Below are 53,853 nucleotides of genomic sequence, written 5' to 3'. Positions count from 1 at the left end.
CGATGGGTTACCAAAAAATATCCATTTATTAAATGGGTATTATTGGGTAACCCATTTATACCCATATACAAAAATTTAAGATACAATAAATGGGTATTATTGGGTAACCCATTTATACCCATATACAAAAATTTAAGATACACATACTCATCTATTCATGGGCGGGTATGGATAAATTTAGTTAAGTGGGTTGATTTGCCACCTCTAGTTGGAAGGTACAAAAATAAAGCATAAAACATTCATGCAAAGAAGCATGTTACTAAGCCAACAAGTAACTGAATAACTAATTAAACAGAAGAGCAATGCAGACAAGAGTTCACCAAGCAATAGGAAAAGGTGGAGCTGCAGACCTTGTATTCTCTGTTTTACAGAATTCACCAAGAAGGAAGCTATGAGAACAAACAAAATGAATAAAAGCTTTTGAGATTTAATCTGCTTTGTCAAATGTGCCTTCATGTTTACTGATGTCAAACATTTCATCTAAAAAAGTAGTCAATGGTAAGTAAACCACTCCATTGATTCGTGGTCCAATCTATTGGTGAATGTATATTGACAGTACAAAGAACAATTGATCAAGTGGCTAAAATTTATACAAACGACAGCCTAACTCTTAGCAAATAATAAGCATCCAATCATAGCGAGTCATTGAAGGAAGTAAAGCAATGGCCTATGACTTGCAAATATTGTTTGAATTTTACCATTGCACAATCTAACGGTTACAAAAGGAAAGCAATTAACTGCTACAAATCCAATAGCCAAAAGTTAAGCAAGATATCAAAAATAGTTTAAAAAAGTGCTTTGTGATTAAATACGACTTAACTAAAAATGATAATTCTTAGACTGGCTGTTTCATTTTAATTATGCAAAATTGTTGTAAAACTAATAAACTACTATAATATGAATAGAGATATTTGAGAAAGAAGTAGAGAAAAGGGAGAAAGATATCCTTATATTTCAACAAGATACAAAAGTCCCACAAAGGGTCTCAATGTACCTCTATATATAGGCACTACAAGATTAAAGGTACATAAATTCTATTAAACATCCACTACTACAATAATATGAAGAAACCTATGAAACGGTTTCTCCACTACATGAATAGATTTATGGATTGTAACTTCTATACATAATGTAGCCATAAAATCATGAATTAATCCCCTTGGGAATACAAAGGGACATCCACATTTTTTGTTATTTCATAACACTCCCCCTTGGATGTCCATTATACAAAGAATATGCCTCGTTAAAACCTTACTAGGGAAAAACTCAGTGGGGACCAAAAACCCTAGTGAAGGAAAAAGAGTACACTATTCTTGTGTAATAATTTCTCCCCCTGATGCAAACGTCATTTGAGATCTTTTAATCGTCGCATTCCAATACTCTTCACCAATTTCTCAAATGTCGTAGTTGGTAATGCCTTGGTAAATAAATCGGCCAGATTATTATCTGATCGGATTTGTTGCACATCAATTTCACCATTCTTTTGCAAATCATGAGTAAAAAAGAATTTTGGTGAAATGTGTTTCGTCCTATCTCCTTTAATATATCCTCCTTTCAATTGAGCTATACAAGCTGCATTATCTTCATATAATATAGTTGGAGGATTTTTTTTTCCAGAGGATAACCCACAATTCTTTCGGATATAGTGGGTCATTGATCTTAACCAAACACATTCTCGACTGGCTTTATGAATTGCTATTATTTCAGCATGATTCGATGAAGTGGCGGCTAGTGATTGCTTTGTAGATCGCCAAGAAATGACTGTGCCTCCATATGTAAATAAATAACCAGTCTGAGATCTTGCTTTATGTGGGTCGGATAAATACCCAGCATCAGCATAACCAACCAATTCAGGTTTGGATTTATTTGAATAAAATAAACCAAGATTTATTGTTCCTTGGAGATAGCGAAAAATATGTTTAATACCATTCCAATGTCGTCTTGTGGGCGAGGAACTAAATCTTGCTAATAAATTTACTGCAAATGATATATCAGGTCTTGTACAATTAGCAAGATACATTAGTACACCAATTGCACTGAGATATGGTACTTCAGGACCAAATATCTCTTCATTTTTCTCTCGTGGTCTAAAAGGATCCTTATTAGGATCTAATGATCTGACAACCATTGGGGTACTCAATGTATGTGCTTTGTCCATATAAAATCGTTTTAATACCTTCCGGGTATAAGTAGTTTGGTGGACAAAAATTCCACCTTTCAAATGCTCAATTTGTAAACCAAGGCAAAATTTTGTCTTTCCAAAATCTTTGATCTCAAATTCTTTCTTCAAATATTCAATACTATTTTGAATCTCTTCAAGAGTTCCAATTAAATTTAGATCATCAACATATACCGCAATTATCACAAAATTTGATCCATTTTTCTTGATAAAAACACATGGACATATTGGATCATTGGTATAATCTTCTTTAGTCAGACATTCATTGAGGCGATTATACCACATACGTCCAGATTGTTTGAGCCCATACAGAGACCTTTGTAATTTACTAGAATAAATATTTTTAGAATTTGATTTGCATGCTTCAAGCATGTTGAATCTTTCGGGGATTCTCATATAAATATTATTTTCAAGATTCCCATATAAATATGCAGTAACGACGTCCATTAGACGCATATCTAATTTTTCATTTATTGCAAAACTCACAAGATATCTAAGGTGAATACGTTTCATCATAATCAAATCCAGGCCTTTGTGAAAATCCTTGGGCTACAAGTCTAGTTTTATACCTCACAATTTCATTTTTCTCATTTCTTTTTCTCACAAATACCCATTTATATCCTACTGGCTTTACACCTTCAGGTGTTTGGACTACAGGTCCAAAAATTTTTCTTTTAGCCAGTAAGTCCAATTCAGATTGGATCGCATCTTTCCATTTTGGCCAATCATTTCTACGTCGACATTCATCAACCGATCTAGGTTCATGATTCTCGTCTTCTGCCATAATATCAAGTGCTACGTTATATGCAAAAATATTATCAATAATTATTTCTTTTCGGTTCCAACTTTTTCTTGAAGTGAAATTTTTTTTTGAATTTTCTATAATTTCATTCTCTTTAAGAATTGGCTCTTTAGGAGCGACCTCTTCAGGAGGTTGAATTTTGTCACTAATTGTTGATTCATCTACTCCTCTTTTCTTTCGATGATTTTTATCTTTAGAACCAAGAGGTCTCCCACGCTTCAAGCGTGCTTTAGACTCATTAGCACTTGTAATTTGTCCTTCAGGGACATCAATTTTAATCGGAGTATTTTCAGCAGGAATATGTGATTTAGTAACTCTTCTGGAGTCGTTAAATGCATCCGGTAATTGATTTGCAATTCTTTGCAAATATATAATCCTTTGAATTTCTAGTTCACATTCTTTAGTACGAGAATCAAGGAAATTCAACGATTTTTTCCAAATAATTTCTTTTTTAGGTTGATTTTTATCTCCCCCTAATGTCGGAAAATATGATTCATCAAAATGGCAATCTGCAAATCTCGCAGTAAATAAATCACCTGTTAATGGTTCCATATACTTTATGATTGAAGATGATTTATATCCGACATATATCCCCAATCTTCTTTGGGGGCCCAATTTACTACGTTGGGGCGGTGCAATTGGGACATATACTGCACAATCAAATATTCGTAAATGAGAAATATTGGGCTCATAACCAAAAGTTAATTGTAGGGGAGAATAAGTATGATAACTTGTCGGCCTAATTCTCACAAGTGTTGCTGCATGTAAAATAGCATGTCCCCAAGCAGATGAAGGAAGTTTAGACCGCATCAACAATGGTCTAGCAATTAATTGTAGCCGTTTAATAAGTGATTCGACTAGACCATTTTATGTGTGAACATAAACTACAGGATGTTCAACAGTTATTCCAATGGACATACAATAATCGTCAAAAGCATGTGACGAATATACACCAGCATTATCTAGACGAATTTTCTTTATTGAATAATCTGGAAATTATGCTCGCAATTTAATTATTTGAGCAAGCAATCTCGCAAATGCCAAGTTGCGAGTAGATAATAAACATACATGTGACCATCTAGTTGATGCATCAATTAGCACCATAAAATATTGAAATGGTCCACATGGTGGATCTACAGGCCCACATATATCACCATGAATTCGTTCTAGAAATGCAGGGGATTCAGTCCCAATTTTAACTTGTGATGGTCTAATAATTAATTTCCCTTAAGAACAAGCAACACAAGAGAATTCATTGGCTTTTAATACTTTTTGATTTTTCAATGAGTGACCATGTGAATTCTCAATTATTCGTCTCATCATTATAGATCCGGAATGTCCGAAACGATCATGCCAAATCATAAAATCATTAGGAAGAGTAGACTTCTGGTCTACTAGGTGATGAATTTCAATTGTACTAATTTGTGCATAATATAACCCAGAAGAAAAAGAAGGTAATTTTTCTATTTCGCATTTTTTTCCATAAATGATACTTGTGATTAATAAAAATTCACCATTTGTCTCAGTCATTGTCTCGATATGATATCCATTTTCGCGGATATCTTTAAAACTCAACAAGTTTCTTCGAGACTTGGAAGAGAATAGTGCATTATTTACAATAATTTTAGTCCCTTCAGGGAGAAATATAGTGGCTCTTCCGGAGCCTTCAATCAATTTTGCACTACCACTAATGGTATTAACATTTGTCTCTCCCATTTTCAAACAAGAAAAATATTTTTTATTTTTCAATATGGTGTGCGTAGTAGCACTATCAATGAAACAAATATCATCATCACCATTATTTAATCTCAAATATTTGATATCAATTTCTTCTTCAGGAAGAAAATTTCAAACAAAAATAAATATTAATAAAGATGCGAAAATAAATATTCAATGGAAAGGAAATTACATGAAAGATATAAAGCAGCATAAAAATATCTAAATAATCATGGGATATTTGTTGACATTTTCAGGATGCTCAAAAAAATCAGCAACATCGAGGTGTGTCATGTCAGCATCATTACCATCATCATAGTCATTCTTTTGATCAATGAAATTTGTCTCAACACCTTTGTCTTTCTTTTTCAATGATGCTTAATAGAGGTCAACAAGATGCTCAGCCGTACGACAGGTACGGGACCAATGATCTTCCATACCACACCGGTAGCATTTTTCTTCATAAACTTTCTTTTCTTCATTTTTCTGATCGTAGTTATTTTCCCTCTTTTGGAAAACATTTTGTTGTTTGCCACGGTTAAAATTTTCACGAGGCACAAATTTATTACGATCACGTCCACGGCCACGACCACGTCCGCGACCTCCTCCACGGCCACCTCTACGGCCACGTCCACGACCTCGACCAGAATTTTGAAATTGGATCGCATTCGCTTCAGGGAATGGACTTGCACCAGTTGGTCGGGACTCATGATTTTTCAGCAACAATTCATTGTTTTGTCCAGCCAAGAGAAGACATGCAATAAGTTCAGAATATTTTTTAAATCCCTTCTCTCGATATTGCTGCTGCAGGAGCATGTTAGAGACATGAAAAGTAGAAAATGTTTTCTCTAACATATCTTCATCAGTGACTTTTTCGCCACATAATGATAATTGAGAAGTGATTCTGAACATGACTGAATTATATTCGTTGACAGATTTAAAATCTTGCAGCCGTAAGTGAAGCCAATCATATCGGGCTTTTGGAAGAACGACCAACTTCAGGTGGTCGAATCTTTCTTTCAAATCTCGCCAAAGGACAAGAGGATCTTTAACAGTAAGATACTCTGATTTTAATCCTTCATCTAAATGATGACGAAAAAAAATCATAGGTTTGGCACGGTCTTGGTTTGAGGATTCATTTTTTTCCACAATAGTATTACCAAGACCCATTGCCTCAAGATGGATTTCAACATCCAATACCCATGATAAATAATTTTTTCCAGAAATATCAAGAGGTACAAACTCTTGTTTTGTAAGATTAGCCATAAGAAATTGAAATAAGTTTTTGAGTTAGAAATTTACCTTAGAATTTTCTTGAGCAGAATTTCGATAAAATCTAGTGCTTCACCTTTGTTCAATGTAGAGCCTCCGTTTTCATCTTTTGCTCAAAAGTAGAGCTTTCATGCTGATAACGTGTTGTAAAACTAATAAACTACTATAATATGAATAGAGATATTTGAGAAAGAAGTAGAGAAAAGGGAGAAAGATATCCTTATATTTCAACAAGATACAAAAGTCTCACAAAGGGTCTCAATGTACCTCTATATATAGGCACTACAAGATTAAAAGTACATGAATTCTATTAAACATCCACTACTACAATAATATGAAGAAACCTATGAAACGGTTTCTCCACTACATGAATAGATTTATGGATTGTAACTTCTATACATAATGTAGCCATAAAATCATGAATTAATCCCCTTGGGAATACAAAGGGACATCCACATTTTTTGTTATTTCATAACAAAAATAGATTATATACATCTTTCCTAGCACAACGCTTGTAGTCTTATTGCAAAAAGTATCGTTTTTTCATATTCCATTTTAAATATTTATTAGAGATATGATTTATACATCTTAATATTTTATAAGTTTTAACATATCTTTTCCAATAAATATTAGACAAATAAAAACCTAAAAAATTACTTTCTAAACAAATAAATCTCATAACTAGCATATTTATTTTTATTTTTGTGCCATCAGTTAAATCATCTCTTACCCAATCTTTCTGTATTATGGAAAATTTATCAATTTTTGGTATCTCTTCTTGTCACTTAATCTCAAAGAATAAGGAGAGTGTTTATAAAATTAAATAAAATTACAAATTGAAGCAGGCGATGCACTTATAAATGCTTTGTACATAATTAACCTAGCATTTAAACCCCTTCTCATCATGTTTCTACTCTCATTAGGAAAAAAAATATCAATTTTATTTTTTTATGTTCCATTAAAGTATAAATAGGTGATTATCTATATGACTATATCTTATGGAAGTTTGATAAGATTATTGCTTTTCAAACTCATTTTAGGAATATATTTTGACGGCTGGTTTTGATTATCGAGCAAGTTTTGATTGGTCATTGAGCAACTTATGACTTGTTCCACAATTTGCTCAATGACCTTGCAGTTTGAAGATATCATTGAGCTAAAACTGGGAACATGTTTTGCTTATAAAAAATGGAGGCTCCAATATGAATAGAAGAGTCGAGAAAAACATCAATTGTAACTAATAATAGTAGTGATTAGCGAATAAACGAACAAACAGAAGTGAATAGTTTCGCAAGAAGTGGGCAATGCAACTTTATCATTTTACATCCTCCTTGCGTTTCTTTACAATAGATACAAATTATTTGCTATTTCACTCCAATGTCATGCAATTTTTAGAGCATGCTTTTGGTACTAAAATTTCGAACTGCCAATTCACTTAATATTATATATTTTGCTTTTGGTTGATCCCTACTAAATCAGGTAAAAAATGAGCTCCAATGGCAAAGCACACTGGTACAGTAAGGCATGCTTATAATATTTTACCTTGACTAGTATGGAACAAATCAAAAGCAAAGATTAAATTCGCAAAACGCGTGAAAGATTCAAAATTTCCAGCGGCTAAAACATTAAATCCTACATGAAGGAAGAGCACCTCGTGCTCTTGTTCTTCCTGGTTTTGCAACTAAAACATTGAGGAACAAAGAAGCAGTGCTTTACGTACTGGATTGATGCAACAAGTTTGTCAAGTACTTCAACCATCTGAAAGCCAAATTCAGGACTTATATATTCCAAGCAAATCAAGTACACTCCAAATTCTTCCCCAGAAAAATTAAACGCCAGAAGAGTTCCAAGTTCAGAAGCCATATCCTACTGCAGTTGGAGTATATACATAAAGCTGAACCAGTAAAGTTTCACCTAGGACCAGAATGCTGTATGCCATGGCGCTTGGAAAAAGCTGAACTCAGTAAAGTTTCACCTAGGACCAGAATGCTGTATGCTATGGCGCTTGAAAAATTCTCTGAAACCATAGGTGCTGACATCATAGTTGAACTGGGAATGCAAACAAAGACTTGATCAAACAACAATTCGTCACGAGAGAACGAGAGATAGAGAGAGAGATTTATACTAACTACTATCAAACTTAAGATAAGGCTAACTTAAGGTAGAAAACAGGGATTTACAGTTTAACACGTATTCAGGTTGAAAGAAAGTGATGAGTTCCACATTCAAGATACAAAAGGCTAAGGATGATAAAAATACATAAAAAGATTCAGAAGGTGAAAAATCCAATCTGTTACAAACAGCAATCAAGATTGAGTTTCAGATGGTAAAACATACTGGAAAGAAATTGAATTCTATAGAATGAGGATTATAACATAGACATTTGGCTAATGTCATATACGGTATCACTGTAAACAAATGTTTACATGGGCAAGGCTTTGGTCTTCACCACATATCCAATAGCATTTAACATGTGATTATGTGTTAAGCTCTTGACAATGATCTCTTTTACACTGATGACGTCTATAAGGTTGATCAACAGACATAACCAGCTCTATCATAACCTGAAGACTATGATATTCCATATAAAACTAGTACTCATTATACTTCAGTTGTATTTGTTATGAAAATTTTCCAACTCAACAGAATAAGAAAATTCAACTTACTTGGCTCATGAATGAAAGTACAATTTAAGCAGTTAAAAAATCTGTTTAAATACTAATAAGAATGCATCAGGTCCTTCACTTCCAACAGACTTAAAAAGCCATCAAGATGTCCCATTTTAGTTATGACAATGCGATGCTTTAGACAAGTATCTTAGTATGTTCTCTTTTCATGGGAAACAATGAAGCCCAGGAAGTATAGTTCATTGGGCATGAGCTGCATGCTACAGCGTAAACACACAACATCACCTCAAGTTCTCCATCCAGATTCCAGAGCATATCTATTTGTGTTCTTCTTGCCTAAATCCCTTCACAACAGACGTCAGAAACATAACACCTCCAAAATGTTGTTGCTAACAACTAGGCCAACTTAGGGACTTGTAATCATTGAGTATCAACTAAAGGTTAATTATAGTGGAAGATTTTGACAGCATCATGAGAAGGCATATATGCTGCAGCTCCCAGTTGATCCAATTTCAGATGCCACAATAAAAGGTAAAGATGTTTGTCACTGCTTCACTCTTCATCAATTTTCAATCTGGTGAAAAAGATCTAATTGATGGGCAAAGCCCATATAAAACTAGCATATGTAGCTTCAGAGGCATTAAGTTTGTCCTTCTCACTACATTCTACAGAGAAAAACAACAAAACACTATCAAGTGATACGCAAACCCCAATTTTTTTTACGAAGAATCCTCTTACATAATGAAATATGATTGTGAAATAGACCCAAAAACATCACATTTTGTGAATTGACCACTGCTGACTACGTTGATTTTCAATTTTGTTCATCTTTGACAAGATAATTTCAGTAATTCTACAGTAGCAAGCATCAGTAGGAGAAGGAGAAGAATCAAAGAATGGCGAATTTCCAAACTCACTAGCTTGTATACGGACCAGCTATGCTCTTGGAGATTCTTACTTTTCCACAAGGCTCGGAAAACTTTGCTTAATACTGTGTATTTTCATGTAATAACCAAACAGCAAGTAAAATTTGCGTCAATTAACTGATGACACATCACTAGTTTGGAAAAAAAGCTCTCTAGCAGCTCTTGAACACCAATACTTTTACAGCTCTTGCTTACGTAAATGTTTTTAAGACTATTTAACCATTACTACCATAAAAAAAAAATAAAAGAAAGTTACTGGCACAGCCCTGATACTTACACAAAACATGCCTATGGTCTTCAAATATGCTTAAAGAGTAACAAACTATCAGAACTTACGTACTTGAATTCTCAAAAGGCTACCTCACATATGTGACAACTTAGATACATATAGCTTTGTTGAGAAAAATTGTTTACCAAGAAGAAACTACATTCACTAGCATGTCAATGGGGAGGGTTTTGTGCCGACCCAATCCAGTTCCATCATAGTTTCATAACTCTTAGTTCAAATTCTCAAACACAGACCTTACCAAGAACCAGACCTTGTAAGAGAATTATGGGTTGCGAAGGATCTGGTTTTGTACAATATAGACCCAGACCCAGAGCCTACCTACGCCCTTATATGTTCATGTAAACTTGTGCAGGCTTGTAGGTGCCCACACATATAATAAGCAACATATGTTACATGATGCGTATACATGAGACAAGTTGCTAGAATCACTCATTAAGAGATTTTCTAGGTTTTCTGTTTTCTTAGGTAAGCTTTGAAACTCACTAGTAAAAGAACAGAACTGTAATTATTTAGTTATTCGCAACTACCATAAAGGAAAATCTTCTGTACCACGTATAAGAACTTGGTTTAGATCAGGACATACTGAGCACAGAATAGTGTTCATCACAAAGTTGGTCATCCAGTGAGACAGACATAAGACATCCAAACTACAGAATTTAAAGTGCACAAGAAAATTATGGTCGACTTGTAAAATAGTGAACCACTTTGAGCCAGTATGATAACAAGCAACAGTTCAGATCCGGGGTGACACTCTAATGCAATTTAAGCTATCATCAAGTAAAGCTTCTTTCTAGAAGCCACTATATGAAAAAATAAAAAGAAGAAAAGACATTGAGATCTTAGAGAAAGGATAAGAGAACATAGCACGAAAGACTGCCGCAAGTCCATAAAGACTCAAAACTTACAGGTAAAACTTGCACAGAGTATTTTGTAATATTTGGATCAGCAACCCTTCCATGATTAATTGCCTGGTTCAAAAGACAAAGATAGAGCTTAATGAGGCACGTAATTGTCAGCTGCACATAGCCCAAATCTTAGATTAATTGACTTGGACTTACAAAATAGGAATAAGCATCCTACCCTGCTCGGGTCCACAATACTACCAAAAGTTCTTACTCAAAACAAATGGGAAAAAGAAAGCATCATGAAACTACCTTCTCTTGAAGAAAGAAAGAATCTGACTACTTAAATCCACAAGTAAGAAAGAGATAAGGAGAGGAAAACGCCTCAAATACCAAATAGCTGGCATATCCTCGATAAAACACCCAAAATGAAATTATTCCACATATAATAAACAAGATTTAAGGTTTTTACAATTCCAGAGAAGATCAGGAAAGTTGACCCCATATTGATCACACACTTGACTCCATTTTCTGAAATTTTTGCTGGTAGGTGGATATATGAGGACAGGAGACCAAATATTTATGCTATCCTCTATTCCTTGATAACAAATAAATAATTTCAAGGGAAAAAAAAAAGAAATGATTTTTAGATTAACATTCATAGGTATGTTTTCAGTATTGAAAAAGTTCAAAAAATTTCAAGGTGGCAATGGAACAGATACTCTTGATTTTTGTAATAGACCAAGTACTCCCATTAGTATCAACAGATAATCTTATTTTTTTGTAAAAGTTCTCATTAATATCAGAGTCCATGTTTGATTAACATCAAACTCTTTGTTGCCATGAATGCATATATAGGAAGCAAAACTGGGTTTCCCAATACAGCTGAATTTTCTACTGGAATGATTAACTACTTAAGCAAAATAATGGCTCTGTATGGATTCCTAGTTTTTGGAAGAGGGTAGGGGAAGGAGGACAGAGGGGGAAAGAGGAGGACAGAGGGTGGAGGGAGGAAGTGGCGGTCCTTTGCGGTGTTGGTGAGGGGTGGGGGTGGCGGTGGCGGTGGCGGTGGAGGGAGCCGGCAGAGAGGAGTGAAGGGCGGCCGGGAGGCTGAGGTAGGGAGGAAGAAGATGTTTTGAAATTATAAAAACATCCCCAAAAAATTTTAACTTCTTAAAACACCCTATCATATAATTGTACAGTAAAGTTTTTGAGATACAATGCTATGGCATGGCTCCTAAAAAAAATCATCTAATCCATACGGACCCAATAATTTCAAGAGGTAAACAATGATCAGATTTGTCATTACCATTTTTAGGTATGTTTATGGTAATTCAAAAAAAAATTAAATCAAACAGATAATACTGATTTTTGTAAGATTTCAAAAATTCCCTTTAACGTCAACTAGATAATCTAGCTTTTTGTAAGAATACAAGTATTCATCATCACATGTTTGACTCAACATCAAATTATTTGTCATTGTGAAGGTATTGACACAAAAAAACAAACTGGGTTTCCAAATATAGCTAAAGTTTCATTGGAACCCTAAAATCATATGCATAGGGACACTCAAAACAGACAGCTTTGTTGAAGTTTCTTCTTTGCATTAAAAAATCCAGGCAATCAGGTACAAAGATATTTATATACTCACTTCTACTCAAACAATGAGGTTGCATACCACAGCTTATTATAACTTTGCTACAGTCAAAGTGTCGGCAACTCGAACTAAGTATAGACTAAAACCTTAAAATTTTATCAATCTTATCATGATAACTAGCTCAAAATACACTACACAGTTAAAAAGAATTTTAACCCTTCATCTTTGCTTGAATTAGCCAGGAAAGCATTACCTGATGAATTTTATGGCAAGTGTTCTGCACTTTCAAGCTTCAACCAATTTCATTTCATGTACACTGACAAATGAATTGCATTTCTCACTTATCCATCAACCAGACTTGCAATGCTCTCATTACTACATTCAGCCAGAAGTCATTCTCTATTACATCGCACTTAAGTACTAGTACACATGAAAGACCTTTAATAGGATGTGGGATTAGAGGAGTATGGGCACATTATCAATTCCACAAAAACATTCTACAAAACTAGAAAGACAAATTGCTCCATCAGACGTTCAAAAAATTTGGCATGACATTATAAAGAATATAATAATAATTGTCAATTAATGTACATGTAAAGCAAACCACAAAAAGATATGGTTTTCAGGTTACACTTACTTGTTCAGGACTATGAAATATCTCAATAAATGGATATTCCGTCTTCTGGCGAGATATACAAAAACCAGGATACTTTGGGCACTCAACCTGTTATAGCAAAGATATTTCCAGCACAGAACCAAATTAGTGAGATGGCCGACTATTCTCAATACAGGGAATTCTTCCTAAATGTAAATTCAAATGTAAATTCAATGATCGGCGATGTACATTGGCAAAATTTATTTCAGTTATACAGCTATTAGCACTAAGATAGTTATAAACCATGTAAGCATCCAGGTGTAGGCACACTAATATATACGCCTGTGGTGAAGCATTCTCGTATGAAAACCGACGTAATGAATGCACAATAACCTTCATATGCATGAAAAGAAGGTGGCTTCAGCTATATTCCAGCATTGAGGAAAGTGAAATGCAAAAACTAACAACTTCTATGGAATACTACTTCTGGAAAACAAAAATTTTGCTCTTGAGAAACATGAAGAATTGTTTGTGGACCTATTGTTCCCCTTCTAAATGTTTAATTGGGCAATAAGGAGAGGCATCACATTTTCGATTCATCACATTATACAGCTTATATTTCTACCAAGCACCCAAAAAACATGTGTCACGTCTAACCAAACATCCCAATTAGGAAGACGACGAGTGCAAAATAAAGCATCTAGAAGTGACTTACACGCAAAAATTTTACATGAGGATAGAAGTTGACTGCTGCTTCCTCAAGAACTTTGTCAAGATGCTTTGTAAGGTTACACCTGCATAAATTAGAAATGCATGACTTGAGTATATAGGTTCATGAGCAAGACAAACAGTCAAGGAAAAGAGAACAAAATGCAAAATTACTTGATGGTAAATGCAACAACCACAGGGTAACCTTGATGAAGAAGCTGGACAAACTCCCGCTCTGAAGTAAAACGAATAACCCTTGATGGCCCAAGATCCTTTGGATATCCAGTATAATACCTTCAAAACCCAATTAGGCAAAAGAATGTAAATAAGAAACAAGATAAGGGTAAAGAAAATCTCTAACTGGAAAGTCAGGGAGCTAGGACAAGAAGTAAATAGGTTAAAAATTTTGGCTTTGCAATCACACTGGGCTATAGTTTGGCATTAATTTCAAGGATTTAGCCATTCCAAAAAATTAAAACAAAAAAGGCATTTATGTTTTTCAAAGGTGGTCCAACACCAATGCATAGAGAGTTGATAGTCATGAAAATTATATGGCAAAGCAAAAGATACACCTCAGACACAACAATTACTTTCAATGGACCTAAGTCCAACTGCTATGAAGGATGGTCGCGTTTCCAAAGTGACTATTTCTCCAATAAATGCATGTTGAATCAGGAAAATCTTCCTAACAATAATTGAAACCAATATGAAGTAACATAGCAGGAAAAAAAAATGAATATGATACCAACTCTTGCAATATGAAAATTCATTCTTACCGTTCCACTACAATTAGTTTGCCATACTAAAAGTAGAAGTGTACAAATCAACGCAGTCAAAAAATACACTACACACCTGCAAGTTGCACGGAGATTAAGCATCATTTTGTCGAAAAAGGAAGGCTCCTCCATTGCAAAGGCAATAAAACAATGTAGCTTGAGTTTTGCCTTTTCTCAGCCTTTCTGCTAATACTATTATAGTTTTAAAAAAATGGCAGAACAAAAAATGGTCAGATTCATCTATTTGAAGAGCGCAAGATATTTAAATCAACATAAGACTTGCATCCTCTTGATCAAGTCTAATCAAACTAAAGCAGTTGGTAAACCAAAACTTTAAGTGAAAATATGAATAAAGAAGAAAAGATAGCCCAAGAATCCTAGTTTAAGAATAAAAACTCGAAGTAATAGTTTTCCTAGATGTATGCATGCCCACTTGCATGACACGAGAGGGTAGAATTTAGCTTATATCATGCAGAGAACTTTGTGACCCAAAAACTAGCATTACAAAAGCACCTCTCAAAACAATGCTTTCCACCCCACAAGAACCATAATTCACCTCTGCAACTGATCAATTTACCCTCACACCCAACAAATAGCTCATGTATCAAAATACTCCACTTGTTGCATGCGCAAACGGTGAAGCTTAGTGATCAAAGTCAAGTTCAGGCTAGTGTATCTATTAGTTGTCCACAAGGAAAAAAAACTATATTCCACTCTAAAATTATAATTTGGTAGCCAATCTTATACACACAAATTACCAAAAATAGGAAAATCCAAATCTCAAGACATAACATTGGGGGGAGGATTGGATTGGGTAGTACGATGGAAGGGGTTGTAAGTAGCAGGTCCTGGGTTCAACACCTCCCACTTAAGATTGGGAAAAAATCCTGTAACATTGCAAGATTGACTCCAGGGAAAAAAGATTTTACCAATAAAAAACTGCTAATGTACCACTATGTGAATTAAATAGATAAAATTTCACTTAGGCAAAACTTCACCAACAACTCAAACACACCAAACACCTCAAGATAAAGTTGCATAAATTTCAAAAACTGGACAGAGGTCTCTATGGTCTCCTCTTTATTCAAGCAATGATAAACCAAAGTGCAGCATTTGAATAGATTAACAATATCTCTTTTGTGACAGCAATTAAAAGTTTATGGCAAGTATACTTACTCAAAAGGTGAAAATCATTTATTAACACATTAGAATAGTCCAAAATTTTGACTGCTGAATTAGTTATAGTCAATATTCACAAAGTACATTACATAATGGACCACCCTCACACCCCCATTTTTTAATAAATGAGAATAAAATGGTATTTCAGATTTTTGGTTTATTCAATGAAAAAGAGAAAAACGATATAGGGTGAAGAATAAGAAACGGAAGACAAAGTAAAATTAATACTCCCTCCATCCCATTAAAAATGTCATACTTTCTATTTTGATTTGTCCCAAAATGCTTGTCACTTGCCAAAAATAGTTGTGAACTTTATGAATAATTTCCAATGCTTACCCCTATCTCACATGACCAAAAGGTAAGTGTTATTAGGCTCAGAAAGTCTTCTATCAAGACTTGCAACTTTGTTGTTAAGTTGATTGATATGCACGCACCAACGATTTTGAAATGATTGCCTTCCGTGTCTTCTCGCTCTAAATCCAACTAGAATAAGTCATATGCCAGCCAAAAAATATGTGGGCCCCGCTGTCATGTTTTGTCAATCCATTGTCCACCTTTCGTGTTCAAACGAAGGGCAAAATGGAAAACGTGGATGAATTCTTCAAAAGTCGGACACCGTTGATAATAAGTTGGAGCAATGGGTTCTACAATATGATCTACGCACGGAATGAACAACTGCTCTTTAGCTGTGAGAATAGAAAAGAACTATCTAAACTTGCAACTTAGTCCCTTGGATTTTTCTTGTTTCCTACTTTGGTCCCATGCTGAGGTTTAGATGCTTTCTCATTAATCCTCTGGAGTATATTTCTTCGAAGTTTTAATTAAATCCGTAAGTTGAAAAAGTGAAATGTAATTTAATTGAATTGCAACTGAGAATTAATTTGCCATTTTTCGAACCGCATTAGTTTAATTAGCTTCGTTAGTCTTGGTTCTCTTCTAGAACTAATGTGAGTGCAATGTGGTACATGGAATTGTGTAGCTTGTATTGCTTGCTTTTGTTTATTTACTCATGTTCATCATTGTAGAATGTTGCAACTGTTCTAGTACACATTCTTCTAGTCTACAAGCTGTCATACTTCTATTTCTTGTTCAAGGGATTTTTTCTTATTTCTTTTATATATTTCTGTTTATTTTTTTACCTTTCTTTTTTTATAAAACTAAAGTTCCAGAATGACAAAAAAAAAACCCTTAAACTTCTCGATTACTCCCTCCGTCCCGAAAAGTGTCACTTTTCGGGACTCCAACTTATTATCAACAGTGTCCGACTTTTAAAGAATTCATCCACATTTTCCATTTTGCCCTTCGTTTGAACACGAAAGGTGGACAATGGATTGACAAAACATGACAGCGGGCCCACATTTTTTTGGCTGACATATGACTTATTCTAGTTGGATTTAGAGCGAGAAGACACGGAAGGCAATCATTTCAAAATCGTTGGTGCGTGCATATCAATCAACTTAACAACAAAGTTGCAAGTCTTGATAGAAGACTTTCTGAGCCTAATAACACTTACCTTTTGGTCATGTGAGATAGGGGTAAGCATTGGAAATTATTCATAAAGTTCACAACCATTTTTGGCAAGTGACAAGCATTTTGGGACAAATCAAAATGGAAAGTATGACATTTTTAATGGGATGGAGGGAGTATTAATTTTACTTTGTCTTCCGTTTCTTATTCTTCACCCTGTATCCTTTTTCTCTTTTTCATTGAATAAACCAAAAATCTGAAATACCATTTTATTCTCATTTATTAAAAAATGGGGGTGTGATAGTGTGAGGGTGGTCCATTATGTAATGTACTTTGTGAATATTGACTATAACTAATTCAGCAATCAAAATTTTGGAGTATTCTCATGTGTTAATAAATTATTTTCACCTTTTGAGTAAGTATACTTGCCATAAACTTTTAATTGCTGTCACAAAACAGATATTGTTAATCTATTGAAATGCTGCACTTTGGTTTATCATTGCTTGAATAAAGAGGAGACCATAGAGACCTCTGTCCAGTTTTTGAAATTTATGCAGCTTTTCTCTTGAGGTGTTTGGTGTGTTTGAGTTGTTGGTGAAGTTGTGCCTGAGTGAAATTTTATCTATTTAATTCTCATAGTGGTACATTAGCAGTTTTTTATTAGTAAAATCTTTTTTCCCTGGAGTCAACCTTGCAATGTTACAGGATTGTTTTCCAATCTTAAGTGGGAGGTGTTGAACCCAGGGACCTGCTACTTACAACCCCTTCCACCTTACTACCCAACCCAACCCTCCCCCCAATGTTATGTTTTGAGATTTGGATTTTCCTATTTTCAGTAATTTGTGTTTATAAGATTGGCTACCAAATTATAATTTTAGAGTGGAATATAGTTTTATTTTCTTGTGGACAACTAATAGATACACTAGCCTGAACTTGACTTTGATCACTAAGCTTCACATCTAGGCAAAGCTTGTTTTGAACTACTTAAAATAATTATACCTTTTTTTTCCAAGCTGTAAGCAGTTTCAACATGTTCTCAACAGCCTTTAGCTTCTGTTTACCCAGAAAAGGCAAATCCAAAGAGGCAACAGCGAGATGCCTTTTGAAACAGCTTCTCAGATTTTCAAAACTTCTAAAACAAAAACATGCTTTCATTCTTTTCATTAGATATTCAACAATGAGCATTAAAGAGGCAAAAAAACCAAAAAAAATCTTGACTTCAATCCTGAATGACTAACTAAAAAAGAGAACATCTATGCAAAAGCTTCGAAGCAATTTGTTTCAAAAGCATATCCTACGAAGCACTTCTACCCTATTGCTAACATTTTGTTTGTCTTTTCTTTCTAGACTTCTTTAATCTCGTAACGTTTTTCATTTCGCATAAAACAGTGTAGACTTGATTTCATTCCTCAAATACCTATAACAAAATAAAGCAAGGAATCATGGAATCTATTTAGTGAAAATTTTATCATTTATAAGTAAAATGAGCCCTAAATTACCACAATTAGTGAGATACTACATTCATTAGCAAATGTCGTACCTAAAGTATTTCTTTGCAATCATGAAACATCTAAAGCAAAACACTAATTAAATATCCAAACAAGGTTCTAATTTTTCCACCTTGAATTGACTCAAAATTACTTTTATTAGCAGCTGCAAAGGTTTTTATTTTTCATTTCTTAAGTCATTCAATTACAAGCAGCCTTTTTCCACAACATTTTGCTCCACAATTATAACATACAATTACCAAAATTAGCGAGATAATACATTCACTAAGAAATTTTGTACCCACAAACATTTAGGCAAGCAAATTAATTACAAATCCAAACAAGGTACTAATTTTTCCATCTTGAATTGGCTCAAAATTATTCTCATTAGTAGCTCAATTTGCGAAGTTAATCAATTAGAATTAGCCTTTTTCTTAATTTTTTCAGTCAATGAAGACAATTAATCTTCTGCATTTCAATTAACAGCACTCAAAATTCAAAGAACAAACAAGGAAAAAAAGAAAAAAACCTTAGCTTATTGAAGTAGAATTCTGTTTCATGAATAATCGCTATGCATTTACAAATTTGCAGAACTACTGATAAAGAAAACTGTGTTGCTTACCTCAGAGCGCTCGAGAAGCTTCAGCGAAGCTGACGTCTACGTGAAAATCGTCATCGTCGCTGTGGCCATGCTTTTCTTATCAGTCGCAGCAGTCTCCTAGAAATTCTGTGCTGTCTTGAATTTTCTTATTTTCGCTTAATAAGTACAGGCTATTGATTCTCTTTCAATGGCAGAGGAGGAGATTTTGTAACGATGGCATCTAAGAAGAAGAGGAAGAGGAAGAGTGGCTTTGTTAGTTAATAGGAGAAGAGGTGCACTGTTTTGATTCTGTGAATGGGGTGGCCGGACCTGAATGAGGGATGAGGATTATAGGGTTTGACAATGATATCTATTTTGCAACTAAATCCCTGTATTTTGACTTTATTATCTTTTTCAACAAGTAACTTAATCTCTTTACAGTTTTACATTTTTTAAATATAATTTCATCCCCTGTGGATCTTTTCAACCTAATTACACATTTAATTAAACTTTTTTATTAAAATACACTTTATACCTATGTTTAGGCTAATCAACAGGTCGGATCTGGGTCAGAATTCATCATTCCGGACCCAGACCCGTCATATGATACCCCATCCGGATCCGGCCCGTCTACCCGACAGGTCTTCTACTTTAACCCACCAAAGCCTGTTTTGCAACAACTTAAAAATTAAACCTATTTTGCAAAGAATTAAAAACGAAGCATGTCGTCTACACTGTGCAATAAATGACTTTGGGGACCAACTTTGGGAACTAAGACAATCTAGGGTCGGCTACATTGACTTACAATCCATCCATGTTTAACATACTATACTACACTACTCTTAAGATAATAAGATATTAATTGCTTTACATCATGGTATTCTGATCAAGAATATACTGTTAGTAGCAATGTTTTAAAACCCGGACCGTTAATTGAACCGGTGAAGTGGAAGGGTCGAGGTTCAACCGGTCGGACCGGTTCAACCGTGGTTCAATAAATAAATAACTATATATATATACACACACACACTCATACATACATACCTGTGCATAGAATAAAATATAAATGTTATACCATAATTAACATAAGAGCAATATTATAGTTATCCAACTTACATGTCCAATTGTCTAAATATTAGAATTAACAAAAAAATATAAGTCTAGAAAACACTCAAAAGGTCCAAACAAGTTCAATTTCTGAGGCTTTTACTTCTTCGTCATTCTAGGACAACAAAGCTTTAAAAAAAGCCACCTTGACAAGTCGTCACCACCATCCAAGACCATTATATGAATCACTGGCAAGTGATAAAAGTATAAAATTCATATTAATACCGTCAACCAATTCATAGTGCAAAAACCAGTCCATGATCACTAGAGGGAAACTAGAAATTGTAAAACATACTACAAAATCAACTAACCATCTGCATATCAAAAAAAAATGAACGAGACTATATAAAAGGTTACTCAGCTCAAATTCACATCCTTAATTCGTTGATAAGAGTCCCCTTAATTCATTGCGTATACTACATAATCCACCATTTTTTTAAAAGTCCCCTTAGATTGTGCTACTAAAACATCTGCCATGAGGCAATATTAAAGATCAGATAAACGAGGGAAAACAAAATATAAGAGTCAGAAAAAGAACAAAGATAACTTGCATGAATCAAGAATCTCAAAACGTTGCTTTCCAGCACCTTAATAGTCGTGGAGATAGAGGAAGGAGGTGGGGGGAAAGTTGAGCGGTAATTTCAGGGAAATTATACAAAGTTTGGAGTTTAAGATTCCACCATTACATGACAAGATGTAAGATATCCCACTGATTTCTCTCATACAGACGTGTATACGAAGGAAATTCCCAGGTCTTAGCATATTATCAGCAGTAGATGGCAGCCAATTAAATGGGGTTCATGCACATTAATCATATCCACGATACAGTGCCTAAGTAATTTATGGCTAGATGAATCTGTGGTGGTATCAAGTCTTATTTTTGTAGAATGTTCTGTACCTAATCATTTGCTTTAGATGATTAACTTAGCTCAACACGATCACTAAATCAGCAACCTTACTAGGCCCCATCAAGATCGACTTCTTATTTGAATAAAGTTTGTCACATCCTCATGATCAAGCAAGATAAACCCTGATCATGGTCAACAAATAAGTAATCATGCGTGCAATCATCCAATGATCCAATGACATAACCTTTGTACTCCAGGCTCCAGAGAACAAAGAAACTGAAACAGAGAACAGAGAACAAAACTGAATAGCTAGTCTCGAGATTATTCTAGTAAACTGAAACAGAGAACAAAACTACCCAACTAATAAAAATTTCACCGCTATTTTCCTCCATAAATTCCAACATTTTCCCGTCAAGATAATCTGGCAACTTATTTTTTGGGTAGTATTTAAAAATTTCAAAAAACCCAAAAATATAAGTACAGCAAGATCAGAAATATACTAACAAAATTAAAAAAAGAAAGAAATTGATGAGACATATATACAGAGGGCCGAAAAAGAAATTGATGATACATATAAACAGAGGGCCGAAGGGATCAAGTTTACTTGTTAAGATAGAACTTCGTGCTGAGCACCGACGGCAAATCGGCAAGTCCACAAGAGCAACCAAGCAGGAAGACCGAAGACGCCAAAGCCTGGAGTAGTTGACTGAGAAGCCAAGCAGTCGGCAAAAGGAGGAAGCCGAGCAGTCGGCGAAAGCAGCGGCAGCAACCAAGCAGGAAGACTGAAGACGGCGAGGAGGCGAAGAGCCGAAGACTGGAGTAGTGGAGTGAACTATGAAGAGTAGACTGAAGATTAGCCGAGGTTTAGAAATTCGATGACGTTCGGTTTAGACGTTTAGTCCTTTTCGGTCAAAGACTCAAAATTCAGTCAATTTTCTGAAAAAATTAAAAAAACCACGGTTCACGGTTCGATCCGAGTTTAACGGTTTGAACGATTTTTTACGAGTTTAACCAAGGATTGTAAAATCGGGATCCTACGTAGGATCGATTTTAATTTCACAGAATCGGATCGTAAGATCCCACCAAAAACTCCCAAATTAACTAAATTAATTAATTTAAAGTTCATATACAGTTTTGTACAACTTAAAAAAATCAAATAAGTAAATTATTTATAAACATATAGTATTTTTTACCTATAGTTTGACAAGAAATAAAGTAACGGAATTCCAAAATGAAGAGAAAAGGTTCGGGCAAATTGTCTAATTAGAAGTAAGAATACAACTCATCTTAACGGTTGATAGTAAAAGCATTTAGTACACATATATAGCTGATAGGTATAATTAAAAGAAACAATCAAATTATGGGTCATGGGTAATCGCGGTTGTTTGCGTTGAGCGACTTCTTTTGCCGAAAATTCCTTAAGCTTTGACAAGGATACAAAGACAATAGAGAATTAGAGATTGGAGATTGGCAAAATTTTGTGAAATTTTATTGAAATCTAGATGGGAAAAGGTTTGGAATGGAGATTGGGAAGCACCAAAGAAGCTTTCTCTCTCTTCGTCCTTTGTGACTTTGTCTCTATTTGCTGTATTCATTTGTTCCTGAATCCTTTTTTTGTTGTACCTTTTGTTTTTTAGACAAAAATTGTTGCAAAATTATAATTAAAGGATCTAATTCTTTGATAAGTTATAAACCTATTCAAAATGTTTCCATTTAGTTTCAAAATTTAGCCCCACATTTATAAAATTCTCAAAAATTCGTAGGATCGCAATGGGATCGTACGATCGTACGATCCCACGAACGATTCTAATGATCCTATGCATATTAAAGCAATTTTCGATTCTATGCACGATCCGAATCGATTTTGCTAATTTGGATCATAGGATCATACGATCCTATGATCCGGATCGCGATTTTGACAACCATGGGTTTGACCGGTTCTTTAACCAAGTCAACACAATCTATGAACCGGACCGGACACATGGCCGATTCACGGTTCGATCGGTCGAGTCGGTTCGGTCCGGTCCGGGTTTGAAAACCTTGGTTAGTAGTGGACGACTACCAATAATCTACATAAATTATGCAGAGTTAGTGGTAACAATCTGCTGGCATTTTTTTTTTCCAATGGTAGAGTAACACAATCTCTTTTGTGGGATGCATATGCTATGTTTTTCAGACTCTGACGGGAATCAACTCGGCCAAACTTAAGGGTCAAGGATCAATGGTTTTGACTGGGGTCGATAGAAGGTTGAACTGGATGATGTCACATATATATATTCCTACAAATCAAATTTACAAAATAGAAATTTCATACATGTTTAATCCTTCACAAATAGCGCAACAAGTTCATGTTCAATCTTTGACAAATATCAATCCAAATAAAACAACATGTTCAATTTCTAAACCAAAGAACTATGTAAGCCATGCTTCGTTTTCGTTTTCGTTTTCGTCTTCATCATCCTTATCTCCAATTTCATAACTTTTATTTGACTGATTTTCTTAACTTGTCGAAAACTTTTGTTTAAACTCAGTTCATGAACTTGTGTATGCAATCCTTCAAATATTTGAAACTGTTCGAGTTAGATTTTAACCAAATCACACTTGTTAAGTTACCAATTTTTTTTAATATTAATGGCTAGTGATTTAAAAAAAAAAAGCACTCCCTCCAAAATTCATCTATGTAGCTAATAATGGTCCATTGATTATGTGCTTGGCAACCTGAATCTTGATTGGAGGCATTCAAAGCTCAAGTAATTGGTATTAAATATATTTTAAAAGAATATAATGGTTTACCATCTTAGTAATTGGTATTAATCCATTTATTAGTCATGCGAGTTTTCCCATCTTCTAATTTACTATTTTCACTTGTCATCTGATCATATAGGTTGAGCCCATCTTTCGGAATTCCATGAATACTATGCCCTAAAATCACAGCATTCCAGAAAACTAAACTCTTCATTGGCATCCTATCAAAAACTAATCGAGTATTGTCCACCCTTCCACATCTATTATACTTCCACATCTATTATACATATCAATTAAGGGCATATTAACAATCAAACTAAAATTGCCAGATTCTCTAATTAGAGTTCCATGAACTGATTTTCCTTCTTTCAATCTGGCAGACCTACCACAAGCAGTAAGCACATTCACCTAGCTTCACCATTTCCCTGAATAACTTCTACCCATTTCTGGATTATATATGACCTATTCAAAATGGTTGAAATAGAATATCTTCCCCCTTCACCAGGACAAGAAGATTGTCAATAGACTGAGAGATCTGGATCCAATTCTCTCAATGATGAAATGTCCTTGAGATCGGATTTTAACCGAAAACAGACATCTCAAAGGATACCCATATTGGTTTATCTAATAGGGGTTTTTGACTTATGTTTGAATTGAATTCCTTATCTAATTCTATATTAGTAATTTCTGAAGGATATATTTTCATAAAGGCTGACTGTATTCTGGCCTTTTTTGGCATGCTTGATAAGAAGTTTAGAAACTTCTTTATTTATATCTTGACAATTCACAATATCCATTACGTCATTGAATGACGTCTGCAATTGAGCAATTTCCTCAGATATTTCTGAGACTTTATCCAAGAGAATAGTTTGCTTATGCATTTGGCCTTCCATCTCTAGTGAGAAAATATGCAAGGCAATTCTTATCAGATTTTATTAGTTCAATTTCAATCATAAATTCAGATAATGCCATTTGCCATCTAATTAATCTTTTATTTTGAGGCAGAGGTTAATATTATTTTTAATAAATGCTCTTACTTGAGAATTATCCGTTCACAACTTAAATTTTTTTGGTAATAAAAAGTAATAAAATTTATGACATCCTCTTATTACTGCGAGTAATTCTTTTTCATTGATGTGATATCTCTTTTCGGCATCTGAAAACATTCCAGATGCACATCTACATAATAAATTACTTTCTGTTTTACAAATTGCACTCCAAACTTCTTCAGAAGCATCAGTTTTCAATATAGGATTATCTTCATCAGATGGTAAGGTTTAAAATGGATAATTTTTACATTGCTCTTTTTATTTTCTTTACTAGAGCCATATGATTTTCAGAAAATTCATATTTATTATTTTTCTTCAGTAATTTTTGTAATTCTTTTCTTTTATCCGCTAAGTTGCAGATAAAATCAGATGCATAATTTAATGTTCCTAAAAATCTTTGCAATTATTTTTTATCTTCTAATTTATCAAGAAATGCTTGTATTTTTTCTAAAATATGCGGTTGCATTTTTATTCCTTCACCATTTATTTCTAATCCTAAAAATTCAATTTCTTTTTATCATATTTTCGCTTTCATTTTCGATAATCCGATTCCATGTTTTAAACATAAATTAGAGAATATATTTAAATATTCTAAATGTTCTTCTATTAAATTTGAAGCTATTAATATATCATCAACATATACATATAAGAAAGGATAATCTTTGAAGATTTTATCCATTTTTCTTTGACATATTTGAGGGGCATTTTTTAATCCAAACAGCATAACTAACCATTCATATTGTCCTTGAGGAGCACTAAATGCTGTGTATTTAATACTATCAGGATGCATTTTTATTTGCCAAAATCCACTGTACAATCAAATTTAGAATATATTTTCTTTCTTCTACTCATATATATGAGGGTTTCTTTATGTGGTAAAAAGTATCCATCGAATATGGTTTCATTATTTAATTGTTTGTAATTAACAACCATTCTAGGCTTATTTCTCACTATTTCAACATGGTTTCTTATCATAACTGCAGATAAAGAATGGGGAGAATTACTTTCTCTTATTAAAGGAATTTGTAATAATTCTTTAATTTGTTTTTTGAATTCATCTTGATCAGTAGGATTATACCTCATGGGTTTAACTCTAATTATTTTATTTTCATCTTTGAATTTTATTTCAGCATAATCTTGATTTTTATCCCAAAATTTAAGAGGATTTTCTGTACAGCTTAATCTTAATTTTTCTTTTACATCTTCTTGAAACTCTCTTGAATTTTCCAAAATTAGTTTAGTTGAGTTCTTGAAATTATTCTTGTAATAGCTCTGAAGCAAGTTCTACACACTTGTAATCCTCATATTCTCCAACAACTAATGCTCAAATAAGACTACAGAAGCTATCTCCATATATTGTTGAATAGTTTCTTTCATGATTCTACGAAGATGCTCTGCTTTTAGATTCTTTATGCTTGCTGATGGCATCTTTATGAAACATGCAGGGCACCCTTTACCCATATTACTTGATGATAACAGGCATCTTTGATGAATATTGGGCTTGGCAATCTTTTCGATGAGGTCAACTGATACGATCCTTGCAATTTCGAAAGGCATCAGAAACTTACAAGATTATACATGTAAATTTTCAATTTTTGTGGGATCAGTGTGGACAATTGCCCCCATTGTCTTCGTACTGTCTCCATTTTCACTCCAAGCATATATGTATATTTGGTTAATATTGCCATATGCTATGATAGAAAATAAAATTTGTTTAAATTACATGTAATTCATCTGTAGCAATTACATGTGATTTAAGGACCACTCCAAGATTGCGAACTCAGTTGACATTGCCATCTGTCTCGATATAAGATAGCTATTAGATGATGTCTTTACATAGAGGATTAGGGATAATGACACTTTGTCCCCCTTGAAGTATGGGTAATGACATTTTCCCCCCCTCAATCAGAAGAATAAGCACTTTACCTAATTAAGAACATTCCTGTTTAGTATTTTATAATAGATAAAGATGAATGGCAAGGGTTCCATTTAAAAATTTTTTTTTTTTTAAAAAAAAAAAGCAAAATGATCGAACTATATTTGTTGTTGACAAGTTTATCCTTTTTGCCATCGATAACTAACGATTCTCATTTATAAAAGAATAGAGACTTTCTTAGAACAAAGGGTCAGCAATATGGTAAGTAAATCAAAGAATTAGAGCATTTAGAACTGTTCATGGATTAGCTAGCCAACCTGTAAAGAAAAATTGTGAATTTTTGACCTAGTTCTAACAGTTCAACAAAAATCGAATCATAATCATCCCACGACCATAAAGTCCCTGCATGTTCGGGTACCCAGTATAGAGTTCGGGTAGCTACAAGTACCCCACCCCAGCATCTATGTTTAACGAAATAAATTTTAATAATAAATAATTTTAAAAAACTAAAAATATATAACTTTGTTATTTGTTCATCGTTGACATTAATGATGATCACATAACCATTATCTCTCATATATTTATCTAAACAAATTTTTCTCCCCGAGTTAGGTATCCGACTTCTGAACACCCTTAATTATTCTACTTCTTGCATTTAATCTTTTTTTTTTTTTGCTTCTTTTTGTTTACTTATGATATTATTGATCCTTTGTTCTAAAAGAAAAGCCTCTATTTGTTTATAAATGGGAAATAGATAACTGTTAGTTATCAACGACAAAAAAGGTAGACTTGGCAACAAATATAATTTGGTCATTTTGCTGTTTTTGTAAATGAAATCCTAGCCATGCTATCTTTATCTCTAATAAAATATTAAACAAAATATTCCTAGTTGAGTAAAGTTCTTATTCTTCTGATTAAGGGGGCAAAATATCATTAACCCCCCACTTTGAGGGGGGTAACGTGTCATTATCCAAAAGGCATTTAATTGGCAAAAGATTTTTTACCACTCCTTTGTTTTTTTTTTTTTTTGGATAAGTAGGAATTCTTAACTCCAAAATCTCCTATTTACAATTCCTCCCATCTTACCACCCAATCGAGCCACCTTCCCCACTTTTACTATTTTACTTGAGAGATGGCAAAGTAAGTTCTGCCATAACTTAACTTGTCTCTGACTTGAACATGGGAGTCATCATCTGGAGCACAACCTTACCAGCAACTTTGCGCGTTCTTATGTTTTCAAATATAACTTTGAGATTTATCGCTAATTGTCCAAAACCTGACCCGGACCTAGAGGTACCCGTGATCTTGGAATCCTACTTAGCACTGTCAAAAAACTGGTTTCCATCCCTTGATGAGTGTTGTGAAATCACAAACTCAGAATGCTACTTGAACTTCTACAAACAAAGGTACTCCTGAGCGGCAAGTTTTATGGTGGTCATCGAGCAACTTTTGGATTAAAATTTGCCAATGATCAATTAAAATTTGCCAACTAGATAACTATTGAGTCTAGTTGTCAAAACTTATGCCAAGTCATAATTAATGGTTTGTGTAAAGGTGAAAAAACACCTCAAATCTCATCTAGTATTTCTAATTTCTGTTTTCTTTGCTTCCTAGCTTCCAAAAATGTTGAAAACTTCTCGTTCATCCCATTTAAAACTTTTTAGACTTGGAGACACATTTCGTATGGTGCCAAAAGAATTTTTTTTGTTCTTCCCATTCTCCCGATTTCAAAGAAGTAGAATCCACCTACTCCTCCTACATCATGCATATATTTGAAAGCGAAAGGAATTAACTGATGAAGATAGTTGTTGGAAGGTGAATACGGTAACTTGTTCATAAGCATAAAAAGCTGTAGGAATATAGTTTTGATGTTTGGATTTTTGTAATTGATAAAATAAGATATCTTTTGCCCAAAAAAGGTATTTGCTTCTTTTGGTGGAATCTAGTAACATAAGTTTGTGTTCAAATGGTTCTACGAATTGTTGTGTCTATGTTTTATAATTTTGTGTTAGGACGTTTCTTTACAAGTTCACAGAAGCATGACCAAAGTGAAAAAAATATGGTGCCTATCATGTGTTTGATAAAATGCACGATCGAGCGTATCATTCCTTGCTAATGCTATTGCCATCGATGTTTTAGAGGATATACAAAAAAACAAAAAAATTTGATAGTTGATATTTTCTCTGAAGAGTTAACACCTCAGGGCCCAAATGATTCCTGGTGATTATCTATATCTTACGGAAGTTTGATAAGATTATTTCTTTTCTAACTCATTTTAGGAATGAATTTTGACCGCTGGTTTTGATTGTCGAGCAAGTTTTGATTGGTCATTGAGCAACTTATGACTTGTCCCACAATTTGCTCAATGACCTTGCAGTTTGAAGATATCATTGAGCTAAAACTGGGAACATGTTTTGCTTATAAAAAATGGAGGCTCCAATATGAATAGAAGAGTCGAGAAAAACATCAATTGTAACTAATAATAGTAGTGACTAGCGAATAAACGAACAAACAGAAGTGAATAGTTTCGCAAGAAGTGGGCAATGCAACTTTATCATTTTACATCCTCCTTGCGTTTCTTTACAATAGATACAAATTATTTGCTATTTCACTCCAATGTCATGCAATTTTTAGAGCATGCTTTTGGTACTAAAAATTTCGAACTGCCAATTCACTTAATTCAATATTATATATTTTGCTTTTGGTTGATCCACATACCAAATCAGGTAAAAGATGAGCTCCAATGGCAAAGCGCACTGGTACAGTAATGCATGCTTATAGTATTTTACCTTGACTAGTATGGAACAAACCAAAAGCAAAGATTAAATTCTCAAAACGCATGAAAGATTCAAAATTTCCAGCAGCTAAAACATGAAATCCTACCTGAAGGAAGAGCACCTCGTGCTCTTGTTCTTCCTGGTTTTGCAACTAAAACATTGAGGAACAAAGAAGCAGTGCTTTACGTACTGGATTGATGCAACAAGTTTGTCAAGTACTTCAACCATCTGAAAGCCAAATTCAGGAGTTATATATTCTAAGCAAATCAAGTACACTCCAAATTCTTCCCCAGAAAAATTAAACGCCAGAAGAGTTCCAAGTTCAGAAGCCATATCCTACTGCAGTTGGAGTATATACATAAAGCTGAACCAGTAAAGTTTCACCTAGGACCAGAATGCTGTATGCCATGGCGCTTGGAAAAAGCTGAACTCAGTAAAGTTTCACCTAGGACCAGAATGATGTATGCTATGGCGCTTGAAAAATTCTCTGAAACCATAGGTGCTGACATCATAGTTGAACTGCGAATGCAAACAAAGACTCGATCAAACAACAAATCGTCACGAGAGAACGAGAGATAGAGAGAGAGCTTTACACTAACGACTATCAAACTTAAGATAAGGCTAACTTAAGGTAGAAAACAGGGATTTACAGTTTAACACCTATTCAGATTGAAAGAAAGTGATGAGTTCCACATTCAAGATACAAAAGGCTAAGGATGATAAAAGTACATAAAAAGATTCAGAAGGTGAAAAATCCAATCTGTTACAAACAGCAATCAAGATTGAGTTTCAGATGGTAAAACATACTGGAAAGAAATTGAATTCTATAGAATGAGGATTATAACATAGACATTTGGCTAATGGCATATACGGTATCACTGTAAACAAATGTTTACATGGGCAAGGCTTTGGTCTTCACCACATATCCAATAGCATTTAACATGTGATTATGTGTTAAGCTCTAGACAATGATCTCTTTTACACTGATGATGTCTATAAGGTTGATCAACAGACATAACCAGCTCTATCATAACCTGAAGACTATGATATTCCATATAAAACTAGTACTCATTATACTTCAGTTGTATTTGTTATGAAAATTTTCCAACTCAACAGAATAAGAAAATTCAACTTACTTGGCTCATGAATGAAAGTACAATTTAAGCAGTTAAAAAATCTGTTTAAATACTAATAAGAATGCATCAGGTCCTTCACTTCCAAAAGACTTAAAAAGCCATCTAGATGCCCCATTTTAGTTATGACAATGCGAGCTTTAGACAAGTATCTTAGTATGTGCTCTTTTCATGGGAAACAATGAAGCCCAGTAAGTATAGTTCATTAGACATGAGCTGCATACTAGAGCGTAAACACACATCATCACCTCAAGTTCTCCATCCAGATTCCAGAGCATATCTATTTGTGTTCTTCTTGCCTAAATCCCTTCACAACAGACGTCAGAAACATAACACCTCCAAAATGTTGTTGCTAACAACTAGGCCAACTTAGGGACTTGTAATCGTTGAGTATCAACTAAAGGTTAATTATAGTGGAAGATTTTGACAGCATCATGAGAAGGCATATATCCTGCAGCTCCCAGTTGATCCAATTTCAGATGCCACAATAAAAGGTAAAGATGCTTGTCACTGCTTCACTCTTCATCAATTTTCAATCTGGTGAAAAAGATCTAATTGATGGGCAAAGCCCATATAAAACTAGCATATGTAGCTTCAGAGGCATTAAGTTTGTCCTTCTCACTACATTCTACAGAGAAAAACAACAAAACACTATCAAGTGATACGCAAACCCCAATTTTTTTTACGAAGAATCCTCTTACATAATGAAATATGATTGTGAAACAGACCCAAAAAACATCACATTTTGTGAATTGACCACTGCTGAGTACCTTGATTTTCAATTTTCTTCATCTTTGACAAGATAGTTTCAGCAATTCTACAGTAGCAAGCATCAGTAGGAGAAGGAGAAGAATCAAAGAATGGCGAATTTCCAAACTCACTAGCTTGTATATGGACCAGCTATGCTCTTGGAGATTCTTACTTTTCCACAAGGCTCGGAAAACTTTGCTTAATACTGTGTATTTTCATGTAATAACCAAATAGCAAGTAAAATTTGCATCAATTAACTGATGACGCATCACTAGTTTGGATAAAAAGCTCTCTAGCAGCTCTTGAAGACCAATACTTTTACAGCTCTTGCTTACATAAATGTTTTTAAGACTCTTTAACCATTACTACCATAAAAAAAAAATAAAAGAAAGTTCCTGGCACAGCCCTGATGCTTACACAAAACATGCCTATGGTCTTCAAATACGCTTAAAGAGTAACAAACTATCAGAACTTACGTACTTGAATTCTCAAAAGGCTACCTCGCATATGTGACATCCAAACAACTTAGATATGTATAGCTTTATTGAGAAAAATTGTTTACCAAGAAGAACTACATTCACTAGCATGTCAATGGGGAGGGTTTTGTGCCGACCCAATCCAGTTCCATCATAGTTTCATAACTCTTAGTTCAAATTCTCAAACACAGACCTTACCAAGAACCAGACCTTGTAAGAGAATTATGGGCTGCGAAGGATCTGGTTTTGTACAATATAGACCCAGACCCAGAGCCTACCTACGCCCTTATATGTTCATGTAAACTTGTGCAGGCTTTTAGGTGCCCACACATATAATAAGCAACATATGTTACATGATGCGTATACATGAGACAAGTGGCTAGAATCACTCATTAAGAGATTTTCTAGGTTTTCTGTTTTCTTAGGTAAGCTTTGAAACTCACTAGTAAAAGAACAGAACTGTAATTATTTAGTTATTCGCAACTACCATAAAGGAAAATCTTCTGTACCACGTATAAGAACTTGGTTTAGATCAGGACATACTGAGCACAGAATAGTGTTCATCACAAAGTTGGTCATCCAGTGAGACAGATATAAGACATCCAAACTACAGTATTTAAAGTGCACAAGAAAATTATGGGCAACTTGTAAAATAGTGAACCACCTTGAGCCAGTATGATAACAAACAACAGTACAGATCCTGGGTGACACTAATGCAATTTAAGCTATCATCAAGTAAAGCTTCTTTCTAGAAGCCACTATATGAAAAAATAAAAAGAAGAAAAGACATGAGATCTTAGAGAAAGGATAAGAGAACATAGCACGAAAGACTGCCGCAAGTCCATAAAGACTCAAAACTTACAGGTAAAACTTGCACAGAGTATTTTGTAATATTTGGATCAGCAACCCTTCCATGATTAATTGCCTGGTTCAAAAGACAAAGATAGAGCTTAATGAGGCACGTAATTGTCAGCTGCACATAGCCCAAATCTTAGATTAATTGACTTGGACTTACAAAATAGGAATAAGCATCCTACCCTGCTCGGGTCCACAATACTACCAAAAGTTCTTGCTTAAAACAAATGGGAAAAAGAAAGCATCATGAAACTACCTTCTCTTGAAGAAAGGAAGAATCTGACTACTTAAATCCACAAGTAAGAAAGAGACAAGGAAAGGAAAATGCCTCAAATACCAAATAGCTGGCATATCCTCGATAATACACCCAAAATGAAATTATTCCACATATAATAAACAAGATTTAAGGTTATTACACTTCCAGAGCAGACCAGGAAAGTTGACCCCAAATTGATCACACACTTGAACCCATTTTCTGGAATTTTTGCTGGTAGGTGGATATATGAGGACAGGAGACCAAATATTTACGCTACCCTCTATTCCTTGATAACAAATAAATAATTTGAAGGGAAAAAAAAAGAAATGATTTTTAGATTAACATTCTTAGGTATATTTTCAGTATTGAAAAAGTTCAAAAAATTTCAAGGTGGCAACGGAACAGATACTCTTGATTTTTGTAATAGACCAAGTACTCCCATTAGTATCAACAGATAATCTTATTTTTTTGTGAAAGTTCTCATTAATATCAGAGTCCATGTTTGATTAACATCAAACTCTTTGTTGCCATGAATGCATATATAGGAAGCAAAACTGGGCTTCCCAATACAGCTGAATTTTCTACTGGAATGATTAACTACTTAAGCAAAATAATGGCTCTGTATGGATTCCTAGTTTTTGGAAGAGGGTAGGGAGGGGGAAATAGGAGGACAGAGGGTGGAGGGAGGAAGTGGCGGTCCTTTGCGATGTTGGTGAGGGGTGGGGGTGGGGGTGGCGGTGGAGGGAGCTGGCAGAGAGGGGGTGAAGGGTGGCCGGGAGGCTGAGGTAGGGAGGAAGAAGATGTTTTGAAATTATAAAAACATCCCCAAAAAATTTTAAATTCTTAAAACACCCTATCATATAATTGTACAGTAAAGTTTTTGAGATACAATGCTATAGCATGGCTCCTAAAAAAAATCTAATCCATACGGACCCAATAATTTCAAGAGGTAAACAATGATCAGATTTGTCATTACCATTTTTAGGTATGTTTATGGTAATTCAAAAAAAAATTAAATCAAACAGATACTACTGATTTTTGTAAGATTTCAAAAATTCCCATTAACGTCAACTAGATAATCTTGCTTTTTGTAAGAGTACAAGTATTCATCATCACATGTTTAACTCAGCATCAAATTATTTGTCATTGTGGAGGTATTGACACAAAAAAACAAGCTGGGTTTCCAAATATAGCTAAAGTTTCATTGGAACCCTAAAATCATATGCATAGGGACACTCAAAACAGATAGCTTTGTTGAAGATTCTTCTTTGCATTAAAAAATCCAGGCAATCAGGTACAAAGATATTCATATACTCACTTCTACTCAAACAATGAGGTTACATACCACAGTTTATTATAACTTTGCTACAGTCAAAGTGTCGGCAACTTGAGCTAAGTATAGACTAAAACCTTAAAATTTTATCAATCTTATCATGATAACTAGCTCAAAATACACTACACAGTTAAAAAGAATTTTAACCCTTCATCTTTGCTTGAATTAGCCAGGAAAGCATTACTTGATGAATTTTATGGCAAGTGTTTTGCACTTTCAAGTTTCAACCGATTTCATTTCATGTACACTGACAAATGAATTGCATTTCTCACTTATCCATCAACCAGACTTGCAATGTTCTCATTACTACTTTCAGCCAGAAGTCATTCTCTATTACATCTCACTTAAGCACTTGTTGATAAACATTTAGCTAATAACACATGAAAGAACTTTAATAGGATGTGGGATTAGAGGAGTATGGGCACATTATCAATTCCACAAAAACATTCTACAAAACTAGAAAGACAAATTGCTCCATCAGACATTCAAAAAATTTGGCATGACATTATAAAGAATATAATAATAATTGTCAATGAATGTACATGTAAAGCAAACCACAAAAAGATATGGTTTTCAGGTTACACTTACTTGTTCAGGACTATGAAATATCTCAATAAATGGATATTCCGTCTTCTGGCGAGATATACAAAAACCAGGATACTTTGGGCACTCAACCTGTTATGGCAAAGATATTTCCAGCACAGAACCAAATTAGTGAGATGGCCGAATATTCTCATTACAGGGAATTCTTCCTAAATGTAAATTCAATGATCAGCGATGTACATTGGCAAAATTTATTTCAGTTATGCAGCTATTAGCACTAAGATAGTTATAAACCATGTAAGCATCCAGGTGTAGGCACACTAATATATACACCTGTGGTGAAGCATTCTCGTATGAAAACTGAAGTAATAAATGTACAATAACCTTCATATGCATGAAAAGAAGGTGGCTTCAGCTATATTCCAGCATTGAGGAAAGTGAAATGCGGAAACTAACAACTTCTATGGACTGCTACTTCTGGAAAACAAAAATTTTGCTCTTGAGAAACATGAAGAATTGTTTGTGGACCTATTGTTCCCCTTCTAAATGTTTAATTGGGCAATAAGGAGTGGCATCACATTTTCGATTCATCACATTATACAGCTTATATTTCTATCAAGCACCCAAAAAACATGTGTCACGTCTAACCAAACATCCCAATTAGGAAGACGACGAGTACAAAATAAAGCATCTAGAAGTGACTTACACGCAAAAATTTTACATGAGGATAGAATTTGACTGCTGCTTCCTCAAGAACTTTGTCAAGATGCTTTGTAAGGTTACATCTGCATAAATTAGAAATGCATGACTTGAGTATATAGGTTCATGAGCAAGACAAACAGTCAAGGAAAAGAGAACAAAATGCAAAATTACTTGATGGTAAATGCAACAACCACAGGGTAACCTTGATGAAGAAGCTGGACAAACTCCCGCTCTGAAGTAAAATGAATAACCCTTGATGGCCCAAGATCCTTTGGATATCCAGTATAATACCTTCAAAACCCAATTAGGCAAAAGAATGTAATAAGAAACGATAAGGGTAAAGAAAATCTCTAACTGGAAAGTCAGGGAGCTAGGACAAAAAGTAAATTCAGAGCTAGTAAGTAGGTTAAAAATTTTTGCTTTGCAATCACGCTGGGCTATATTTTGGCATTAATTTCAAGGATTTAGCCATTCCAAAACATTAAAACGAAAAAGGCATTTATGTTTTTCAAAAGTGGTCCAACACCAATGCATAGAGAGTTGATAGTCGAGAAAATTATATGGCAAAGCAAAAGATACACCTCAGACACAACAATTACATGCAATGTGACAAGTTTTCTAGATCAAAGACCGAATGCCTCTTTTGTGCATCTTTTCCATTTAAATAGAAAAACTCTGTACCTTCTCTCCTCTGTCAGAATATCTACCTCCCTAATGTATTAATTACATATATGCTAATATACATCTAATATAGTAGACCATAATCAGCTCTCCTTGATTAGTGCATTTTGTAGACTAGATCCCATAAGCAGCTGTTCTTGTCTTTTGCTAGCAGATCAGATCTCATAATCAGTTGCTGCCCATGACTTCCATAAGCAGCTGTTCTTGACTTTTGCATTTAGTAGACCAGATCCCATAATCAACTACTGCCCTTGATATCCCCCCTCAAATTGATGCTGGTGGATCAAAAAGCATCAATTTGTCAACCAGAAAATTGTGTCTATGACGGGAGAGAGCTTTAGTAAATATATCAGTAGTTTGGAGATCAGTGGTAATATGAGGAAGAGAAATAACATGATCATCATATGCTTCACGGATAGAGTGACAATCAACTTCAATATGTTTTGTACGCTCATGGAATACAGGATTAGCAGCAATGTGAATAGCGCTAGTATTATCGGCATGAAGGGGAGTAGGTGCAAGTTGGGGAAACCCAAGCTCACCTAAGAGGCCTCGAAGCCAAATGATCTCAGAACATCCAGAGGACATAGCACGATACTCTGACTCAGTAGAGGATTTAGACACCCTATCTTGTTTTTTGCTTTTCCAAGAAATAAGAGAATTTCCAAGAAACATGCACCAACCAGTAATTGATCGTCTAGTATCTGAACACCCTGCCCAGTCAGCGTCGCTATAGGCTACCAAATGAATAGGAGAATTTTTGGAGAAGAAAAGACCACGAGAGGAAGTGCCTAGTAAATAGCGAATAATGCGACGAACAGCAGCTAGATGGAGATGCCTAGGCGTCTGCATAAATTGACTAACTTGTTGAACAGCAAATGAAATATCAGGCCGAGTAATAGTTAAATAGTTAAGACTTCCCACCAATTGCCGATAGAGAGAGGGATCTGAGAGAAAATCACCCTCATCACGGCGATATTTAACATTTACTTCCAAGGGAGTATCAACAGACCGACCATCTTGAAGACCTGCCAAAGCAATTAATTCCTGGATGTATTTATGTTGATGTAAGAAAATACCAGCTGAGGTAGAGTGCACTTCTAGGCCCAAAAACTATTGTAGAGGACCTAAATCTTTCATATGAAAAGAACGTTGAAGATGCTCTTGAAGTTGAGAGATTAATGCAGAGTCATTTCCTGTGATAACAATATCATCAACATAAACCAGAAGTAAAACCAATCCCTTATCAGTCTTGCGAAGAAACAAAGAGAAGTCATACTGGCTCTGAACAAATGAGAAGCTAATAAGGGTAGAACGGAACTTATCAAACCAAGCCCGTGGAGCTTGTTTTAAGCCATAGAGTGAACGTTTTAGCTTACAAACATCAGAAGAAGATGTAAAAAATAACCCTGATGGTGGAGTCATATAAATATCTTCTTGAAGATCGCCATGTAAAAAGGCATTCTTTACATCCATCTGTCGCAATGACCAGCCTGTAGAAGCAGCAATAGCTAGAACAAGTCTAACTGTTGTCATCTTTGCCACAGGAGCAAAGGTCTCCTCATAATGTACTCCATACTTTTGCCGATTACCAAGAGCTACTAATCGTGCCTTATACCTTTCAAGTGAGCCATCAGATCTCAATTTAACAGAAAACACCCATTTACAACCAATGGGTTTAACACCATCGGGACAAGGAACAAGATCCCAAGTATGATTCTCCTGAAGAGCTTGAAGTTCCTCATTCATAGCTTTCACCCAACATGCTTGTTTAGCTGCCTGTAAATAGGATGTAGGAACTGTAGTGTCAGTTATAGTGGCAGAAAAACCATACCGATCAGGCGGACTACTAAGACGTAGGGACCTTCGAAGAGTGGTTGGAGCAAGGACTGGATTAGTGTCAAGAAGAGGTTGTGATGAAGAAGCCTGTCGTCTCTGATAAACAATCCCAGGTTTAAATCGATCAACTGGTGGAGCAATATCATCAAAGTTAGGAAGAACAACACCTTCAGACGAGGAACCATGGTATGGAAAGTAGTGCTCATTTTCAAAGAAAATCACATTTCTAGAAATGTGTAGATGATTAGCAATAGCATCATAACACAAAAATCCTTTATGAGTTGTACTATAACCCATGAAAGCACATTTTACAGATTGAGCTGTAAGTTTGTGACGCTCATGAGGAGGTAAGTGAACAAAGCAAACACATCCGAATGTGTGTAGATTGCCATAATCAGGATGTACACCAAAAAGACGATAATAAGGAGAATCAAAATTCAATTGTTGAGAAGGTAGACGATTGATTAAATAAACTGCAGTGGATAAAGCTTCCACCCAAAATTTAGATGGAACCGAAGACTGCAAGAGTAAGGTTCGTACCATATCCAACAAATGGCGATGCTTACGTTCAGCCACCCCATTCTGTTGAGGGGTATAAGGACATGATCGTTGAGATAAAATACCTCTCTGTTGCAAAAATGCTTGAAAGGCATGTGACATATATTCCCCGCCATTGTCAGAGCGTAAAACTTTAATGCAAGTAGAAAATTGTGTTTCTACATAAGCTACAAATTTCTTAAAAACAGCAAATACTTCAGCTTTAGTACGCAAAAAATATACCCATGTGAAACGACTATAGTCATCAATGAATGTCACAAAATATTTATATTGTGCATGTGAAACAACAGGAGTAATACCCCAAACATCACTATGAATGATCTCAAAACTTGTATTAGCATGACCACCATGACTAGGAAAAGGTAATATTTTACTTTTCCCTAGTCTACAAGTAGAACAATCAAAAGACAATTTATGATTAAAACACTGATCCTTGCTCCCCAGAAAATCATGCTTTATTAAATGAGATAAAATGACATTATTTGGATGACCCAATCGTTGATGCCATACTTCAACTTTATTGTCAACAACCATAGAAGCCAAAGACAAACTACTTGGAACTGAAAATTGCAAAGGAAATAGTCTGCCCACTTTAGGCCCCTTCGCGATCACCTTCCCCGACACCTGGTCCTGCACAAGACAACCATCACGAGAGAACCGTACATCACAGTTATTATCCACCATCTGACCAACAGAAATCAAACTAGTAGACAACCTTGGAGAGACAAATACATGACGAAAAGAAGGTCCAATATCACCAATGGCTGTAATTGGAAGATTACTGCCGTTAGCAATCTGAATATTTTGTGTACCAGTATATTGCCGTAGATTATGTAGTGATGCAGATGAACCAGTCATATGATTTGATGCTCCAGAATCAACTAACCAAGGAGTAGAAACAATTTTACCTTGACCTTGAAGTCCAAGAGTAGAAAATGCTGAAAGAATCATTTGTTGAACCATTTCTGGAGTAAGTGTTGTGGCTGTGGATGTAGAACCAATAGTGTTAGAGTCTTGGACAGCACCTTGAAAGGCTTGGACTCTTCGATTCTCAGGGCGTGTAGGACAGTCCTTGATAATGTGTCCAGTTTGCTTACAATAATTGCAAAATTTCTTTCCACAATTGCGTGCAATATGCCCAAGTTCCTTGCAACTATAGCACTGTACTTGTCCCTTTCCGCGATTCTTCCCTTGAGCAGCATAGGCAATATTGACAACTTCAGATATCTCCTTTGATGTACCTATGATAGTTTGTGTAGCCATTCTCTGTTCTTCTCGCAACAAGTCACCAAGACATACGTCTAAAGAAGGAACTGGGTTTCTATTTAACAATCCAGCTCTAATCGCCTCAAATTCAGGCCTCAGTTTCATTAGAAACTGGTCACGTTTACTATCTTCGTGAACCGCTTGAATACCGGCTAAGGCTTCGCTTAGTACCTTAGAATAGATTATACCAGAGTATTCACTCCATAAATTAAGAAATCCAGAATAATACTGCTCAATAGAGAGATTACCTTGGCTACATGTACTAATTTCCAATTCAAGCTGAAATCTTCTTGCTGTATTATCTTGATGATATACACGCTTCAAATGATCCCACATCTCCTTTGCTGTATTAAAGGAGCGTAAATTGTTCACCATATGAGCTTCAATAGATGCTAGAATCCAAGAAATAATTCTAGCATCCTTTGCCTCCCATTGACTAATTTCCTTTCCATCTCTAGGTGCTGTAGAAGACCCGTCAATATGACTCCAAAGCTCTTTGCCTTTTAGAAACATCCTAAATTGAAATTCCCATGCCGCATAATTTTTTCCAGTGAACTTGATGGACAAAGATTCCGTATGTATTTTTCCCAAAAAGTTTTCCATAGACATTCTTTCAAAAAAAACAAAGATCTGAATTACAAGAAAAGCTGCCAACCACAATATGATTGACCCAAAAGGATATCTTGAAACCAAATGATTGATCAAAATAATCAACCCAAGAAGGATAACAACTCAGAAAGTTTGGAAAGGCTGAGAAATTCAAATAACTGGCTCTGATACCATGACAAGTTTTCTAGATCAAAGACCGAATGCCTCTTTTGTGCATCTTTTCCATTTAAATAGAAAAACTCTGTACCTTCTCTCCTCTGTCAGAATATCTACCTCCCTAATGTATTAATTACATATATGCTAATATACATCTAATATAGTAGACCATAATCAGCTCTCCTTGATTAGTGCAATTAGTAGACTAGATCCCATAAGCAGCTGTTCTTGTCTTTTGCTAGCAGATCAGATCTCATAATCAGTTGCTGCCCATGACTTCCATAAGCAGCTGTTCTTGACTTTTACTTTTGCTAGCAGGCTGTCCTTGACTTCCATAAGCAGCTGTTCTTGACTTTTGCATTTAGTAGACCAGATCCCATAATCAACTACTGCCCTTGATACAATGGACCTAAGTCCAACTGCTATGAAGTATGGTTGCGTCTCATCTCATTGTTGAAATCCAAAGTGACGATTTCTCCAATAAATGTATGTTGAATCAGGAAAATCTTCCTAACAGTAGTTGAAACCAATATGAAGTAACATAGCAGGAACAAAAAAAAAATGAATATGATATCAACTCTTGCATATGAAGATTCATTCTTACTGTACTACTACAATTAGTTTGCCATACTAAAAGTAGAAGTGTACAAATCAACGCAGTCAAAAAATACACTACACACCTGCAAGTTGCACGGAGATTAAGCATCATTTTGTCGAAAAAGGAAGGCTCCTCCATTGCAAAGGCAATAAAACACTGTCACTTGAGTTTTGCCTTTTCTCAGCCTTTCTGCTAATACTATTATAGTTTTAAAAAAATGGCAGAACAAAAAATGGTCAGATTCATCTATTTGAAGAGCGCAAGATATTTAAATCAACATAAGACTTGCATCCTTTTGATCAAGTCTAATCAAACTAAAGCAGTTGGTAAACCATAACTTTAAGTGAAAATATGAATAAAGAAGAAAAGATAGCCCAAGAATCCTAGTTTAAGAATAAAAACTCGAAGTAATAGTTTTTCTAGATGTATGCATGCCCACTTGCATGAATGCATGCCCACTTGCATGACACGAGAGGGTAGAATTTAGCTTATATCATGCAGAGAACTTTGTGACCCAAAAACTAGCATTACAAATGCACGTCTCAAAACAATGCTTTCCACCCCACACGAACCATAATTCACCTCTGCAACTGATCAATTTACCCTCACACCCAACAAATAGCTCATGTATCAAAATACTCCACTTGTTGCATGCGCAAACGGTGAAGCTTAGTGATCAAAATCAAGTTCAGGCTAGTGTATCTATTAGTTGTCCACAAGAAAATAAAAACTATATTCCACTTTAAACTTATAATTTGGTAGCCAATCTTATGCATACAAATTACCAAAAATAGGAAAATCCAAATCTCAAAACATAACATTGGGGGGAGGGTTGGGTTGGGTACTCAAGTGGAAGGGGTTGTAAGTAGCAGGTCCTGGGTTCAACACCTCCCACTTAAGATTGGGAAAAAATCCTGTAACATTGCAAGGTTGACTCCAGGGAAAAAAGATTTCACCAATAAAAAACTGCTAATGTATCACTATGAGAATTAAATAGATAAAATTTCGCTTAGGCACAACTTCACCAACAACTCAAACACACTAAACACTTCAAGAGAAAAGCTGCAAAAATTTCAAAAACTGGACAGAGGTCTCTATGGTCTCCTCTTTATTCAAGCAATGATAAACCAAAGTGCAGCATTTGAATAGATTAACAATATCTCTTTTGTGACAGAAATTAAAAGTTTATGGCAAGTATACTTACTCAAAAGGTGAAAATAATTTATTAACACATTAGAATACTCCAAAATTTTGATTGCTGAATTAGTTATAGTCAATATTCACAAAGTACATTACATAATGGACCACCCTCACACTGTCACACCCCCATTTTTTAATAAATGAGAATAAAATGGTATTTCAGATTTTTGGTTTATTCAATGAAAAAGAGAAAAAGGATACAGGGTGAAGAATAAGAAATATAAGACAAAGTAAAATTAATACTCCCTCCATCCCAATGAAAATGTCATACTTTCTGTTTTGATTTGTTCCAAAATGCTTGTCACTTGCCAAAAATGCTTGTGAACTTTATGAATAATTTCCAATGCTTACCCCTATCTCACATGACCAAAAGGTAAGTGTTATTAGGGCCAAAAAGTCTTCCGTCAAGACTTGCAACTTTGTTGTTAAGTTGATTGATATGCACGCACCGACGATTTTGAAATGATTGCCTTCTGTGTCTTCACGCTCTAAATCCAACTAGAATAAGTCATATGCCAGCCAAAAAATATGTGGGCCTTGCTGTCATGTTTTGCAATCCATTGTCCACCTTTCGTGTTCAAACGAAGGGCAAAATGAAAAACGTGGATGAATTCTTCAAAAGTTGGACACTGTTGATAATAAGTTGGAATCCCGAAAAGTGACAAACTTTTCGGGACGGAGGGAGTAATTGAGAAGTTTAAGGGTTTTTTTTTTTGTCATTCTGGAACTTTAGTTTTATAAAAAAAAAAAAGAAAAAGGTAAAAAAATAAACATAAATATATAAAAGAAATAAGAAAAAAGCCCTTGAACGAGAAATAGAAGTATGACAGCTTGTAGACTAGAAGAATGTGTACTGGAACAGTTGCAACATTCTACAATGATAAACATGAGTAAATAAACAAAAGCAAGTAATACAAGCTACACAATTCCATGTACCACGTTGCACTCACATTAGTTCTAGAAAAGAACCAAGACTAACGAAGCTAATTAAACTAATGCGGTTTGAAAAATGGCAAATTAATTCTCAGTTGCAATTCAATTAAATTACATTTCACTTTTTCAACCTACGGATTTAATTAAAACTTCGAAGAAATATACTCCAGAGGATTAGTGAGAAAGCATCTAAACCTCAGCATGGGACCAAAGTAGGAAACAAGAAAAATCCAAGGGACTAAGTTGCAAGTTTAGAAAGTTCTTTTCTATTCTCACAGCTAAAGAGCAGTGTCTGCATTTATTCTCCTTAGGCAAGCCCTATTCCAGTTCCAGCCAGCTTTGTACGAGCCGGATGCCTCTCTCCCTAAACCGCCCACAAAATGATCTACGCATGTGGGTTCTACAATATGATCTACGCACGGAATGAAACTGTGGCAGCTGCCATCTCTGTTTTTTGCATATAGAGTTCACCGGCAGCAATGGCAAAGCTAGGCATGGCTGCCGCATGCAACGCTATCACAGAGTTGCCAGATGCCTCTCTCCCTAAACCACCCACAAAATGCTCTGCGCAATGGGGGTCTACCAAGAAAAAAAAAAAAAAGCAAACTAACAAACAATGAACAACTGTGGCAGCCGCCTTCTCTGTTTTTTTGCATCTAGAGTTTGCCTGCAGCACTGGCAAAGCCAGCCATGACTGCCATGTTCAACGCTGTCATAGAGTTGCCGTCAGCACTAGCAAAGCCAGGCATGGCTGCCCCGTTCAACACCCTCACAAAGTTGCCAGTAGCACTGGCAAACAACCATGACTGCCGCATTCAACACTCTCACAGAGTACAATCTCCAAATGGAATATTGCACAACAAAAAGTAAATTTTCTAAGTTTCCTTTCAATTTTCACCTCGGCATTTTAACAAAAAACTGATGGGCCCAGACCACCACATGCTCTTCGAGTCAAATCCGATCATAAGTAAACCCAAAACTTTTAATCCAACCAAATTCACAGTCTTTCGAACATAAATTTCAAATTTAAATTTTCAAAGAAGACAGAAAGAGTGGCAGTTCGAAAATGATAATAAAATTTTTCATTTGGCAACTTCAAGTAAAATAAAAAACAGATATACAAAGGAGAAGTGAGAGTTTTACCGTGATATCTAATAATGTTGATTCTGGCAGCACAGTGGCGGTAGTGGTGAGTTGCCTGCGGCCAGCAACTGTGGTGTGCCGTCCTCCTCCTATGGGAAGTTCTTGATTCCAGAATTTTCACGAGCTAAACATTGGTTGTCGTTTTATATTTATTCTATTGTCGCTTGGATGAGATCAGCTTGTCAACAGGTTAGTTTTATTATATTAGACCGATGACGTATTAAGGGACTCTCAACAGGCTAGTCGAGTTTGATAGGCATTCCATTTCTTTCTCCGATAGCGATCTCTCCTTTCTATTACACGATAAGCATACAAAATATATAAGAGATGTTTGTTAGGAATTTTATCATCCTGTAGGAGGCAATTATTCCACTTCTTTCCTTAACAGCGATCTCTCTCTATATATACTTTTAGGATTTCTATTACATGATGTTTCCTTAATAGCGATCTCTTTATATATAAAGGATTTTCCTATTACATAATAAGCATATAAAATATAAAAGATATACTTGAGTTATCAATACATCAATACACGTGGCAACTATATAAACACGAAACAGATGAAAGAGAAGGTAATTTCGAGACAAAGGATTGGGCAAAAATGTTATATTTTATTTATAATTAAATAAATAATCTAATCATATTCATTTTAGTCCCTAAAAATAGAATTTGACCTAAATCATATTTATTTTTCTCCTAAAAAAGTGGGATTCAGCCTAATCTATATTCACTTTTGTGATTGAAAAAATAGAATCGAACACTTTTGTATATAAAAAATAACTATATGTGGATCACATAGTGATTTCAGACTAAAAAGTTGTCAAAAACTTGGATTGGCACCCGATTTTATTAATTTAAACTAGTTTTGTACCCATTCGTTGAATGAGAATTGTCTAAAAATAATACATTATTTAGTGTAGTTCATAAAAATATTTTCATAAAATACAAACTTATTGTATAATCTATTATAACCTTTCTTAAATACATTGTTATTAAAAAATAGTCTTATAATGTATATTTAAACATCTAATTCAGTGATTAATAATTCGAAATGGAAAAAAAAAATCGACAATATGATGACATTCAAAAACTTGAAAATAAGGAAGATCAAATCTTGGCTAATCTTCTGTAAACAAAAGAATGGCCAACCCGTTACCAAAACATCAATTTTGGTATTTAATATAAATGGCTTAAAGGTTAATGTGAAAAGAAAAGAATCTGAGTGAAATATTAATAAAAGATAATAATTCAGAATCAATCAAATCACAGGAACATAGCAACCTTCTAAATCTGTTCATGGCTAATAGAAACCAAAACGAAAACATAAGATGTATTTTGCTATTAAGTCAAAAACATAAAAAATCTAAATAGTCTGATGTATATTGCATGACGTGAACTGCTGTATGACAATGAACTTGATGCCTTGCCATTTATGTAATCAATGACACCTTCTTGTTCTTTAGAAACTTTCTATCAAAGTCTAAAAAAAAACATTGAAAATTGCACAAATTTTTTTTAATCCCAGAAACCAGAAAATAAAAAAAAATTAATACGTTGTTGAAGACAATTAATAAATTGTCAAAGGCAATTAAAAAATCGTGTGAAAACACATAGTTTAAAAGGCCACTTCTAAATCACTAACCAAAAAAGCAATATGTGTTCTACTTAAATTGAAGAGTGAATCCATAAATTGAAATAACAAATTAATTACAAAAACCTTGCCAGAAATAAAAACCAAACTGTAACTTTTGAAGAGTTAAAAAATTCAAATTCAATGACCTAGCTATGAAAAAGGTGTAGGAAATTACAGACCACGTACAGCGAGCATAAACAAAGTCCAAATGCGGTCCTTGCATTGAAGGGAATAAAAACAAAGTTTCAAATCCGGTCCTTGCATTGAAAAAAAAAATTTCCAAAAACATTGTGGAAAAGTGTAAACATCTGCACTGCTTGATAAAGTGATAAGTAATAGATCGATAACCATATATATGAGTAAAAATGTAGAGTATCTTTGATAGCGATAATCTGATAAAGATAATCTAATATTTGAATTGATATTTCAAACTTTTGAGTTGAAGATGAGAGAGAGTTAAAAACATAATTCAAAATTATTTATACTAATCCCCTGAAAATTTAGGCTTGACGATTAGGGTTAAAGGAAAAAAAGGTGAGAGAATAGAAGAGATAATTATGGAAGGATTATCTAGAATTGTAAAGTCAAGAGAAAAAAGAGAGATAGAATAACGTAGGTTATTAGGGAGTTAACTCATAGAGCGCGTTGCACCTACTTGCTATGTCAATAAGCCACGTAGGAAAGAGATAAACTAAAAGGAAAAAGATGAGAATAAGACTTTATTATATATATATATATATATATATATATATATATATATATATATATATATATGATTTATTAAGAATCCTATTAGGAAACTACTTACCGTCTCGTTAAGCCACGTAGGAAAGAGAAAACATGAAGGAATAAGAATGAGAATACGACTTTATTATATATATATGATTTATAAAGGAGGTAAAATTAACATTTTAAAAGTGTGTGGCGAAAAAAATTCATTTAACCAAATATGAGGGGCAAGTGTTTCAAATGATTTCTCCTTTTTCTCCAAATAATGTCCAAAAATAATAGGAATCCAAATGAATCTCTCACATTGCATGACGCACCAAGAACAAGGCTGGCTCACTTACAAGTTTATCCGTCAAACGCTTTAAACTGTTTTAGTGTTACACAACTTAACTTACATCCCTCATTTTAATACTTCTTCAGCTTTTAGACACACACTAAACCACTAGTCCTCCTCAAAATCACTGTTTTGTTTCAGTCCAAAAATCCAACATTTGGTGGGCCTTAATGCTTTTTCACATAATTCAGCTTCACTGGTCAGGACAAAAAGTTTAGTCGCCACCAAAAAAAGACTTAAGCTCCTCTTTGGGTTACTTTGATCTAATCAAGTCTGTATACCTGCTAACTCCTTACACGGTCTTTTTAGACTTTCTTCCTTCCTTTAGAATATGATAGATTAGATTATACAAATGTTATCGTTGCCAGCAAAAAAAAAAAAAAAAAATGGTCAGGACAAATCCCAAGTGCATGGATATTATTCCAAGTTCATAATTTTTTGGGTTAATCATATTTTATCCCCTTAAAGAATACCTCATTTCTCAGTTTACCCCCTAACCTTTAATTTTGCTCACTTAACCCCCTTTAGGACAAAATTGCCCTTGCATTATTTTGACTTTTCATTTATCTTGTTTTCCTTTCTTTTATTTCTTTTTCTCTTTCTTCTTTATTTAATTCTTTCTCTTTTCCACAAAAATTTTCACCTTAATGATTGAAATTAAAAAAGAGGAATTGCAGAGATCTATCTTCTCCTTAAATGATTAAAAATATTCAAATCACTTTCCTAAAATACAATTTTTTTAGCCTTTCAATTCTTTTAATTTTGGATTTTCTTCTTTCCTTTCTAGTTTCTCATTTTGTTTCCAAAAAAATATCTTAAGATGAAATTGTGACCTGATTAATAATCATCAATTGAAATTTGTGACACGTGGCATCATACCAAAAATCAAAATTAGTTTTTGATGCCTTTTAAACCTTCACCCAGAAATATGCAATTATAAATTCAAAACAAAAATTTTCGTTGAAATGGAATTTCTATTGGAAAGGATGAAAGAGAGAAGAAAAAGAAAAAGAAATAAAAGAAAGGAAAACAATTTCATCTTATGATATTTTTTTGAGAATAAAATGAAAAACTAGAAACGAAAGAGAAAAACTCAAAATTAAAAGAATTGAAAGGCTAAAAAAATTGTATTTTAGGAAAGTGATTTGAATATTTTTTTAATCATTTAAGGAGAAGATAGATCTCTGCAATTCCTCTTTTTTAATTTCAATCATTAAGGTGAAGATTTTTGTCGAAAAGAGGAAGAATTAAATAAAGAAGAAAGAGAAAAAGAAATAAAAGAAAGGAAAATAAGGTAAATGAAAAGTCAAAATAATGCAAGGGCAATTTTGTCCTAAAGGGGGTTAAGTGAGCAAAATTAAAGGTTATGGGGTAAACTGAGAAATGGGGTATTCTTTAAGGGGATAAATTGTGATTAACCCTAATTTTTTTTGTAGAGTAGAAGTAATGATATTCCCAGTAGCAAAGCTAGAAATATTTGCCTTGGAAAGCAAATCTCTAAACCAATTGCTAGACACATCAAGAGAGATGCTGGCTTGCATACTCTCAATTTAGACCATTATATTCGTCACCGATATTGCTCAGGTCTGTTTCTACTTCAGGATAAGAAATTCCTGTATTTCTCCACCTCAAGTTATTTAGCTGTTTAGCTCTTGTGTACTTCTGGGTTACTGTAAAAATTGATGATTAATGCAAGAATCCTGATTGCAGAAGAATTAATGGTCATTTCTGTGCAGTAAATTCTATTAGCGTAGAATATCTTATGAGTTGATGTTAAAAGAATTCTATCCTCTTAAAACTTTTATTTTCTGAGATTGCTTAAAATAGTCTTCTTTCCCGTCATAAGTTGTCAGCATCATAATTGTGTAAAATAATTAAAAGCAGGGTTATTATCATTTTACCCCCTTAACATTTTGTGCTACTATCAATTCCCTCTTAATGTTATCTTTTAGTCACTTTACCCCCAAAACTAACGGTCAAATTTAACGGAGTTTGTTAATTAAAGTGAAAAGACATGTTTAACTCTTAAAATTATTATCACTTTACCCCCATAAAATATAGTTTCATTATCAATTTACTATCTAGAATTATTTTTTTAGGCAATTTATCCTGCCATTAAACCAACTTAGCAAGTTAAAAAACTTTAGAAGAAAATATCCTCCTCTTTGCATAATAAAAATCACAAAAAATTTAGAGGGATTCTTCTCCTTTTAATATCAACAAAAAAAGTCAAAGTATTAATTTCTTTCTTCTTGGAAATTTTATTAATATTGAAAAAAATAGAAATAAGGGGAGGGAAGGGGGAGAGAGAGAGAGAGCTCAATTCTTTTTTTAAAAATTACAAATAAGAAAGAATTAAATACTTTTATTATTTTAAAATTATTTCACATTTTTGTTTATCACCAAATTCTAATTCTAATCCCGACAACCTTAAAGTAATACGATAATATTAGACGTTTCTTTATTTTCTTTTTTCACAAAATCTAATTTTTTGTCTCCTTCTTTCCTATCTCTTTTCCTTTTCCTAGTCTTAATAAGTGTAAAAAAAGAAATTTGAGAAAATCCTTTTATTTTTATATTTTTCGATCTCTTAAAGTGACAAAAAAGGAAGAATAACCATTCCAAATTTTTTATTTTTAATTATATATAAAGAAGGGTAAATATATTTAAAATTTTTTGACCATACTAGTTAGATTAATGATGAGATAAAATGTCTATAAAATAATATTAGGAACTAAAATTATTGTATCACTATAATCCAAACGAATAAAGTGATAATAATAATTTAGTAATGCTATAAAATAAAGGGGTATTTTTGTCCAAAATTTCTTAACATATTAAGTTGAATTATGGGGATAAAGTGACTAAAAGATAACATTAGGGGATAAACCGATAGTAGTAATATAGTTTAAGGGGGTAAAGTGATAATAACCCTTAAAAGCAGCCCAAATGTTGTTATGAAGAACTAATGGATGATATTTGAAAATAAATAAGAGTAAATCTTATATACATTGACGGTGCATACATTATCACGATTGGATATACGACACATATGTAAAATTTGAATTTCAAATTCAAATTTGGATTATGTTTCATGCATCTAACGGTGAAAATGTGAGTGTATAGAAAATTAATCCAATAAGAGTATAATGTGTTTTGCAGTTTAGGTTGACAATTCTATACCATCAGATCATTTGAAGATTAATAGAGTTATACTTCCTTCACAATTAAATTAATCCACATATTTTGGTACTACAAATCATAGCATCAAACATATGTTCCATGCTTAAGGAAACTTATTTTGAAGGCCTTGAACGTAGATCCATCACTCTTTAGCACAAACAAAGTGCAAGAAACTTATTAATAATAATAAACCTCAATGATAGATCTCAAGCCCAGTACAGGAGTTATCTTATAACCATTGAAGCCTGCCTCAAAGAAAAGCTTTGCCCAATCTTTCTCATTTCTTTCTCTTCCTTTGACCAGAACCATCATCAGCATATCAAAGAACAATTGGGTTTCAATAGCCTCCGCATTATCATCATCATCATCTCCATTTTGCGGGCTTTTCAGCAGCATGTCGATAATTATCACCTTGCCTCCCTTTTCCTTGCTAGGAATTGCTTCTTTACATTTCCTAAGTATTTGCACACATTCCTCATCGCTCCAATCATGCAATATCCACTGCCAATAGCATCATAAAAGCATTGAAGAGTTTGTCAGAAAACTCATATATATCCCATGTGAAATTTATTGAATAAAATGATTAATTAAAACAAAATGATAGAGAGTGTGGGAGAAGATAAAAAGCAAGACTGTCGTTATTTTTATCAATCAACAAAAACATAAAAAGTATCACCAAGTTTAGTGTATGAAGAGTAACAAGGTGATATAATGTTTGATCACATACACAAGGGGCAAAGATGTATCACTCCATTGTATAAAATTTCATTTTTGAACGTGGAAACCATAACTTGACTATTCCGGAGGACATGAAACACAATTTGCTCTATTAATTAATCATAAGATACGACTAGCAGTACTAGATCCTATCTTAAGAAATTAAAAACAAAAAAAAGGGTATTGATATTGTACTTGTTAAAACTTGTTTATCCTTTTTTCTTCATGGTGCAGTTTCCAATTAAGCATATTTCTTGTTCACTTGAAGTTGACAGTTGTCTCTTTAGCAGGTGAAGTTTAATAGTGGGAACTGAAGCAAAGTACAAAAAAATTAAACAAGCTCCAAAAAGCTAGTTATTGAACCAATAAACCATGCCTGATTGATTTATACCTTCAATAAAACAGCATCTGAAGGAGGAATGGCTTCAAACATGTCACCTCCAACATAGGCCAAGTTCTTACTACTTTCCGAGCCATCAACAACATGAGGAAGATCAAGCACAGAGCATTTCAGATGAGGAAAAGCATCAGCTATAGCCTTGGCCACAGTTCCAGTTCCACCTCCAACATCAATCAACGAATTCAGCCCCATAAAAACATCCTTACAGTTCTTGATAACCATGGTACAAACCAACCGGGCATCACTAGCCATGCCTTCATTAAAAAACTGGTTTAGCTGCGGTTGGCGACCTGCAAGCTCCCACATTGATGTCCCATGACAGGTATGAAATGGGGTTTCTTCACTGTTTTGAAACCACTGGCTAAAATGGTGCCATGGATCAGTCAAGATTGGATCAAGCATGGCAAGTAGAAACGGTGTCACGCTAAAAGGGTCATTTGCTAGTAGAAGTTTCGAAGCGGAAGTGAGTGCATACCCCTCGTGGCCTTCATTATCGGGAATCTTTGCTTTGATGAAGAATCCCGAGTGGATTAGAATCCGCATAAGGCGATAAACAAAAGGTGCTTTTGCATTATTGATGGGAAGAGCATCGATCAATTGAGCAAGGGCCATTGGCTGGCCATGTTTGTGAATAATGTCTGGAATGCCTAATTGAATTGCACATTTGAGGGACATGGAATTTATGAAGTTGAATAGATGGTTCCATATGTGAGCTTGAGCTTGAAAAAGCTCACCAGTATGGTCACCATTTCTAGCAAAATCCATTTTTTTTGAGATTCTAGGATTGTTTCTTTTTGGCCGTGTGAATTGCTACTAGATCTAGTTAGCAATTTATAGGCGGGGTATGGGATTCATATGAACCACGTTGCAATAATTTTTCCTATTGTACTGACGACGACCTATTAAAAAAATGAATGATCAATCAGCCTCGACGAGCAAAAGCTTGTGGGCAGCTAATGTTTTCCAGTTTCCTTTTCTTTAACTACCAAAACACATGTTTGTATTTAATTAGCAACACCAATCTCCTAATTGGTACAATTAGGATCCAAATGGCAATTGGACCGGGTGTCCATGGCGGGCTAATGGGGCGGAGGAATTTTTTTTCCCCATTAAAAAATGGGGCGGGGAATGGGGGAGTATACCCCTACCCAATCCCTGCCCCGCCACTAATTAAAAAACTTATTTATATGTATATATAGTTACAAACTTATAATATATATTAGTATATATAATATAATTAATATTATCAATTATATGAATAATTGCACATGCCTACTAATAGAAATTAGTTATATTAAATTTACTAATATAATTATACTAAATTCCTAATTACACTTAATACAATAACACTTTTTTTCTCAAAAAAAAATACAATAATGACTTAGTGATTGTATTTGTCTTAAAAGTGAAAACTTGGCTACTTTAATTGTATTTATCTCATTATGTAGGATTATATTCAAATAACTTTTGTTTGATTGTTTTTATGGGTTTCAATTGTGAAATTACAATGGATAATAACTTGGTGATGTTTTAGTATTTAAATACTTCATTCTTTGCTAAATTTTGACTACAATAAAATTATATAACAAATTTTTATTAATCTCGCGGGTACCCCCATGGGGGAAGCGGGTAGGGGACAAGGTGAAGGTGGGGGAATTAGTGGGTAGCAGCCCCTCCCCCGCCCTACCCCTGCCATTGTTAAAAAAAAAAAATGGTAGTGCTTTTTTTAATATTAAAAAAATTCTTATTAGTTATTACATGTAATGTAAATTTGTATTGTTTTTGGTGTAATCATGAATACTTTACCAACTTATTGATATAAGTTAACAAATTCAAATTCACATCTAAATTGTACAAATTTATATAAAAAAATTATAAAATTTATATCAATAAGTTTGTTCTAGATAGAACTCAATTTGTAAGGCTCCATTTTCATGCGCCTACAAAGTATATCTAAACTTACTCAAAATTAGGGGGAAAATATAACAAGCAAGTGTACATTTTCTTCGTGTCTGCATCCTCTGTATCCATATGTGTACTCTTTTACTTCTACCAGGGTCCTGAGCACAAAGAAGAGGTACTTCTGTAAACTGATTCTGAATATGGCATTTGAGCATTATAGTAATTTATCAGGTGTCTACAAGTGCACATGTTGATACTAAACAATTTCTGCTATATACAATTTTGGTGTGAACCATTAATCAATTTCATATCCGGTAAAAGATCCCGCTGGATAGTAGATATTAACCAAAAAAAAAGAAAAGAAAAATCAATGTCAATCTTAGTACAGCCAAATGATAGGTTGTTGGGAGTAGATGAAGGAAGACCAAGCGTCAAGCACTACCATTTTAATATTCAAAAAAGCACCACCATTTTAATATT

The 53,853-nt window shown here is 34.3% G+C and overlaps 3 protein-coding genes across 9 annotated transcripts; all 3 read right to left on the bottom strand.

Moving 5' to 3' along the window:
• Positions 1-5,075: 5,075 nt before the first annotated feature.
• LOC113693254 (uncharacterized) lies at positions 5,076-5,867 on the bottom strand. The gene has a single exon (XM_027211817.1). It carries the CDS (start codon positions 5,865-5,867, stop codon positions 5,076-5,078), a length of 792 nt encoding a protein of 263 aa, XP_027067618.1.
• Positions 5,868-7,479: 1,612 nt separating this feature from the next.
• On the bottom strand, positions 7,480-44,583 carry LOC113693877 (uncharacterized). 7 transcript variants are annotated; one of them, XR_011817144.1, is made up of 9 exons: positions 21,602-21,847; positions 19,085-19,283; positions 14,406-14,521; positions 13,728-13,847; positions 13,561-13,639; positions 12,888-12,974; positions 10,717-10,779; positions 7,884-8,018; positions 7,480-7,727 (listed from the first exon to the last, which is right to left on the bottom strand). XR_011817144.1 is itself a non-coding variant. In XM_027212634.2 (9 exons), exons 4-9 carry the CDS (start codon positions 14,459-14,461, stop codon positions 7,941-7,943), a joined length of 483 nt encoding a protein of 160 aa, XP_027068435.1. In that variant the 5' UTR covers positions 14,462-14,521; positions 19,085-19,283; positions 21,048-21,273; positions 21,602-21,855; the 3' UTR covers positions 7,480-7,940. The 7 variants fall into 7 exon arrangements, 5 of the variants coding, with proteins under 5 accessions (XP_027068435.1, XP_027068434.1, XP_071911902.1 ...); XM_027212634.2 differs by adding an exon at positions 21,048-21,273 and having other exon boundaries at positions 7,480-8,018; positions 21,602-21,855; XR_011817143.1 differs by lacking the exon at positions 21,602-21,847 and having other exon boundaries at positions 19,085-21,041.
• A 5,781-nt stretch (positions 44,584-50,364) lies between these two features.
• LOC113692488 (trans-resveratrol di-O-methyltransferase-like) lies at positions 50,365-52,247 on the bottom strand. The gene is made up of 2 exons (XM_027210902.2): positions 51,463-52,247; positions 50,365-50,855 (listed from the first exon to the last, which is right to left on the bottom strand). Exons 1-2 carry the CDS (start codon positions 52,234-52,236, stop codon positions 50,532-50,534), a joined length of 1,098 nt encoding a protein of 365 aa, XP_027066703.1. The 5' UTR covers positions 52,237-52,247; the 3' UTR covers positions 50,365-50,531.
• Positions 52,248-53,853: the final 1,606 nt, after the last annotated feature.

This window comes from Coffea arabica, chromosome 6e, assembly GCF_036785885.1.
Source record: "Coffea arabica cultivar ET-39 chromosome 6e, Coffea Arabica ET-39 HiFi, whole genome shotgun sequence".
NCBI lineage: Eukaryota > Viridiplantae > Streptophyta > Magnoliopsida > Gentianales > Rubiaceae > Coffea > Coffea arabica.
Note: the sequence above shows the minus strand (reverse complement) of the source record. Positions and strands in the feature narration are given on the sequence as shown.

Bases quoted from the DNA above. Each gene is read 5' to 3' on its own strand.
- LOC113693254 (XM_027211817.1), bottom strand. From the start codon at position 5,867: ATGGGTCTTGGTAATACTATTGTGGAAAAAAATGAATCCTCAAACCAA.
- LOC113693877 (XM_027212636.2), bottom strand. From the start codon at position 14,461: ATGGAGGAGCCTTCCTTTTTCGACAAAATGATGCTTAATCTCCGTGCA. The intron at 13,848-14,405 runs GTGTGTAGTGTA...TGGGTTTTGAAG, and splicing joins AATCTCCGTGCAACTTGCAG to GTATTATACTGGATATCCAA. The intron at 8,019-10,716 runs GTAAGTTTTGAG...TTGCATTCCCAG, and splicing joins ACTCTGTGCAAGTTTTACCT to TTCAACTATGATGTCAGCAC.
- LOC113692488 (XM_027210902.2), bottom strand. From the start codon at position 52,236: ATGGATTTTGCTAGAAATGGTGACCATACTGGTGAGCTTTTTCAAGCT. The intron at 50,856-51,462 runs GTATAAATCAAT...TGCTATTGGCAG, and splicing joins CAGATGCTGTTTTATTGAAG to TGGATATTGCATGATTGGAG.